The sequence below is a fragment of the Diceros bicornis genome, chromosome 11 (genome assembly GCF_020826845.1).
Source record: "Diceros bicornis minor isolate mBicDic1 chromosome 11, mDicBic1.mat.cur, whole genome shotgun sequence".
Taxonomy (NCBI): Eukaryota; Metazoa; Chordata; class Mammalia; order Perissodactyla; family Rhinocerotidae; genus Diceros; species Diceros bicornis.
This window is the reverse complement of record NC_080750.1, coordinates 80,792,095-80,864,183: the sequence shown is the minus strand read 5'-3', so window position 1 is coordinate 80,864,183 and position 72,089 is coordinate 80,792,095.

Genomic DNA, 72,089 nt, shown 5'->3' with positions numbered 1-72,089 from the left:
GAATTGGGAATCTGTGTCAAATCTTTGTTAGGAATTATGTGATCCTTACTACCTGGAAGTAAGGGAAATGGGGCATGAAGTTATTTCTAGGAGTTGGAGACATACCAAATTTAGCTCAGTTCTGGGCATCTTTGAAAGTCCGATACAAACTTGTACCTACGTAGTAACTTGCAACTTTGAATGAGAATGTGCTTGCTTACAGCAACGTGCTATATGTTCTGAATGCTCGTATTGGGAATCTGTGTCAAAACTTTGTTAGGAATTATGTGATCCTTACTAGCTGGAAGGAAGGGAGAAGGGGCATGATGTTATTTCTAGGAGTTGGAGACATACCAAGTTTAGCTCAGTTCTGGGCATCTTTGAAATACCTATACAAACTTGTTCCTACATAGTAACTTGCAAATTTGAATGAGAATGTGCTTGCTTACAGCAACGTGCTATATGTTCTGAATGTCCGAATTGGGAATCTGTGTCAAAACTTTGTTAGAAATTATGTGATCCTTACTAGCTGAAAGTAAGGGAGTTGGGGCATGAAGTTATTTCTAGGAGTTGGAGACATACAACGTGTAGCTCAGTTCTGGGCATCTTTGAAATACCTATACAAACTTTTTCCTACATAGTAACTTGCAAATTTGAATGAGAATGTGCTTGCTTACAGCAACGTGCTATATGTTCTGAATGCCCGAATTGGGAATCTGTGTCAAAACTTTGTTAGAAATTATGTGATCCTTACTAGATGGAAGTAAGGGAGATGGGGCATGAAGTTATTTCTAGGAGTTGGAGACATACAACGTGTAGCTCAGTTCTGGGCATCTTTGAAATACCTATACAAACTTGTTCCTACATAGTAACTTGCTACTTGGAATGAGAATGTGCTTGCTTACAGCAACGTGCTATATGTTCTGAATGCCCGAATTGGGAATCTGTGTCAAAACTTTGTTAGAAATTATGTGATCCTTACTAGCTGGAAGTAAGGGAGATGGGGCATGAAGTTATTTCTACTAGTTGGAGTCATACAACGTTTAGCTCAGTTCTGGGCATCTTTGAAATGCCTATACAAACTTGTTCCTACAAAGTAACTTGCAACTTTGCATGAGAATGTGCTTGCTTATAGCAACGTGCTATATGTTCTGAATGCCCGAATTGGGAATCTGTGTCAAAACTTTGTTAGGAATTATGTGATCCTTACTAGCTGGAAGTAAGGGAGTTGGGGCATGAAGTTATTTCTAGAGGTTGGAGACATACCAAGTTTAGCTCAGTTCTGGGCATCTTTGAAATACCTATACAAACTTGTTCCTACATAGTAACTTGCTACTTGGAATGAGAATGTGCTTGCTTACAGAACGAGCTATATGTTCTGAATGCCCGAATTGGGAATCTGTGTCAAATCTTTGTTAGGAATTATGTGATCCTTACTAGCTGGTTGTAAGGGAGATGCGGCATGAAGTTATTTCTAGGAGTTGGACACATACCAAGTTTAGCTCAGTTCTGGCCATCTTTGAAATACCTATACAAACTTGTTCCTACATAGTAACTTGCAACTTTGAATGAGAATGTGCTTGCTTACAGCAACGTGCTATATGTTCTGAATGCCCGAATTGGGAATCTGTGTCAAAACTTTGTTAGGAATTATGTGATCCTTACTAGCTGGAAGTAAGGGAGTTGGGGCATGAAGTTATTTCTAGAGGTTGGACACATACCAAGTTTAGCACTGTTCTGGTCATCTTTGAAATACCTATACAAACTTGTACCTACATAGCCACTTGCAACTTTGAATGAGAATGTGCTTGCTTAGAGCAACGTGCTATATGTTCTGAATGCCCAAATTGGGAATCTGTGTCAAAACTTTGTTAGGAATTATGTGATCCTTACTAGATGGAAGTAAGGGAGATGGGGCATGAAATTATTTCTAGAGTTGGAGACATACCAAGTTTAGCTCAGTTCTGGGCATCTTTGAAATACCTATACAAACTTGTTCCTACATAGTAACTTGCAACTTTGAATGAGAATGTGCTTGCTTACAGCAACGTGCTATATGTTCTGAATGCCCGAATTGGAATCTGTGTCAAAACTTTGTTAGAAATTATGTGATCCTTACTAGATGGAAGTAAGGGTGATGGGGCATGAAGTTATTTCTAGGAGTTGGAGACATACCAAGTTTAGCTCAGTTCTGGGCATCTTTGAAATACCTTTACAAACTTGTTCCTACATAGTAAGTTGCAACTTTGAATGAGAATGTGCTTGCTTACAGCAACGTGCTATATGTTCTGAATGCCCGAATTGGGAATCTGTGTCAAAACTTTGTTAGAAATTATGTGATCCTTACTAGATGGAAGTAAGGGAGATGGGGCATGAAGTTATTTCTGGGAGTTTGAGACATACAAAGTTAAGCTCAGTTCTGGGCATCTTTGAAATACCTTTACAAACTTGTTCCTACATAGTAACTTGCAACTTTGAATGAGAATGTGCTTGCTTACAGCAACGTGCTACATGTTCTGAATGCCCGAATTGGGAATCTGTGTCAAAACTTTGTTAGGAATTATGTGATCCTTACTAGCTGGAAGTAAGGGAGATGGGGCATGAAGTTATTTCTAGTAGTTGGAGACATACAACGTTTAGCTCAGTTCTGGGCATCTTTGAAATACCTATACAAACTTGTTCCTACATATTAACTTGCATCTTTGAATGAGAATGTGCTTGCTTACAGCAACGTGCTACATGTTCTGAATGCCCGAATTGGGAATCTGTGTCAAAACTTTGTTAGGAATTATGTGATCCTTACCAGCTGGAAGTAAGGGAATTGGGGCATGAAGTTATTTCTAGGAGTTGGAGACATACCAAGTTCAGCTCAGTTCTGGGCATCTTTGAAAGTCCTATTCAAACTTGTTCCTACATAGTAACTTGCAACTGTGAATGAGAATGTGCTTGCTTACAGCAACGTGCTATATGTTCTGAATGCCCGAATTGGGAATCTGTGTCAAAATTTGTTAGGAATTATGTGATCCTTACTAGCTGGAAGTAAGGGAGTTGGGGCATGAAGTTATTTCTAGAGGTTGGACACATACCAAGTTTAGCTCAGTTCTGGGCATCTTTGAAATACCTATACAAACTTGTTCCTACATAGTAACTTGCAACTTTGAATGAGAATGTGCTTGCTTACAGCAACGTGCTATATGTTCTGAATGCCCGAATTGGGAATCTGTGTCAAAACTTTCTTAGGAATTATGTGATCCTTACTAGCTGGAAGTAAGGGTGATGGGGCATGAAGTTATTTCTAGGAGTTGGAGACATACCAAGTTTAGCTCAGTTCTGGGCATCTTTGAAATACCTTTACAAACTTGTTCCTACATAGTAACTTGCAACTTTGAATGAGAATGCGCTTGCTTACAGCAACGTGCTACATGTTCTGAATGCCCGAATTGGGAATCTGTGTCAAAACTTTGTTAGAAACTATGTGATCCTTACTAGCTGGAAGTAAGTGAGATGGGGCATGAAGTTATTTCTAGGAGTTGGAGACATACAACGTTTAGCTCAGTTCTGGGCATCTTTGAAATACCTATACAAACTTGTTCCTACATAGTATCTTGCAACTTTGAATGAGAGTGTGCTTGCTTACAGCAACGTGTTATATGTTCTGAATGCCCGAATTGGGAATCTGTGTCAAAACTTTGTTAGGAATTATGTGATCCTTACTAGCTGGAAGTCAGGGAGTTGGGGCATGAAGTTATTTCTAGAGGTTGGACACATACCAAGTTTAGCACTGTTCTGGGCATCTTTGAAATACCTATACAAACTTGTTCCTACATAGTAACTTGCAACTTTGAATGAGAATGTGCTTGCTTACAGCAACGTGCTATATGTTCTGAATGCCCGAATTGGGAATCTGTGTCAAAATTTTGTTAGGAATTATGTGATCCTTACTAGCTGGAAGTAAGGGAGATGGGGCATGAAGTTATTTCTAGGTGTTGGAGACATACCAAGTTTAGCTCAGTTCTGGGCATCTTTGAAATACCTATACAAACTTGTTCCTACATAGTAACTTGCAACTTTGAATGAGAATGTGCTTGCTTACAGCAACGTGCTATGTGTTCTGAATGCCCGAATTGGGAATCTGTGTCAAAACTTTGTTAGGAATTATGTGATCCTTACTAGCTGGAAGTAAGGGAGATGGGGCATGAAGTTATTTCTAGGAGTTGGAGACATACCAAGTTTAGCTCAGTACTGGGCATCTTTGAAATACCTATACAAACTTGTTCCTACATAGTAACTTGCATCTTTGCATGAGAATGTGCTTGCTTACAGCAACGTGCTATATGTTCTGAATGCCCGAATTGGGAATCTGTGTCAAAACTTTGTTAGGAATTATGTGATCCTTACTAGCTGGAAGTAAGGGAGTTGGGGCATGAAGTTATTTCTAGGAGTTGGAGACCTACCAAGTTTAGCTCAGTTCTGGGCATCTTTGAAATACCTATACAAACTTGTTCCTACATAGTAACTTGCAACTTTGAATGAGAATGTGCTTGCTTACAGCAACGTGCTATATGTTCTGAATGCCCGAATTGGGAATCTGTGTCAAAACTTTGTTAGGAATTATGTGATCCTTACAAGATGGAAGTAAGTGAGATGGGGCATGAAGTTATTTCTAGGAGTTGGAGACATACAACGTTTAGCTCAGTTCTGGGCATCTTTGAAATACCTATACAAACTTGTTCCTTCATAGTAACTTGCAACTTTAAATGAGAATGTCCTTGCTTACAGCAACGTGCTATATGTTCTGAATGCCCGAATTGGGAATCTGTGTCAAAACTTTGTTAGGAATTATGTGATCCTTACTAGCTGGAAGTAAGGGAGATGGGGCATGAAATTATTTCTAGGAGTTGGAGACGTACCAAGTTTAGCTCAGTTCTGGGCATCTTTGAAATACCTTTACAAACTTGTTCCTACATAGTAACTTGCAACTTTGAATGAGAATGTGCTTGCTTACAGGAACGTGCTATATGTTCTGAATGCCCGAATTGGGAATCTGTGTCAAAACTTTGTTAGAAATTATGTGATCCTCACTAGATGGAAGTAAGGGAGATGGGGCATGAAGTTATTTCTGGGAGTTTGAGACATACAAAGTTAAGCTCAGATCTGGGCATCTTTGAAATACCTATACAAACTTGTTCCTACATAGTAACTTGCAACTTTGAATGAGAATGTGCTTGCTTACAGCAACGTGCTATATGTTCTGAATGCCTGAATTGGGAATCTGTGTCAAAACTTTGTTAGGAATTATGTGATCCTTACTAGCTGGAAGTAAGGGAGATGGGGCATGAAGTTATTTCTAGGAGTTGGAGACAACCAAGTTTAGCTCAGTTCTGGGCATCTTTGAAATACCTATACAAACTTGTTCCTACATAGTAACTTGCAACTTTGAATGAGAATGTGCTTGCTTACAGCAACGTGCTATATGTTCTGAATGCCCGAATTGGGAATCTGTGTCAAAACTTTGTTAGGAGTAATGTGATCCTTACTAGCTGGAAGTATGGGAGATGGGGCATGAAGTTATTTCTAGGAGTTGGAGACATATCAAGTTTAGCACAGTTCGGGGCATCTTTGAAATACCTATACAAACTTGTTCCTACATAGTAACTTGCAACTTTGAATGAGAATGTGCTTGCTTGCAGCAACGTGCTATATGTTCTGAATGCCCGAATTGGGAATCTGTGTCAAAACTTTGTTAGGAATTATGTGATCCTTACTAGCTGGAAGTAAGGGAGATGGGGCATGAAGTTATTTCTAGGTGTTGGAGACATACCAAGTTTAGCTCAGTTCTGGGCATCATTGAAATACCTATACAAACTTGTTCCTACATAGTAACTTGCAACTTTGAATGAGAATGTGCTTGCTTACAGCAACGTGCTATATGTTCTGAATGCCCGAATTGGGAATCTGTGTCAAAACTTTGTTAGGACTTATGTGCTCCTTACTAGCTGGAATTAAGGGAGATGGGGCATGAAGTTATTTCTAGGAGTTGGAGACATACCAAGTTTAGCTCAGTTCTGGGAATCTTTGAAATACCTATACAAACTTGTTCCTACATAGTAACTTGCATCTTTGCATGAGAATGTGCTTGCTTACAGCAACGTGCTATATGTTCTGAATGCCCGAATTGGGAATCTGTGTCAAAACTTTGTTAGGAATTATGTGATCCTTACTAGCTGGAAGTAAGGGAGTTGGGGCATGAAGTTATTTCTAGGAGTTGGAGACCTACCAAGTTTAGCTCAGTTCTGGGCATCTTTGAAATACCTATACAAACTTGTTCCTACATAGTAACTTGCAACTTTGAATGAGAATGTGCTTGCTTACAGCAACGGGCTATATGTTCTCAATGCCTGAATTGGGATTCTGTGTCAAAACTTTGTTAGGAATTATGTGATCCTTACCAGCTGGAAGTAAGGGAGATGGGGCATGAAGTTATTACTATGAGTTGGAGACATACCAAGATTAGCTCAGTTCTGGGCATCTTTGAAATACCTATACAAAATTGTTCCTACATAGTAACTTGCAACTTTGCATGAGAATGTGCTTGCTTACAGCAACGTGCTATATGTTCTGAATGCCCGAATTGGGAATCTGTGTCAAAACTTTGTTAGGAATTATGTGATCCTTACAAGATGGAAGTAAGGGAGATGGGGCATGAAGTTTTTTCTAGGAGTTGGAGACATACAACGTTTAGCTCAGTTCTGGGCATCTTTGAAATACCTATACAAACTTGTTCCTTCATAGTAACTTGCAACTTTAAATGAGAATGTGCTTGCTTACAGCAACGTGCTATATGTTCTGAATGCCCGAATTGGGAATCTGTGTCAAATCTTTGTTAGGAATTATGTGATCCTTACTAGCTGGAAGTAAGGGAGATGGGGCATGTAATTATTTCTAGGAGTTGGAGACATACCAAGTTTAGCTCAGTTCTGGGCATCTTTGAAATACCTATACAAACTTGTTCCTACATAGTAACTTGCAACTTTGAATGAGAATGTGCTTGCTTGCAGCAACGTGCTATATGTTCTGAATGCCCGAATTGGGAATCTGTGTCAAAACTTTGATAGAAATTATGTGATCCTTACTAGATGGACGTAAGTGAGATGGGGCATGAAGTTATTTCTAGGAGTTGGAGACATACAATGTTTAACTCAGTTCTGGGCATCTTTGAAATACCTATACAAACTTGTTCCTACATAGTAACTTGCAACTTTGAATGAGAATGTGCTTGCTTACAGCAACGTGCTATATGCTCTGAATGCCCGAATTGGGAATCTGTGTCAAAACTTTGTTAGGAATTATGTGGTCTTTATTAGCTGGAAGTAAGTGGGTTGGGGCATGAAGTTATTTCTAGGATTTGGAGACATACCAAGTTTAGCTCAGTTCTGGGCATCTTTGAAAGTCCTATACAAACTTGTTCCTACATACTAACTTGCAACTTTGAATGAGAATGTGCTTGCTTACAGCAACGTGCTATATGTTCTGAATGCCCGAATTGGGAATCTGTGTCAAAACTTTGTTAGGAATTATGTGATCCTTACAAGCTGGAAGTAAGGGAGTTGGGGCATGAAGTTATTTCTAGGAGTTGCACACATACCAAGTTTAGCTCAGTTCTGGGCATCTTTGAAATACCTATACAAACTTGTTCCTACATAGTAACTTGCAACTTTGAATGAGAATGTGCTTGCTTACAGCAACGTGCTATATGTTCTGAATGCCCGAATTGGGAATCTGTGTCAAAACTTTGTTAGGAATTATGTGATCCTTACTAGCTGGAAGTAAGGGAATTGGGGCATGAAGTTATATCTAGGAGTTGGAGACATACCAAGTTCAGCTCAGTTCTGGGCATCTTTGAAAGTCCTATTCAAACTTGTTCCTACATAGTAACTTGCAACTGTGAATGAGAATGTGCTTGCTTACAGCAACGTGCTATATGTTCTGAATGCCCGAATTGGGAATCTGTGTCAAAATTTGTTAGGAATTATGTGATCCTTACTAGCTGGAAGTAAGGGAGTTGGGGCATGAAGTTATTTCTAGAGGTTGGACACATACCAAGTTTAGCTCAGTTCTGGGCATCTTTGAAATACATTTGCAAACTTGTTCCTACATAGTAACTTGCAACTTCGAATGAGAATGCGCTTGCTTACAGCAACGTGCTACATGTTCTGAATGCCCGAATTGGGAATCTGTGTCAAAACTTTGTTAGAAACTATGTGATCCTTACTAGCTGGAAGTAAGTGAGATGGGGCATGAAGTTATTTCTAGGAGTTGGAGACATACAACGTTTAGCTCAGTTCTGGGCATCTTTGAAATACCTATACAAACTTGTTCCTACATAGTAACTTGCAACTTTGAATGAGAATGTGCTTGCTTACAGCAACGTGTTATATGTTCTGAATGCCCGAATTGGGAATCTGTGTCAAAACTTTGTTAGGAATTATGTGATCCTTACTAGCTGGAAGTAAGGGAGTTGGGGCATGAAGTTATTTCTAGGAGTTGGACACATACCAAGTTTAGTTCCGTTCTGGGCATCTTTGAAATATCTATACAAACTTGTTCCTACACAGTATCTTGCAACATTGAATGAGAATGTGCTTGCTTACAGCAACGTGCTATATGTTCTGAATGCCCGAATTGGGAATCTGTGTCAAAACTTTCTTAGGAATTATGTGATCCTTACTAGATGGAAGTAATGGAGATCGGGCATGAAGTTATTTCTAGAGGTTGGACACATACAACGTTTAGCTCAGTTCTGGGCATCTTTGAAATACCTATACAAACTTGTTCCTACATAGTAACTTGCAACTTTGAATGAGAATGTGCTTGCTTACAGCATTGTGCTATATGTTCTGAACGCCCGAATTGGGGATCTGTGTCAAAACTTTGTTAGGAATTATGTGATCCTTACTAGATGGAAGTAAGGGAGATGGGGCATGAAATTATTTCTAGGAGTTGGAGACATACAACGTTTAGCTCAGTTCTGGGCATCTTTGAAATACCTATACAAACTTGTTCCTACATAGTAACTTGCAACTTTGAATGAGAATGTGCTTGCTTACAGCAACGTGCTATATGTTCTGAATGCCCGAATTGGGAATCTGTGTCAAATCTTTGTTAGGAATTATGTGATCCTTACAAGCTTGAAGTAAGGGAGTTGGAGCATGAAGTTATTTCTAGGAGCTGGAGACATACAACGTTTAGCTCAGTTCTGGGCATCTTTGAAATACCTATACAAACTTGTTCCTACATAGTAACTTGCAACTTTGAATGAGAATGTGCTTGCTTACAGCAACGTGCTATATGTTCTGAATGCCCGAAGTGGGAATCTGTGTCAAAAGTTTGTTAGGAATTATGTGATCCTTACTAGCTGGAAGTAAGGGAGATGGGGCATGAAGTTATTTCTAGGAGTTGGAGACATACCAAGTTTAGCTCAGTTCTGGGCATCTTTGAAATACCTATACAAACTTGTACCTACATAGTAACTTGCAACTTTGAATGAGAATGTGCTTGCTTACAGCAACGTGCTATATGTTCTGAATGCCCGAATTGGGAATCTGTGTCAAAACTTTGTTAGGAATTATGTGATCCTTACTAGCTGGAAGTAAGGGAGATTGGGCATGAAGTTATTTCTACGAGTTGGAGACATACCAAGTTTAGCTCAGTTCTGGGCATCTTTGAAATAGCTATACAAACTTGTTCCTACATAGTAACTTGCATCTTTGAATGAGAATGTGCTTGCTTACAGCAACGTGCTATATGTTCTGAATGCCCGAATTGGGAATCTGTGTTCAAAACTTTGTTAGGAATTATGTGATCATTAGTAGCTGGAAGTAAGGGAGATGGGGCATGAAGTTATTTCTAGAGGTTGGACACATACAAGGTTTAGCTCAGTTCTGGGCATCTTTGAAATACCTATACAAACTTGTTCCTACATAGTAACTTGCAACTTTGAATGAGAATGTGCTTGCTTACAGCAACGTGCTATATGTTCTGAATGCCCGAATTGGGAATCTGTGTCAAAACTTTGTTAGGAATTATGTGATCCTTACTAGCTGGAAGTAAGGGTGATGGGGCATGAAGTTATTTCTAGGAGTTGGAGACATACAACGTTTAGCTCAGTTCTGGGCATCTTTGAAATACCTTTACAAACTTGTTCCTACATAGTATCTTGCAACTTTGAATGAGAATGTGCTTGCTTACAGCAACGTGCTATATATTCTGAATACCCGAATTGGGAATCTGTGTCAAAACTTTGTTAGAAATTATGTGATCCTTAATAGATGGAAGTAAGGGAGATGGGGCATGAAGTTATTTCTGGGAGTTGGAGACATACAACGTTAAGCTCAGTTCTGGGCATCTTTGAAATACCTATACAAACTTGTTCCTACATAGTAACTTGCAACTTTGAATGAGAATGTGCTTGCTTACAGCAACGTGCTACATGTTCTGAATGCCCGAATTGGGAATCTGTGTCAAAACTTTGTTAGGAATTATGTCATCCTTACTAGCTGGAAGTATGAGAGATGGGGCATGATGTTATTTCTAGAGGTTGGACACATACAGCGTTTAGCTCAATTCTGGGCATCTTTGAAATACCTATACAAACTTGTTCCTACATAGTAACTTGCAACTTTGAATGAGAATGTGCTTGCTTACAGCTACGTGCTATATGTTCTGAATGCCCGAATTGGGAATCTGTGTCAAAACTTTGTTAGGAATTATGTGATCCTTACTAGCTGGAAGTAAGGGAGTTGGGGCATGAAGTTATTTCTAGGAGTTGGACACATACCAAGTTTAGCTCAGTTCTGGGCATCTTTGAAATACCTATACAAACTTGTTCCTACATAGTAACTTGCAACTTTGAATGAGAATGTGCTTGCTTACAGCATTGTGCTATATGTTCTGAATGCCCGAATTGGGAATCTGTGTCCAAAACTTTTTTAGGAATTATGTGATCCTTACTAGCTGGAAGTAAGGGAGATGGGGCATGAAGTTATTTCTAGAGGTTGGACACATACAACGTTAACTCAGTTCTGGGCATCTTTGAAATACCTATACAAACTTGTTCCTACATAGTAACTTGCAACTGTGAATGAGAATGTGCTTGCTTACAGCAACGTGCTATATGTTCTGAATGCCCGAATTCGGAATCTGTGTCAAAACTTTGTTAGGAATTATGTGATCCTTACTAGCTGGATGTAAGTGAGATGCGGCATGAAGTTATTTCTAGGAGTTTGAGACATACCAAGTTTAGCTCAGTTCTGGGCATCTTTGAAATACCTATACAAACTTGTTCCTACATAGTAACTTGCAACTTTGAATGAGAATGTGCTTGCTTACAGCAACGTGCTATATGTTCTGAATGCCCGAATTGGAATCTGTGTCAAAACTTTGTTAGGAATTATGTGATCCTTACTAGCTGGAAGTAAGGGAGATGGGGCATGAAGTTATTTCTAGGAGTTGGACACATACCAAGTTTAGCTCAGTTATGGGCATCTTTGAAATACCTATACAAACTTGTTCCTACATAGTAACTTGCAAATTTGAATGAGAATGTGCTTGCTTACAGCAACGTGCTATATGTTCTGAATGCCCGAATTGGGAATCTGTGTCAAAACTTTGTTAGGAATTATGTGATCCTTACTAGCTGGAAGTAAGGGAGATGGGGCATGAAGTTATTTCTAGAGGTTGGACTCATACAACGTTTAGCTCAGTTCTGGGCATCTTTGAAATGCCTTTACAAACTTGTTCCTACATAGTAACTTGCAACTGTGAATGAGAATGTGCTTGCTTACAGCAACGTGCTATATGTTCTGAATGCCCGAATTCGGAATCTGTGTCAAAACTTTGTTAGGAATTATGTGATCCTTACTAGCTGGAAGTAAGGGAGTTGGGGCATGAAGTTATTTCTAGGAGTTGGAGACATACCAAGTTTAGCTCAGTTCTGGGCATCTTTGAAATACCTATACAAACTTGTTCCTACAGAGTAACTTGCAACTGTGAATGAGAATGTGCTTGCTTACAGCAACGTGCTACATGTTCTGAATGCCCGAATTGGGAATCTGTGTCAAAACTTTGTTAGGAATTATGTGATCCTTACTAGCTGGAAGTATGGGTGATGGGGCATGAAGTTATTTCTAGAGGTTGGACACATACCAAGTTTAGCTCAGTTCTGGGCATCTTTGAAATACCTATACAAACTTGTTCCTACATAGTAACTTGCAACTTTGAATGAGAATGTGCTTGCTTACAGCAACGTGCTATATGTTCTGAATGCCCGAATTGGGAATCTGTGTCAAAACTTTGTTAGGAATTATGTGATCCTTACTAGCTGGAAGTAAGGGAGTTGGGGCATGAAGTTATTTCTAGGAGTTGGACACATACCATTTTAGCTCAGTTCTGGGCATCTTTGAAATACCTATACAAACTTGTTCCTGCATAGTAACTTGCAACTTTGAATGAGAATGTGCTTGCTTACAGCATTGTGCTATATGTTCTGAATGCCCGAATTGGGAATCTGTGTCAAAACTTTGTTAGGAATTATGTGATCCTTACTAGATGGAAGTAAGGGAGATGGGGCATGAAGTTATTTCTAGGAGTTGGAGACATACAACATTTAGCTCAGTTCTGGGCATCTTTGAAATACCTATACAAACTTGTTTCTACATAGTAACTTGCAACTGTGAATGAGAATGTGCTTGCTTACAGCAACGTGCTATATGTTCTGAATGCCCGAATTGGGAATCTGTGTCAAAACTTTGTTAGGAATTATGTGATCCTTACTAGATGGAAGTAATGGAGATCGGGCATGAAGTTATTTCTAGAGGTTCGACACATACAACGTTTAGCTCAGTTCTGGGCATCTTTGAAATACCTATACAAACTTGTTCCTACATAGTAACTTGCAACTTTGAATGAGAATGTGTTTGCTTACAGTAACGTGCTATATGTACTGAATGCTCGAAGTGGGAATCTGTGTCAAAACTTTCTTAGGAATTATGTGATCCTTACTAGCAGGAAGTAAGGGAGATGGGGCATGAAGTTATTTCTAGGAGTTGGAGACATACCAAGTTTAGCTCAGTTCTGGGCATCTTTGAAATACCTATACAAACTTGTTCCTTAATAGTAACTTTCAACTTTGAATGAGAATGTGCTTGCTTACAGCATTGTGCTATATGTTCTGAATGCCCGAATTGGGAATCTGTGTCACATCTTTGTTAGAAATTATGTGATCCTTACAAGCTGGAAGTAAGGGAGTTGGGGCATGAAGTTATTTCTAGGAGCTGGAGACATACAACGTTTAGCTCAGTTCTGGGCATCTTTGAAATACCTATACAAACTTGTTCCTACATAGCAACTTGCAACTTTGAATGAGAATGTGCTTGCTTACAGCAACGTGCTATATGTTCTGAATGCCCGAAGTGGGAATCTGTGTCAAAACTTTGTTAGGAATTATGTGATCCTTACTAGATGGAAGTAATGGAGATCGGGCATGAAGTTATTTCTAGAGGTTGGACACATACAACGTTTAGCTCAGTTCTGGGCATCTTTGAAATACCTATACAAACTTGTTCCTACATAGTAACTTGCAACTTTGAATGAGAATGTGCTTGCTTACAGCATTGTGCTATATGTTCTGAATGCCCGAATTGGGAATCTGTGTCAAAACTTTGTTAGGAATTATGTGATCCTTACTAGATGGAAGTAAGGGAGATGGGGCATGAAGTTATTTCTAGGAGCTGGAGACATACAACGTTTAGCTCAGTTCTGGGCATCTTTGAAATACCTATACAAACTTGTTCCTACATAGTAACTTGCAACTTTGAATGAGAATGTGCTTGCTTACAGCAACGTGCTATATGTTCTGAATGCCCGAATTCGGAATCTGTGTCAAAACTTTGTTAGGAATTATGTGATCCTTACTAGCTGGAAGTAAGGGAGTTGGGGCATGAAGTTATTTCTATGAGTTGGAGACATACCAAGTTTAGCTCAGTTCTGGGCATCTTTGAAATACCTATACAAACTTGTTCCTACATAGTAACTTGCAACTTTGAATGAGAATGTGCTTGCTTACAGCAACGTGCTATATGTTCTGAATGCCCGAATTGGGAATCAGCATCAAAACTTTGTTAGGAATTATGTGATCCTTACAAGCTGGAAGTAAGGGAGATGGGGCATGAAGTTATTTCTAGGAGTTGGAGACATACAACGTTTAGTTCAGTTCTGGGCATCTTTAAAATACCTTTACAAACTTGTTCCTACATAGTAACTTGCAACTTTGAATGAGAATGTGCTTGCTTACAGCAACGTGCTATATGTTCTGAATGCCCGAATTGGGAATCTGTGTCAAAACTTTGTTAGAAATTATGTGATCCTTACTAAATGGAAGTAAGGGAGATGGGGCATGAAGTTATTTCTGGGAGTTGGAGACATACAACGTTAAGCTCAGTTCTGGGCATCTTTGAAATACCTATACAAACTTGTTCCTACAGAGTAACTTGCAACTGTGAAGGAGAATGTGCTTGCTTACAGCAATGTGCTACATGTTCTGAATGCCCGAATTGGGAATCTGTGTCAAAACTTTGTTAGGAATTATGTGATCTTTACTAGCTGGAAGTATGGGAGATGGGGCATGAAGTTATTTCTAGAGGTTGGACACATACAGCGTTTAGCTCAGATCTGGGCATCTTTGAAATACCTATACAAACTTGTTCCTACATAGTAACTTGCAACTTTGAATGAGAATGTGCTTGCTTACAGCAACGTGCTATATGTTCTGAATACCCGAATTGGGAATCTGTGTCAAAACTTTCTTAGGAATTATGTGATCCTTACTAGCTGGAAGTAAGGGAGATGGGGCATGAAGTTATTTCTAGGAGTTGGAGACATACCAAGTTTAGCTCAGTTCTGGGCATCTTTGAAATACCTATACAAACTTGTTCCTTAATAGTAACTATCAACTTTGAATGAGAATGTGCTTGCTTACAGCATTGTGCTATATGTTCTGAATGCCCCAATTGGGAATCTGTGTCAAATCTTTGTTAGAAATTATGTGATCCTTACAAGCTGGAAGTAAGGGAGTTGGGGCATGAAGTTATTTCTAGGAGCTGGAGACATACAACGTTTAGCTCAGTTCTGGGCATCTTTGAAATACCTATACAAACTTGTTCCTACATAGTAACTTGCAACTTTGAATGAGAATGTGCTTGCTTACAGCATTGTGCTATATGTTCTGAATGCCCGAATTGGGAATCTGTGTCAAAACTTTGTTAGGGATTGTGTGATCCTCACTAGATGGAAGTAAGGGAGATGGGGCATGAAGTTATTTCTAGGAGTTGGAGACATACCAAGTTTAGCTCAGTTCTGGGCATCTTTGAAATACCTATACAAACTTGTTCCTACATAGTAACTTGCATCTTTGAATGAGAATGTGCTTGCTTACAGCAACGTGCTATATGTTCTGAATGCCCGAATTGGGAATCTGTGTCCAAAACTTTTTTAGGAATTATGTGATCCTTACTAGCTGGAAGTAAGGGAGATGGGGCATGAAGTTATTTCTAGAGGTTGGACACATACAACGTTTACTCAGTTCTGGGCATCTTTGAAATACCTATACAAACTTGTTCCTACATAGTAACTTGCAACTGTGAATGAGAATGTGCTTGCTTACAGCAACGTGCTATATGTTCTGAATGCCCGAATTCGGAATCTGTGTCAAAACTTTGTTAGGAATTATGTGATCCTTACTAGCTGGATGTAAGTGAGATGCGGCATGAAGTTATTTCTAGGAGTTGGAGACATACCAAGTTTAGCTCAGTTCTGGGCATCTTTGAAATACCTATACAAACTTGTTCCTACATAGTAACTTGCAACTTTGAATGAGAATGTGCTTGCTTACAGCAACGTGCTTTATGTTCTGAATGCTTGAATTGGGAATCTGTGTCAAAACTTTGTTAGGAATTATGTGATCCTTACTAGCTGGTAGTAAGTGAGATGGGGCATGAGGTTATTTCTAGGAGTTGGACACATACCAAGTTTAGCTCTGTTCTGGGCATCTTTGAAATACCTATACAAACTTGTTCCTACATAGTAACTTGCAACTTTGAATGAGAATGTGCTTGCTTACAGCAACGTGCTATATGTTCTGAATGCCCGAATTGGGAATCTGTGTCAAAACTTTGTTAGGAATTATGTGATCCTTACTAGCTGGAAGTAACGGAGATGGGGCATGAAGTTATTTCTAGGAGTTGGAGACATACAACGTTTAGCTCAGTTCTGGGCATCTTTGAAATACCTATACAAACTTGTACCTACATAGTAACTTGCAACTTTGAATGAGAATGTGCTTGCTTACAGCAACGTGCTATATGTTCTGAATGCCCGAATTGGAAATCTGTGTCAAAACTTTGTTAGAAATTATGTGATCCTTACTAAATGGAAGTAAGGGAGATGGGGCATGAAGTTATTTCTGGGAGTTGGAGACATACAACGTTAAGCTCAGTTCTGGGCATCTTTGAAATACCTATACAAACTTGTTCCTACAGAGTAACTTGCAACTGTGAATGAGAATGTGCTTGCTTACAGCAACGTGCTACATGTTCTGAATGCCCGAATTGGGAATCTGTGTCAAAACTTTGTTAGGAATTATGTGATCCTTACTAGCTGGAAGTATGGGTGATGGGGCATGAAGTTATTTCTAGAGGTTGGACACATACCAAGTTTAGCTCAGTTCTGGGCATCTTTGAAATACCTATACAAACTTGTTCCTACATAGTAACTTGCAACTTTGAATGAGAATGTGCTTGCTTACAGCAACGTGCTATATGTTCTGAATGCCCGAATTGGGAATCTGTGTCAAAACTTTGTTAGGAATTATGTGATCCTTACTAGCTGGAAGTAAGGGAGTTGGGGCATGAAGTTATTTCTAGGAGTTGGACACATACCAAGATTAGCTCAGTTGTGGGCATCTTTGAAATACCTATACAAACTTCTTCCTGCATAGTAACTTGCAACTTTGAATGAGAATGTGCTTGCTTACAGCATTGTGCTATATGTTCTGAATGCCCGAATTGGGAATCTGTGTCAAAACTTTGTTAGGAATTATGTGATCCTTACTAGATGGAAGTAAGGAAGATGGGGCATGAAGTTATTTCTAGGAGTTGGAGACATACAACATTTAGCTCAGTTCTGGTCATCTTTGAAATACCTATACAAACTTGTTTCTACATAGTAACTTGCAACTGTGAATGAGAATGTGCTTGCTTACAGCAACGTGCTATATGTTCTGAATGCCCGAATTGGGAATCTGTGTCAAAACTTTGTTAGGAATTATGTGATCCTTACCAGATGGAAGTAATGGAGATCGGGCATGAAGTTATTTCTAGAGGTTGGACACATACAAGGTTTAGCTCAGTTCTGGGCATCTTTGAAATACCTATACAAACTTGTTCCTACATAGTAACTTGCAACTTTGAATGAGAATGTGTTTGCTTACAGTAACGTGCTATATGTTCTGAATGCTCGAAGTGGGAATCTGTGTCAAAACTTTCTTAGGAATTATGTGATCCTTACTAGCTGGAAGTAAGGGAGATGGGGCATGAAGTTATTTGTAGGAGTTGGAGACATACCAAGTTTAGCTCAGTTCTGGGCATCTTTGAAATACCTATACAAACTTGTTCCTTAATAGTAACTATCAACTTTGAATGAGAATGTGCTTGCTTACAGCATTGTGCTATATGTTCTGAATGCCCGAATTGGGAATCTGTGTCAAATCTTTGTTAGAAATTATGTGATCCTTACAAGCTGGAAGTAAGGGAGTTGGGCATGAAGTTATTTCTAGGAGCTGGAGACATACAACGTTTAGCTCAGTTCTGGGCATCTTTGAAATACCTATACAAACTTGTTCCTACATAGTAACTTGCAACTTTGAATGAGAATGTGCTTGCTTACAGCATTGTGCTATATGTTCTGAATGCCCGAATTGGGAATCTGTGTCAAAACTTTGTTAGGGATTGTGTGATCCTCACTAGATGGAAGTAAGGGAGATGGGGCATGAAGTTATTTCTAGGAGTTGGAGACATACCAAGTTTAGCTCAGTTCTGGGCATCTTTGAAATACCTATACAAACTTGTTCCTACATAGTAACTTGCATCTTTGAATGAGAATGTGCTTGCTTACAGCAATGTGCTATATGTTCTGAATGCCCGAATTGGGAATCTGTGTCCAAAACTTTTTTAGGAATTATGTGATCCTTACTAGCTGGAAGTAAGGGAGATGGGGCATGAAGTTATTTCTAGAGGTTGGACACATACAACGTTAACTCAGTTCTGGGCATCTTTGAAATACCTATACAAACTTGTTCCTACATAGTAACTTGCAACTGTGAATGAGAATGTGCTTGCTTACAGCAACGTGCTATATGTTCTGAATGCCCGAATTCGGAATCTGTGTCAAAACTTTGTTAGGAATTATGTGATCCTTACTAGCTGGATGTAAGTGAGATGCGGCATGAAGTTATTTCTAGGAGTTTGAGACATACCAAGTTTAGCTCAGTTCTGGGCATCTTTGAAATACCTATACAAACTTGTTCCTACATAGTAACTTGCAACTTTGAATGAGAATGTGCTTGCTTACAGCAACGTGCTATATGTTCTGAATGCTCGAATTGGGAATCTGTGTCAAAACTTTGTTAGGAATTATGTGATCCTTACTAGCTGGTAGTAAGGGAGATGGGGCATGAGGTTATTTCTAGGAGTTGGACACATACCACGTTTAGCTCTGTTCTGGGCATCTTTGAAATACCTATACAAACTTGTTCCTACATAGTAACTTGCAACTTTGAATGAGAATGTGCTTGCTTACAGCAACGTGCTATATGTTCTGAATGCCCGAATTGGGAATCTGTGTCAAAACTTTGTTAGGAATTATGTGATCCTTACTAGCTGGAAGTAACGGAGATGGGGCATGAAGTTATTTCTAGGAGTTGGAGACATACAACGTTTAGCTCAGTTCTGGGCATCTTTGAAATACCTATACAAACTTGTACCTACATAGTAACTTGCATCTTTGAATGAGAATGTGCTTGCTTACAGCAACGTGCTATATGTTCTGAATGCCCGAATTGGGAATCTGTGTCAAAACTTTGTTAGGAATTATGTGATCCTTACTAGCTGGAAGTAAGGGAGATGGGGCATGAAGTTATTTCTAGAGGTTGGACTCATACAACGTTTAGCTCAGTTCTGGGCATCTTTGAAATGCCTATACAAACTTGTTCCTACATAGTAACTTGCAACTGTGAATGAGAATGTGCTTGCTTACAGCAACGTGCTATATGTTCTGAATGCCCGAATTCGGAATCTGTGTCAAAACTTTGTTAGGTATTATGTGATCCTTTCTAGCTGGAAGTAAGGGAGTTGGGGCATGAAGTTATTTCTAGGAGTTGGAGACATACCAAGTTTAGCTCAGTTCTGGGCATCTTTGAAATACCTATACAAACTTGTTCCTACATAGTAACTTGCAACTTTGAATGAGAATGTGCTTGCTTACAGCAACGTGCTATATGTTCTGAATGCCCGAATTGGGAATCAGCATCAAAACTTTGTTAGGAATTATGTGATCCTTACAAGCTGGAAGTAAGGGAGATGGGGCATGAAGTTATTTCTAGGAGTTGGAGACATACAACGTTTAGTTCAGTTCTGGGCATCTTTGAAATACCTTTACAAACTTGTTCCTACATAGTAACTTGCAACTTTGAATGAGAATGTGCTTGCTTACAGCAACGTGTTATATGTTCTGAATGCCCGAATTGGGAATCTGTGTCAAAACTTTGTTAGAAATTATGTGATCCTTACTAAATGGAAGTAAGGGAGATGGGGCATGAAGTTATTTCTGGGAGTTGGAGACATACAACGTTAAGCTCAGTTCTGGGCATCATTGAAATACCTATACAAACTTGTTCCTACAGAGTAACTTGCAACTGTGAAGGAGAATGTGCTTGCTTACAGCAATGTGCTACATGTTCTGAATGCCCGAATTGGGAATCTGTGTCAAAACTTTGTTAGGAATTATGTGATCTTTACTAGCTGGAAGTATGGGAGATGGGGCATGAAGTTATTTCTAGAGGTTGGACACATACAGCGTTTAGCTCAGATCTGGTCATCTTTGAAATACCTATACAAACTTGTTCCTACATAGTAACTTGCAACTTTGAATGAGAATGTGCTTGCTTACAGCAACGTCCTATATGTTCTGAATACCCGAATTGGGAATCTGTGTCAAAACTTTGTTAGGAATTATGTGATCCTTACTAGCTGGAAGTAAGGGAGTTGGGGCATGAAGTTATTTCTAGGAGTTGGACACATACCAAGTTTAGCTCAGTTCTGGGCATCTTTGAAATACCTATACAAACTTGTTCCTACATAGTAACTTGCAACTTTGAATGAGAATGTGCTTGCTTACAGCAACGTGCTATATGTTCTGAATGCCCGAATTGGGAATCAGCGTCAAAACTTTGTTAGGAATTATGTGATCCTTACTAGATGGAAGTAATGGAGATCGGGCATGAAGTTATTTCTAGAGGTTGGAGACATACAACGTTTAGCTCAGTTCTGGGCATCTTTGAAATACCTATACAAACTTGTTCCTACATAGTAACTTGCAACTTTTAATGAGAATGTGCTTGCTTACAGCATTGTGCTATATGTTCTGAATGCCCGAATTGGGAATCTGTGTCAAAACTTTGTTAGGGATTGTGTGATCCTCACTAGATGGAAGTAAGGGAGATGGGGCATGAAGTTATTTCTAGGAGTTGGAGACATACCAAGTTTAGCTCAGTTCTGGGCATCTTTGAAATACCTGTACAAACTTGTACCTACATAGTAACTTGCATCTTTGAATGAGAATGTGCTTGCTTACAGCAACGTGCTATATGTTCTGAATGCCCGAATTGGGAATCTGTGTCCAAAACTTTTTTAGGAATTATGTGATCCTTACTAGCTGGAAGTAAGGGAGATGGGGCATGAAGTTATTTCTAGAGGTTGGACACATACAACGTTAACTCAGTTCTGGGCATCTTTGAAATACCTATACAAACTTGTTCCTACATAGTAACTTGCAACTGTGAATGAGAATGTGCTTGCTTACAGCAACGTGCTATATGTTCTGAATGCCCGAATTCGGAATCTGTGTCAAAACTTTGTTAGGAATTATGTGATCCTTACTAGCTGGATGTAATGAGATGCGGCATGAAGTTATTTCTAGGAGTTGGAGACATACCAAGTTTAGCTCAGTTCTGGGCATCTTTGAAATACCTATACAAACTTGTTCCTACATAGTAACTTGCAACTTTGAATGAGAATGTGCTTGCTTACAGCAACGTGCTTTATGTTCTGAATGCTTGAATTGGGAATCTGTGTCAAAACTTTGTTAGGAATTATGTGATCCTTACTAGCTGGTAGTAGGTGAGATGGGGCATGAGGTTATTTCTAGGAGTTGGACACATACCAATTTTAGCTCTGTTCTGGGCATCTTTGAAATACCTATACAAACTTGTTCCTACATAGTAACTTGCAACTTTGAATGAGAATGTGCTTGCTTACAGCAACGTGCTATATGTTCTGAATGCCCGAATTGGGAATCTGTGTCAAAACTTTGTTAGGAATTATGTGATCCTTACTAGCTGGAAGTAACGGAGATGGGGCATGAAGTTATTTCTAGGAGTTGGAGACATACAACGTTTAGCTCAGTTCTGGGCATCTTTGAAATACCTATACAAACTTGTACCTACATAGTAACTTGCAACTTTGAATGAGAATGTGCTTGCTTACAGCAACGTGCTATATGTTCTGAATGCCCGAATTGGAAATCTGTGTCAAAACTTTGTTAGAAATTATGTGATCCTTACTAAATGGAAGTAAGGGAGATGGGGCATGAAGTTATTTCTGGGAGTTGGAGACATACAACGTTAAGCTCAGTTCTGGGCATCTTTGAAATACCTATACAAACTTGTTCCTACAGAGTAACTTGCAACTGTGAATGAGAATGTGCTTGCTTACAGCAACGTGCTACATGTTCTGAATGCCCGAATTGGGAATCTGTGTCAAAACTTTGTTAGGAATTATGTGATCCTTACTAGCTGGAAGTATGGGTGATGGGGCATGAAGTTATTTCTAGAGGTTGGACACATACCAAGTGTAGCTCAGATCTGGGCATCTTTGAAATACCTATACAAACTTGTTCCTACATAGTAACTTGCAACTTTGAATGAGAATGTGCTTGCTTACAGCAACGTGCTATATGTTCTGAATGCCCGAATTCGGAATCTGTGTCAAAACTTTGTTAGGAATTATGTGATCCTTACTAGCTGGATGTAAGTGAGATGCGGCATGAAGTTATTTCTAGGAGTTGGAGACATACCAAGTTTAGCTCAGTTCTGGGCATCTTTGAAATACCTATACAAACTTGTTCCTACATAGTAACTTGCAACTTTGAATGAGAATGTGCTTGCTTACAGCAACGTGCTTTATGTTCTGAATGCTTGAATTGGGAATCTGTGTCAAAACTTTGTTAGGAATTATGTGATCCTTACTAGCTGGTAGTAAGTGAGATGGGGCATGAGGTTATTTCTAGGAGTTGGACACATACCAAGTTTAGCTCTGTTCTGGGCATCTTTGAAATACCTATACAAACTTGTTCCTACATAGTAACTTGCAACTTTGAATGAGAATGTGCTTGCTTACAGCAACGTGCTATATGTTCTGAATGCCCGAATTGGGAATCTGTGTCAAAACTTTGTTAGGAATTATGTGATCCTTACTAGCTGGAAGTAAGGGAGTTGGGGCATGAAGTTATTTCTAGGAGTTGGAGACATACCAAGTTTTGATCAGTTCTGGGCATCTTTGAAATACCTATACAAACTTGTTCCTGCATAGTAACTTGCAACTTTGAATGAGAATGTGCTTGCTTACAGCATTGTGCTATATGTTCTGAATGCCCGAATTGGGAATCTGTGTCAAAAATTTGTTAGGAATTATGTGATCCTTACTAGATGGAAGTAAGGAAGATGGGGCATGAAGTTATTTCTAGGAGTTGGAGACATACAACATTTAGCTCAGTTCTGGTCATCTTTGAAATACCTATACAAACTTGTTTCTACATAGTAACTTGCAACTGTGAATGAGAATGTGCTTGCTTACAGCAACGTGCTATATGTTCTGAATGCCCGAATTGGGAATCTGTGTCAAAACTTTGTTAGGAATTATGTGATCCTTACCAGATGAAAGTAATGGAGATCGGGCATGAAGTTATTTCTAGAGGTTGGACACATACAAGGTTTAGCTCAGTTCTGGGCATCTTTGAAATACCTATACAAACTTGTTCCTACATAGTAACTTGCAACTTTGAATGAGAATGTGTTTGCTTACAGTAACGTGCTATATGTTCTGAATGCTCGAAGTGGGAATCTGTGTCAAAACTTTCTTAGGAATTATGTGATCCTTACTAGCTGGAAGTAAGGGAGATGGGGCATGAAGTTATTTCTAGGAGTTGGAGACATACCAAGTTTAGCTCAGTTCTGGGCATCTTTGAAATACCTATACAAACTTGTTCCTTAATAGTAACTATCAACTTTGAATGAGAATGTGCTTGCTTACAGCATTGTGCTATATGTTCTGAATGCCCGAATTGGGAATCTGTGTCAAATCTTTGTTAGAAATTATGTGATCCTTACAAGCTGGAAGTAAGGGAGTTGGGGCATGAAGTTATTTCTAGGAGCTGGAGACATACAACGTTTAGCTCAGTTCTGGGCATCTTTGAAATACCTATACAAACTTGTTCCTACATAGTAACTTGCAACTTTGAATGAGAATGTGCTTGCTTACAGCATTGTGCTATATGTTCTGAATGCCCGAATTGGGAATCTGTGTCAAAACTTTGTTAGGGATTGTGTGATCCTCACTAGATGGAAGTAAGGGAGATGGGGCATGAAGTTATTTCTAGGAGTTGGAGACATACCAAGTTTAGCTCAGTTCTGGGCATCTTTGAAATACCTATACAAACTTGTTCCTACATAGTAACTTGCATCTTTGAATGAGAATGTGCTTGCTTACAGCAATGTGCTATATGTTCTGAATGCCCGAATTGGGAATCTGTGTCCAAAACTTTTTTAGGAATTATGTGATCCTTACTAGCTGGAAGTAAGGGAGACGGGGCATGAAGTTATTTCTAGAGGTTGGACACATACAACGTTAACTCAGTTCTGGGCATCTTTGAAATACCTATACAAACTTGTTCCTACATAGTAACTTGCAACTGTGAATGAGAATGTGCTTGCTTACAGCAACGTGCTATATGTTCTGAATGCCCGAATTGGGAATCTGTGTCAAAACTTTGTTAAAAATTATGTGATCCTTACTAGATGGAAGTAAGGGAGATGGGGCATGAAGTTATTTCTGGCAGTTGGAGACATACAACGTTAAGCTCAGTTCTGGGCATCTTTGAAATACCTATACAAACTTGTTCCTACATAGTAACTTGCAACATTGAAAGAGAATGTGCTTGCTTACAGCAACGTGCTACATGTTCTGAATGCCCGAATTGGGAATCTGTGTCAAAACTTTGTTAGGAATTATGTGATCCTTAATAGCTGGAAGTATGGGAGATGGGGCATGAAGTTATTTCCAGAGGTTGGACACATACCAAGTTTAGCTCAGTTCTGGGCATCTTTGAAATACCTATACAAACTTGTTCCTACATAGTAACTTGCAACTTTGAATGAGAATGTGCTTGCTTACAGCAACGTGCTATATGTTCTGAATGCCCGAATTGGGAATCTGTGTCAAAACTTTTTTAGGAATTATGTGATCCTTACTAGCTGGAAGTAAGGGATTTGGGGCATGAAGTTATTTCTAGGAGTTGGAGACATACCAAGTTTAGCTCAGTTCTGGGCATCTTTGAAATACCTATACAAACTTGTTCCTACATAGTAACTTGCAACTTTGAATGAGAATGTGCTTGCTTACAGCATTGTGCTATATGTTCTGAATGCCCGAATTGGGAATCGGTGTCAAATCTTTGTTAGGAATTATGTGATCCTTACAAGATGGAAGTAAGGGAGTTGGGGCATGAAGTTATTTCTAGGAGCTGGAGACATACCAAGTTTAGCTCAGTTCTGGGCATCTTTGAAATACCTATACAAACTTGTTCCTACATAGTAACTTGCAACTTTGAATGAGAATGTGCTTGCTTACAGCAACGTGCTTTATGTTCTGAATGCTTGAATTGGGAATCTGTGTCAAAACTTTGTTAGGAATTATGTGATCCTTACTAGCTGGTAGTAGGTGAGATGGGGCATGAGGTTATTTCTAGGAGTTGGACACATACCAATTTTAGCTCTGTTCTGGGCATCTTTGAAATACCTATACAAACTTGTTCCTACATAGTAACTTGCAACTTTGAATGAGAATGTGCTTGCTTACAGCAACGTGCTATATGTTCTGAATGCCCGAATTGGGAATCTGTGTCAAAACTTTGTTAGGAATTATGTGATCCTTACTAGCTGGAAGTAACGGAGATGGGGCATGAAGTTATTTCTAGGAGTTGGAGACATACAACGTTTAGCTCAGTTCTGGGCATCTTTGAAATACCTATACAAACTTGTACCTACATAGTAACTTGCAACTTTGAATGAGAATGTGCTTGCTTACAGCAACGTGCTATATGTTCTGAATGCCCGAATTGGAAATCTGTGTCAAAACTTTGTTAGAAATTATGTGATCCTTACTAAATGGAAGTAAGGGAGATGGGGCATGAAGTTATTTCTGGGAGTTGGAGACATACAACGTTAAGCTCAGTTCTGGGCATCTTTGAAATACCTATACAAACTTGTTCCTACAGAGTAACTTGCAACTGTGAATGAGAATGTGCTTGCTTACAGCAACGTGCTACATGTTCTGAATGCCCGAATTGGGAATCTGTGTCAAAACTTTGTTAGGAATTATGTGATCCTTACTAGCTGGAAGTATGGGTGATGGGGCATGAAGTTATTTCTAGAGGTTGGACACATACCAAGTGTAGCTCAGATCTGGGCATCTTTGAAATACCTATACAAACTTGTTCCTACATAGTAACTTGCAACTTTGAATGAGAATGTGCTTGCTTACAGCAACGTGCTATATGTTCTGAATGCCCGAATTCGGAATCTGTGTCAAAACTTTGTTAGGAATTATGTGATCCTTACTAGCTGGATGTAAGTGAGATGCGGCATGAAGTTATTTCTAGGAGTTGGAGACATACCAAGTTTAGCTCAGTTCTGGGCATCTTTGAAATACCTATACAAACTTGTTCCTACATAGTAACTTGCAACTTTGAATGAGAATGTGCTTGCTTACAGCAACGTGCTTTATGTTCTGAATGCTTGAATTGGGAATCTGTGTCAAAACTTTGTTAGGAATTATGTGATCCTTACTAGCTGGTAGTAAGTGAGATGGGGCATGAGGTTATTTCTAGGAGTTGGACACATACCAAGTTTAGCTCTGTTCTGGGCATCTTTGAAATACCTATACAAACTTGTTCCTACATAGTAACTTGCAACTTTGAATGAGAATGTGCTTGCTTACAGCAACGTGCTATATGTTCTGAATGCCCGAATTGGGAATCTGTGTCAAAACTTTGTTAGGAATTATGTGATCCTTACTAGCTGGAAGTAAGGGAGTTGGGGCATGAAGTTATTTCTAGGAGTTGGAGACATACCAAGTTTTGATCAGTTCTGGGCATCTTTGAAATACCTATACAAACTTGTTCCTGCATAGTAACTTGCAACTTTGAATGAGAATGTGCTTGCTTACAGCATTGTGCTATATGTTCTGAATGCCCGAATTGGGAATCTGTGTCAAAAATTTGTTAGGAATTATGTGATCCTTACTAGATGGAAGTAAGGAAGATGGGGCATGAAGTTATTTCTAGGAGTTGGAGACATACAACATTTAGCTCAGTTCTGGTCATCTTTGAAATACCTATACAAACTTGTTTCTACATAGTAACTTGCAACTGTGAATGAGAATGTGCTTGCTTACAGCAACGTGCTATATGTTCTGAATGCCCGAATTGGGAATCTGTGTCAAAACTTTGTTAGGAATTATGTGATCCTTACCAGATGAAAGTAATGGAGATCGGGCATGAAGTTATTTCTAGAGGTTGGACACATACAAGGTTTAGCTCAGTTCTGGGCATCTTTGAAATACCTATACAAACTTGTTCCTACATAGTAACTTGCAACTTTGAATGAGAATGTGTTTGCTTACAGTAACGTGCTATATGTTCTGAATGCTCGAAGTGGGAATCTGTGTCAAAACTTTCTTAGGAATTATGTGATCCTTACTAGCTGGAAGTAAGGGAGATGGGGCATGAAGTTATTTCTAGGAGTTGGAGACATACCAAGTTTAGCTCAGTTCTGGGCATCTTTGAAATACCTATACAAACTTGTTCCTTAATAGTAACTATCAACTTTGAATGAGAATGTGCTTGCTTACAGCATTGTGCTATATGTTCTGAATGCCCGAATTGGGAATCTGTGTCAAATCTTTGTTAGAAATTATGTGATCCTTACAAGCTGGAAGTAAGGGAGTTGGGGCATGAAGTTATTTCTAGGAGCTGGAGACATACAACGTTTAGCTCAGTTCTGGGCATCTTTGAAATACCTATACAAACTTGTTCCTACATAGTAACTTGCAACTTTGAATGAGAATGTGCTTGCTTACAGCATTGTGCTATATGTTCTGAATGCCCGAATTGGGAATCTGTGTCAAAACTTTGTTAGGGATTGTGTGATCCTCACTAGATGGAAGTAAGGGAGATGGGGCATGAAGTTATTTCTAGGAGTTGGAGACATACCAAGTTTAGCTCAGTTCTGGGCATCTTTGAAATACCTATACAAACTTGTTCCTACATAGTAACTTGCATCTTTGAATGAGAATGTGCTTGCTTACAGCAATGTGCTATATGTTCTGAATGCCCGAATTGGGAATCTGTGTCCAAAACTTTTTTAGGAATTATGTGATCCTTACTAGCTGGAAGTAAGGGAGACGGGGCATGAAGTTATTTCTAGAGGTTGGACACATACAACGTTAACTCAGTTCTGGGCATCTTTGAAATACCTATACAAACTTGTTCCTACATAGTAACTTGCAACTGTGAATGAGAATGTGCTTGCTTACAGCAACGTGCTATATGTTCTGAATGCCCGAATTGGGAATCTGTGTCAAAACTTTGTTAAAAATTATGTGATCCTTACTAGATGGAAGTAAGGGAGATGGGGCATGAAGTTATTTCTGGCAGTTGGAGACATACAACGTTAAGCTCAGTTCTGGGCATCTTTGAAATACCTATACAAACTTGTTCCTACATAGTAACTTGCAACATTGAAAGAGAATGTGCTTGCTTACAGCAACGTGCTACATGTTCTGAATGCCCGAATTGGGAATCTGTGTCAAAACTTTGTTAGGAATTATGTGATCCTTAATAGCTGGAAGTATGGGAGATGGGGCATGAAGTTATTTCCAGAGGTTGGACACATACCAAGTTTAGCTCAGTTCTGGGCATCTTTGAAATACCTATACAAACTTGTTCCTACATAGTAACTTGCAACTTTGAATGAGAATGTGCTTGCTTACAGCAACGTGCTATATGTTCTGAATGCCCGAATTGGGAATCTGTGTCAAAACTTTTTTAGGAATTATGTGATCCTTACTAGCTGGAAGTAAGGGATTTGGGGCATGAAGTTATTTCTAGGAGTTGGAGACATACCAAGTTTAGCTCAGTTCTGGGCATCTTTGAAATACCTATACAAACTTGTTCCTACATAGTAACTTGCAACTTTGAATGAGAATGTGCTTGCTTACAGCATTGTGCTATATGTTCTGAATGCCCGAATTGGGAATCGGTGTCAAATCTTTGTTAGGAATTATGTGATCCTTACAAGATGGAAGTAAGGGAGTTGGGGCATGAAGTTATTTCTAGGAGCTGGAGACATACCAAGTTTAGCTCAGTTCTGGGCATCTTTGAAATACCTATACAAACTTGTTCCTACATAGTAACTTGCAACTTTGAATGAGAATGTGCTTGCTTACAGCAACGTGCTATGTGTTCTGAATGCCCGAATTGGGAATCTGTGTCAAAACTTTGTTAGGAATTATGTGATCCTTACTAGCTAGAAGTAAGGGAGATGGGGCATGAAGTTATTTCTAGGAGTTGGAGACGTACCAAGTTTAGCTCAGTTCTGGGCATCTTTGAAATACCTATACAAACTTGTTCCTACATAGTAACTTGCATCTTTGAATGAGAATGTGCTTGCTTACAGCAACGTGCTATATGTTCTGAATGCCCGAATTGGGAATCTGTATTCAAAACTTTGTTAGGAATTATGTGATCCTTACTAGCTGGAAGTAAGGGAGATGGGGCATGAAGTTATTTCTAGAGGTTGGACACATACAACGTTTAGCTCAGTTCTGGGCATCTTTGAAATACCTATACAAACTTGTTCCTACATAGTAACTTGCAACTTTGAATGAGAATGTGCTTGCTTACAGCAACGTGCTATATGTTCTGAATGCCCGAAGTGGGAATCTGTGTCAAAACTTTGTTAGGAATTATGTGATCCTTACTAGCTGGAAGTAAGGGAGATGGGGCATGAAGTTATTTCTAGGAGTTGGAGACATACCAAGTTTAGCTCAGTTCTGGGCATCTTTGAAATACCTATACAAACTTGTTCCTACATAGTAACTTGCAACTTTGAATGAGAATGTGCTTGCTTACAGCAACGTGCTATGTGTTCTGAATGCCCGAATTGGGAATCTGTGTCAAAACTTTGTTAGGAATTATGTGATCCTTACTAGCTAGAAGTAAGGGAGATGGGGCATGAAGTTATTTCTAGGAGTTGGAGACGTACCAAGTTTAGCTCAGTTCTGGGCATCTTTGAAATACCTATACAAACTTGTTCCTACATAGTAACTTGCATCTTTGAATGAGAATGTGCTTGCTTACAGCAACGTGCTATATGTTCTGAATGCCCGAATTGGGAATCTGTGTCAAAACTTTGTTAGGAATTATGTGATCCTTACTAGCTGGAAGTAAGGGAGTTGGGGCATGAAGTTATTTCTAGGAGTTGGACACATACCAAGTTTAGCTGAGTTCTGGGCATCTTTGAAATACCTATACAAACTTCTTCCTGCATAGTAACTTGCAACTTTGAATGAGAATGTGCTTGCTTACAGCATTGTGCTATATGTTCTGAATGCCCGAATTGGGAATCTGTGTCAAAACTTTGTTAGGAATTATGTGATCCTTACTAGATGGAAGTAAGGAAGATGGGGCATGAAGTTATTTCTAGGAGTTGGAGACATACAACATTTAGCTCAGTTCTGGTCATCTTTGAAATACCTATACAAACTTGTTTCTACATAGTAACTTGCAACTGTGAATGAGAATGTGCTTGCTTACAGCAACGTGCTATATGTTCTGAATGCCCGAATTGGGAATCTGTGTCAAAACTTTGTTAGGAATTATGTGATCCTTACCAGATGGAAGTAATGGAGATCGGGCATGAAGTTATTTCTAGAGGTTGGACACATACAAGGTTTAGCTCAGTTCTGGGCATCTTTGAAATACCTATACAAACTTGTTCCTACATAGTAACTTGCAACTTTGAATGAGAATGTGTTTGCTTACAGTAACGTGCTATATGTTCTGAATGCTCGAAGTGGGAATCTGTGTCAAAACTTTCTTAGGAATTATGTGATCCTTACTAGCTGGAAGTAAGGGAGATGGGGCATGAAGTTATTTCTAGGAGTTGGAGACATACCAAGTTTAGCTCAGTTCTGGGCATCTTTGAAATACCTATACAAACTTGTTCCTTAATAGTAACTATCAACTTTGAATGAGAATGTGCTTGCTTACAGCATTGTGCTATATGTTCTGAATGCCCGAATTGGGAATCTGTGTCAAATCTTTGTTAGAAATTATGTGATCCTTACAAGCTGGAAGTAAGGGAGTTGGGCATGAAGTTATTTCTAGGAGCTGGAGACATACAACGTTTAGCTCAGTTCTGGGCATCTTTGAAATACCTATACAAACTTGTTCCTACATAGTAACTTGCAACTTTGAATGAGAATGTGCTTGCTTACAGCATTGTGCTATATGTTCTGAATGCCCGAATTGGGAATCTGTGTCAAAACTTTGTTAGGGATTGTGTGATCCTCACTAGATGGAAGTAAGGGAGATGGGGCATGAAGTTATTTCTAGGAGTTGGAGACATACCAAGTTTAGCTCAGTTCTGGGCATCTTTGAAATACCTATACAAACTTGTTCCTACATAGTAACTTGCATCTTTGAATGAGAATGTGCTTGCTTACAGCAATGTGCTATATGTTCTGAATGCCCGAATTGGGAATCTGTGTCCAAAACTTTTTTAGGAATTATGTGATCCTTACTAGCTGGAAGTAAGGGAGATGGGGCATGAAGTTATTTCTAGAGGTTGGACACATACAACGTTAACTCAGTTCTGGGCATCTTTGAAATACCTATACAAACTTGTTCCTACATAGTAACTTGCAACTGTGAATGAGAATGTGCTTGCTTACAGCAACGTGCTATATGTTCTGAATGCCCGAATTCGGAATCTGTGTCAAAACTTTGTTAGGAATTATGTGATCCTTACTAGCTGGATGTAAGTGAGATGCGGCATGAAGTTATTTCTAGGAGTTTGAGACATACCAAGTTTAGCTCAGTTCTGGGCATCTTTGAAATACCTATACAAACTTGTTCCTACATAGTAACTTGCAACTTTGAATGAGAATGTGCTTGCTTACAGCAACGTGCTATATGTTCTGAATGCTCGAATTGGGAATCTGTGTCAAAACTTTGTTAGGAATTATGTGATCCTTACTAGCTGGTAGTAAGGGAGATGGGGCATGAGGTTATTTCTAGGAGTTGGACACATACCACGTTTAGCTCTGTTCTGGGCATCTTTGAAATACCTATACAAACTTGTTCCTACATAGTAACTTGCAACTTTGAATGAGAATGTGCTTGCTTACAGCAACGTGCTATATGTTCTGAATGCCCGAATTGGGAATCTGTGTCAAATCTTTGTTAGGAATTATGTGATCCTTACTAGCTGGAAGTAACGGAGATGGGGCATGAAGTTATTTCTAGGAGTTGGAGACATACAACGTTTAGCTCAGTTCTGGGCATCTTTGAAATACCTATACAAACTTGTACCTACATAGTAACTTGCATCTTTGAATGAGAATGTGCTTGCTTACAGCAACGTGCTATATGTTCTGAATGCCCGAATTGGGAATCTGTGTCAAAACTTTGTTAGGAATTATGTGATCCTTACTAGCTGGAAGTAAGGGAGATGGGGCATGAAGTTATTTCTAGAGGTTGGACTCATACAACGTTTAGCTCAGTTCTGGGCATCTTTGAAATGCCTATACAAACTTGTTCCTACATAGTAACTTGCAACTGTGAATGAGAATGTGCTTGCTTACAGCAACGTGCTATATGTTCTGAATGCCCGAATTCGGAATCTGTGTCAAAACTTTGTTAGGTATTATGTGATCCTTTCTAGCTGGAAGTAAGGGAGTTGGGGCATGAAGTTATTTCTAGGAGTTGGAGACATACCAAGTTTAGCTCAGTTCTGGGCATCTTTGAAATACCTATACAAACTTGTTCCTACATAGTAACTTGCAACTTTGAATGAGAATGTGCTTGCTTACAGCAACGTGCTATATGTTCTGAATGCCCGAATTGGGAATCAGCATCAAAACTTTGTTAGGAATTATGTGATCCTTACAAGCTGGAAGTAAGGGAGATGGGGCATGAAGTTATTTCTAGGAGTTGGAGACATACAACGTTTAGTTCAGTTCTGGGCATCTTTGAAATACCTTTACAAACTTGTTCCTACATAGTAACTTGCAACTTTGAATGAGAATGTGCTTGCTTACAGCAACGTGTTATATGTTCTGAATGCCCGAATTTGGAATCTGTGTCAAAACTTTGTTAGAAATTATGTGATCCTTACTAAATGGAAGTAAGGGAGATGGGGCATGAAGTTATTTCTGGGAGTTGGAGACATACAACGTTAAGCTCAGTTCTGGGCATCATTGAAATACCTATACAAACTTGTTCCTACAGAGTAACTTGCAACTGTGAAGGAGAATGTGCTTGCTTACAGCAATGTGCTACATGTTCTGAATGCCCGAATTGGGAATCTGTGTCAAAACTTTGTTAGGAATTATGTGATCTTTACTAGCTGGAAGTATGGGAGATGGGGCATGAAGTTATTTCTAGAGGTTGGACACATACAGCGTTTAGCTCAGATCTGGGCATCTTTGAAATACCTATACAAACTTGTTCCTACATAGTAACTTGCAACTTTGAATGAGAATGTGCTTGCTTACAGCAACGTGCTATATGTTCTGAATACCCGAATTGGGAATCTGTGTCAAAACTTTGTTAGGAATTATGTGATCCTTACTAGCTGGAAGTAAGGGAGTTGGGGCATGAAGTTATTTCTAGGAGTTGGACACATACCAAGTTTAGCTCAGTTCTGGGCATCTTTGAAATACCTATACAAACTTGTTCCTACATAGTAACTTGCAACTTTGAATGAGAATGTGCTTGCTTACAGCAACGTGCTATATGTTCTGAATGCCCGAATTGGGAATCAGCGTCAAAACTTTGTTAGGAATTATGTGATCCTTACTAGATGGAAGTAATGGAGATCGGGCATGAAGTTATTTCTAGAGGTTGGAGACATACAACGTTTAGCTCAGTTCTGGGCATCTTTGAAATACCTATACAAACTTGTTCCTACATAGTAACTTGCAACTTTTAATGAGAATGTGCTTGCTTACAGCATTGTGCTATATGTTCTGAATGCCCGAATTGGGAATCTGTGTCAAAACTTTGTTAGGGATTGTGTGATCCTCACTAGATGGAAGTAAGGGAGATGGGGCATGAAGTTATTTCTAGGAGTTGGAGACATACCAAGTTTAGCTCAGTTCTGGGCATCTTTGAAATACCTATACAAACTTGTACCTACATAGTAACTTGCATCTTTGAATGAGAATGTGCTTGCTTACAGCAACGTGCTATATGTTCTGAATGCCCGAATTGGGAATCTGTGTCCAAAACTTTTTTAGGAATTATGTGATCCTTACTAGCTGGAAGTAAGGGAGATGGGGCATGAAGTTATTTCTAGAGGTTGGACACATACAACGTTAACTCAGTTCTGGGCATCTTTGAAATACCTATACAAACTTGTTCCTACATAGTAACTTGCAACTGTGAATGAGAATGTGCTTGCTTACAGCAACGTGCTATATGTTCTGAATGCCCGAATTCGGAATCTGTGTCAAAACTTTGTTAGGAATTATGTGATCCTTACTAGCTGGATGTAAGTGAGATGCGGCATGAAGTTATTTCTAGGAGTTGGAGACATACCAAGTTTAGCTCAGTTCTGGGCATCTTTGAAATACCTATACAAACTTGTTCCTACATAGTAACTTGCAACTTTGAATGAGAATGTGCTTGCTTACAGCAACGTGCTTTATGTTCTGAATGCTTGAATTGGGAATCTGTGTCAAAACTTTGTTAGGAATTATGTGATCCTTACTAGCTGGTAGTAAGTGAGATGGGGCATGAGGTTATTTCTAGGAGTTGGACACATACCAAGTTTAGCTCTGTTCTGGGCATCTTTGAAATACCTATACAAACTTGTTCCTACATAGTAACTTGCAACTTTGAATGAGAATGTGCTTGCTTACAGCAACGTGCTATATGTTCTGAATGCCCGAATTGGGAATCTGTGTCAAAACTTTGTTAGGAATTATGTGATCCTTACTAGCTGGAAGTAAGGGAGTTGGGGCATGAAGTTATTTCTAGGAGTTGGAGACATACCAAGTTTAGCTCAGTTCTGGGCATCTTTGAAATACCTATACAAACTTGTTCCTGCATAGTAACTTGCAACTTTGAATGAGAATGTGCTTGCTTACAGCATTGTGCTATATGTTCTGAATGCCCGAATTGGGAATCTGTGTCAAAAATTTGTTAGGAATTATGTGATCCTTACTAGATGGAAGTAAGGAAGATGGGGCATGAAGTTATTTCTAGGAGTTGGAGACATACAACATTTAGCTCAGTTCTGGTCATCTTTGAAATACCTATACAAACTTGTTTCTACATAGTAACTTGCAACTGTGAATGAGAATGTGCTTGCTTACAGCAACGTGCTATATGTTCTGAATGCCCGAATTGGGAATCTGTGTCAAAACTTTGTTAGGAATTATGTGATCCTTACCAGATGGAAGTAATGGAGATCGGGCATGAAGTTATTTCTAGAGGTTGGACACATACAAGGTTTAGCTCAGTTCTGGGCATCTTTGAAATACCTATACAAACTTGTTCCTACATAGTAACTTGCAACTTTGAATGAGAATGTGTTTGCTTACAGTAACGTGCTATATGTTCTGAATGCTCGAAGTGGGAATCTGTGTCAAAACTTTCTTAGGAATTATGTGATCCTTACTAGCTGGAAGTAAGGGAGATGGGGCATGAAGTTATTTCTAGGAGTTGGAGACATACCAAGTTTAGCTCAGTTCTGGGCATCTTTGAAATACCTATACAAACTTGTTCCTTAATAGTAACTATCAACTTTGAATGAGAATGTGCTTGCTTACAGCATTGTGCTATATGTTCTGAATGCCCGAATTGGGAATCTGTGTCAAATCTTTGTTAGAAATTATGTGATCCTTACAAGCTGGAAGTAAGGGAGTTGGGGCATGAAGTTATTTCTAGGAGCTGGAGACATACAACGTTTAGCTCAGTTCTGGGCATCTTTGAAATACCTATACAAAGTTGTTCCTACATAGTAACTTGCAACTTTGAATGAGAATGTGCTTGCTTACAGCATTGTGCTATATGTTCTGAATGCCCGAATTGGGAATCTGTGTCAAAACTTTGTTAGGGATTGTGTGATCCTCACTAGATGGAAGTAAGGGAGATGGGGCATGAAGTTATTTCTAGGAGTTGGAGACATACCAAGTTTAGCTCAGTTCTGGGCATCTTTGAAATACCTATACAAACTTGTTCCTACATAGTAACTTGCATCTTTGAATGAGAATGTGCTTGCTTACAGCAATGTGCTATATGTTCTGAATGCCCGAATTGGGAATCTGTGTCCAAAACTTTTTTAGGAATTATGTGATCCTTACCAGCTGGAAGTAAGGGAGACGGGGCATGAAGTTATTTCTAGAGGTTGGACACATACAACGTTAACTCAGTTCTGGGCATCTTTGAAATACCTATACAAACTTGTTCCTACATAGTAACTTGCAACTGTGAATGAGAATGTGCTTGCTTACAGCAACGTGCTATATGTTCTGAATGCCCGAATTGGGAATCTGTGTCAAAACTTTGTTAAAAATTATGTGATCCTTACTAGATGGAAGTAAGGGAGATGGGGCATGAAGTTATTTCTGGCAGTTGGAGACATACAACGTTAAGCTCAGTTCTGGGCATCTTTGAAATACCTATACAAACTTGTTCCTACATAGTAACTTGCAACATTGAAAGAGAATGTGCTTGCTTACAGCAACGTGCTACATGTTCTGAATGCCCGAATTGGGAATCTGTGTCAAAACTTTGTTAGGAATTATGTGATCCTTAATAGCTGGAAGTATGGGAGATGGGGCATGAAGTTATTTCCAGAGGTTGGACACATACCAAGTTTAGCTCAGTTCTGGGCATCTTTGAAATACCTATACAAACTTGTTCCTACATAGTAACTTGCAACTTTGAATGAGAATGTGCTTGCTTACAGCAACGTGCTATATGTTCTGAATGCCCGAATTGGGAATCTGTGTCAAAACTTTTTTAGGAATTATGTGATCCTTACTAGCTGGAAGTAAGGGAGTTGGGGCATGAAGTTATTTCTAGGAGTTGGAGACATACCAAGTTTAGCTCAGTTCTGGGCATCTTTGAAATACCTATACAAACTTGTTCCTACATAGTAACTTGCAACTTTGAATGAGAATGTGCTTGCTTACAGCATTGTGCTATATGTTCTGAATGCCCGAATTGGGAATCGGTGTCAAATCTTTGTTAGGAATTATGTGATCCTTACAAGATGGAAGTAAGGGAGTTGGGGCATGAAGTTATTTCTAGGAGCTGGAGACATACCAAGTTTAGCTCAGTTCTGGGCATCTTTGAAATACCTATACAAACTTGTTCCTACATAGTAACTTGCAACTTTGAATGAGAATGTGCTTGCTTACAGCAACGTGCTATGTGTTCTGAATGCCCGAATTGGGAATCTGTGTCAAAACTTTGTTAGGAATTATGTGATCCTTACTAGCTAGAAGTAAGGGAGATGGGGCATGAAGTTATTTCTAGGAGTTGGAGACGTACCAAGTTTAGCTCAGTTCTGGGCATCTTTGAAATACCTATACAAACTTGTTCCTACATAGTAACTTGCATCTTTGAATGAGAATGTGCTTGCTTACAGCAACGTGCTATATGTTCTGAATGCCCGAATTGGGAATCTGTATTCAAAACTTTGTTAGGAATTATGTGATCCTTACTAGCTGGAAGTAAGGGAGATGGGGCATGAAGTTATTTCTAGAGGTTGGACACATACAACGTTTAGCTCAGTTCTGGGCATCTTTGAAATACCTATACAAACTTGTTCCTACATAGTAACTTGCAACTTTGAATGAGAATGTGCTTGCTTACAGCAACGTGCTATATGTTCTGAATGCCCGAAGTGGGAATCTGTGTCAAAACTTTGTTAGGAATTATGTGATCCTTACTAGCTGGAAGTAAGGGAGATGGGGCATGAAGTTATTTCTAGGAGTTGGAGACATACCAAGTTTAGCTCAGTTCTGGGCATCTTTGAAATACCTATACAAACTTGTTCCTACATAGTAACTTGCAGCTGTGAATGAGAATGTGCTTGTTTACAGCAAGGTGCTATATGTTCTGAATGCCCGAATTCGGAATCTGTGTCAAAACATTGTTAGGAATTATGTGATCCTTACCAGCTGGAAGTAAGGGAGTTGGGGCATGAAGTTATTTCTAGGAGTTGGAGACATACCAAGTTTAGCTCAGTTCTGGGCATCTTTGAAATACCTATACAAACTTGTTCCTACATAGTAACTTGCAACTTTGAATGAGAATGTGTTTGCTTACAGCAACGTGCTATATGTTCTGAATGCCCGAATTGGGAATCTGTGTCAAAACTTTGTTAGAAATTATGTGATCCTTACTAGCTGGAAGTAACGGAGATGGGGCATGAAGTTATTTCTAGGAGTTGGAGAAATACCAAGTTTAGCTCAGTTCTGGGCATCTTTGAAATACCTATACAAACTTGTTCCTACATAGTAACTTGCAACTTTAAATGAGAATGTGCTTGCTTACAGCATTGTGCTATATGTTCTGAATGCCCGAATTGGGAATCTGTGTCAAATCTTTGTTAGGAATTATGTGATCCTTACTAGCTGGAAGTAAGTGTGATGGGGCATGAAGTTATTTCTAGGAGTTGGAGACATACAACGTTTAGCTCCGTTCTGGGCATCTTTGAAATACCTATACAAACTTGTTCCTACATAGTAACTTGCAACTTTGAATGAGAATGTGCTTGCTTACAGCAACGTGCTATATGTTCTGAATGCCCGAATTGGGAATCTGTGTCAAAACTTTTTTAGGAATTATGTGATCCTTACTAGCTGGAAGTAAGGGAGTTGGGGCATGAAGTTATTTCTAGGAGTTGGAGACATACCAAGTTTAGCTCAGTTCTGGGCATCTTTGAAATACCTATACAAACTTGTTCCTACATAGTAACTTGCAACTTTGAATGAGAATGTGCTTGCTTACAGCAACGTGCTATATGTTCTGAATGCCCGAATTGGGAATCTGTGTCAAAACTTTTTTAGGAATTATGTGATCCTTACTAGCTGGAAGTAAGGGAGTTGGGGCATGAAGTTATTTCTATGAGTTGGAGACATACAACGTTTAGCTCAGTTCTGGGCATCTTTGAAATACCTTTACAAACTTGTTCCTACATAGTAACTTGCAACTTTGAATGAGAATGTGCTTGCTTACAGCATTGTGCTATATGTTCTGAATGCCCGAATTGGGAATCGGTGTCAAATCTTTGTTAGGAATTATGTGATCCTTACAAGATGGAAGTAAGGGAGTTGGGGCATGAAGTTATTTCTAGGAGCTGGAGACATACCAAGTTTAGCTCAGTTCTGGGCATCTTTGAAATACCTATACAAACTTGTTCCTACATAGTAACTTGCAACTTTGAATGAGAATGTGCTTGCTTACAGCAACGTGCTATATGTTCTGAATGCCCGAATTGGGAATCTGTGTCAAATTTTTGTTAGGAAATATGTGATCCTTACAAGCTGGAAGTAAGGGAGTTGGGGCATGAAGTTATTTCTAGGAGCTGGAGACATACAACGTTTAGCTCAGTTCTCGGCATCTTTGAAATACCTATACAAACTTGTTCCTACATAGTAACTTGCAACTTTGAATGAGAATGTGCTTGCTTACATCAACGTGCTATATGTTCTGAATGCCCGAAGAGGGAATCTGTGTCAAAACTTTGTTAGGAATTATGTGATCCTTACTAGCTGGAAGTAAGGGAGATGGGGCATGAAGTTATTTCTAGGAGTTGGAGACATACCAAGTTTAGCTCAGTTCTGGGCATCTTTGAAATACCTATACAAACTTGTTCCTACATAGTAACTTGCAACTTTGAATGAGAATGTGCTTGCTTACAGCAACGTGCTATGTGTTCTGAATGCCCGAATTGGGAATCTGTGTCAAAACTTTGTTAGGAATTATGTGATCCTTACTAGCTAGAAGTAAGGGAGATGGGGCATGAAGTTATTTCTAGGAGTTGGAGACGTACCAAGTTTAGCTCAGTTCTGGGCATCTTTGAAATACCTATACAAACTTGTTCCTACATAGTAACTTGCATCTTTGAATGAGAATGTGCTTGCTTACAGCAACGTGCTATATGTACTGAATGCCCGAATTGGGAATCTGTATTCAAAACTTTGTTAGTTATTATGTGATCCTTACTAGCTGGAAGTAAGGGAGATGGGGCATGAAGTTATTTCTAGAGGTTGGACACATACAACGTTTAGCTCAGTTCTGGGCATCTTTGAAATACCTATACAAACTTGTTCCTACATAGTAACTTGCAACTTTGAATGAGAATGTGCTTGCTTACAGCAACGTGCTATATGTACTGAATGCTCGAATTGGGAATCTGTGTCAAAACTTTGTTAGGAATTATGGGATCCTTACCAGCTGGAAGTAAGTGAGATGAGGCATGAAGTTATTTCTAGGAGTTGGAGACATACAACGTTTAGCTCAGTTCTGGGCATCTTTGAAATACCTATACAAACTTGTTCCTGCATAGTAACTTGCAACTTTGAATGAGAATGTGTTTGCTTACAGCAACGTGCTATATGTTCTGAATGCCCGAATTGGGAATCTGTGTCAAAACTTTGTTAGGTATTATGTGATCCTTACTACCTGGAAGTAAGGGTGATGGGGCATGAAGTTATTTCTAGGAGTTGGAGACATACAATGTTTAGCTCAGTTCTGGGCATCTTTGAAATACCTTTACAAACTTGTTCCTACATAGTAACTTGCAACTTTGAATGAGAATGTGCTTGCTTACAGCAACGTGCTATATGTTCTGAATGCCCGAATTGGGAATCTGTGTTAAATCTTTGTTAGAAATTATGTGATCCTTACTAGCTGGAAGTAAGGGAGTTGGGGCATGAAGTTATTTCTATGAGTTGGAGACATACAACGTTTAGCTCAGTTCTGGGCATCTTTGAAATACCTTTACAAACTTGTTCCTACATAGTAACTTGCAACTTTGAATGAGAATGTGCTTGCTTACAGCAACGTGCTACATGTTCTGAATGCCCGAATTGGGAATCTGTGTCAAAACTTTGTTAGGAATTTTGTGATCCTTACTAGCTGGAAGTAAGGGAGATGGGGGCATGAAGTTATTTCTAGGAGTTGGACACATACCAAGTTTAGCACAGTTCTGGGCATCTTTGAAATACCTATACCAACTTGTTCCTACATAGTAACTTGCATCTTTGAATGAGAATGTGCTTGCTTACAGCAACGTGCTATATGATCTGAATGCCCGAAGTGGGAATCTGTGTCAAAACTTTGTTAGGAATTATGTGATCCTTACTAGTTGGAAGTAAGGGAGATGGGGCATGAAGTTATTTCTAGGAGTTGGACACATACCAAGTTTAGCTCAGTTCTGGGCATCTTTGAAATACCTATACAAACTTGTTCCTACATAGTAACTTGCAACATTGAATGAGAATGTGCTTGCTTACAGCAACGTGCTATATGTTCTGAATGCCCGAATTGGGAATCTGTATCAAATCTTTGTTAGGAATTATGTGATCCTTACTAGCTGGAAGTAAGTGAGATGGGGCATGAAGTTATTTCTAGGTGTTGGAGACATACCACGTTTAGCTCAGTTCTGGGCATCATTGAAATACCTATACAAACTTGTTCCTACATAGTAACTTGCAACTTTGAATGAGAATGTGCTTGCTTACAGCAACGCGCTATATGTTCTGAATGCCCGAATTGGGAATCTGTGTTAAATCTTTGTTAGAAATTATGTGATCCTTACTAGCTGGAAGTAAGGGAGTTGGGGCATGAAGTTATTTCTAGGAGTTGGAGACATACAACGTTTAGCTCAGTTCTGGGCATCTTTGAAATACCTTTACAAACTTGTTCCTACATAGTAACTTGCAACTTTGAATGAGAATGTGCTTGCTTACAGCAACGTGCTACATGTTCTGAATGCCCGAATCGGGCATCTGTGTCAAAACTTTGTTAGGAATTATGTGATCCTTACTAGCTGGAAGTAAGGGAGATGGGGCATGAAGTTATTTCTAGGAGTTGGAGACATACCATGTTTAGCTCAGTTCTGGGCATCTTTGAAATACCTTTACAAACTTGTTCCTACATGGTAACTTGCAACTTTGAATGAGAATGTGCTTGCTTACAGCAACGTGCTATATATTCTGAATGCCGAAGTGAGAATCTGTGTCAAAATTTTGTTAGAAATTATGTGATCCTTACTAGATGGAAGTAAGGGAGATGGGGCAAGAAGTTATTTCTAGGAGTTGGAGACATACAACGTTTAGCTCAGTTCTGGGCATCTTTGAAACACCTATAGAAACTTGTTCCTACATAGTAACTTGCAAATTTGAATTGAATGTGCTTGCTTACAGCAACGTGCTACATGTTCTGAATGCCCGAATTGGGAATCTGTGTCAAAACTTTGTTAGGAATTATGTGATCCTTACTAGCTGGAAGTAAGGGAGATGGGGCATGAAGTTATTTCTAGGAGTTGGAGACATACAACGTTTAGCTCAGTTCTGGGCATCTTTGAAATACCTTTACAAACTTGTTCCTACATAGTAACTTGCAACTTTGAATGAGAATGTGCTTGCTTACATCAACGTGCTATATGTTCTGAATGCCCGAATTCGGAATCTGTGTCAAAACTTTGTTAGGAATTATGTGATCCTTACTAGCTTGAAGTAAGGGAGATGGGGCATGAGGTTATTTCTAGGAGTTGGAGACATATAACGTTTAGCTCAGTTCTGGGCATCTTTGAAATACCTATACAAACTTGTTCCTACATAGTAACTTGCAACTTTGAATGAGAATGTGCTTGCTTACAGCAACGTGCTATATGATCTGAATGCCCGAATTGGGAATCTGTGTCAAATCTTTGTTAGTAATTATGTGATCCTTATTGGCTGGAAGTAATGATGATGGGTCATGAAGTTATTTCTAGGAGTTGGAGACATACAACGTTTAGCTCAGTTCTGGGCATCTTTGAAATACCTATACAAACTTGTTCCTACATAGTAACTTGCAACTTTGAATGAGAATGTGCTTGCTTACAGCAACGTGCTATATGTTCTGAATGCCCGAATTGGGAATCTGTGTCAAAATATTGTTAGGAATTATGTGATCCTTACTACCTGGAAGAAAGGGTGATGGGGCATGAAGTTATTTCTAGGAGTTGGAGACATACAACGTTTAGCTCAGTTCTGGGCATCTTTGAAATACCTTTACAAACTTGTTCCTACATAGTAACTTGCAACTTTGAATGAGAATGTGCTTGCTTACAGCAACGTGCTATATGTTCTGAATGCCCGATTTGGGAATCTGTGTTAAATCTTTGTTAGAAATTATGTGATCCTTACTAGCTGGAAGTAAGGGAGTTGGGGCATGAAGTTATTTCTATGAGTTGGAGACATACAACGTTTAGCTCAGTTCTGGGCATCTTTGAAATACCTTTACAAACTTGTTCCTACATAGTAACTTGCAACTTTGAATGAGAATGTGCTTGCTTACAGCAACGTGCTACATGTTCTGAATGCACGAATTGGGAATCTGTGTCAAAACATTGTTAGGATTTATGTGATCCTTACTAGCTGGAAGTAAGGGAGATGGGGCATGAAGTTATTTCTAGGAGTTGGAGACATACCAAGTTTAGCTCAGTTCTGGGCATCTTTGAAATACCTATACAAACTTGTTCCTACATAGTAACTTGAAACTTTGAATGAGAATGTGCTTGCTTACATCAACGTGCTATATGTTCTGAATGCCCAAATTGGGAATCTGTGTCAAAACTTTGTTAGAAATTATGTGATCCTTATTAGCTGGAAGTCAGGGAGATGGAGCATGAAGTTATTTCTAGGAGTTGGAGACATATCACGTTTAGCTCAGTTCTGGGCATCTTTGAAATACCTATACAAACTTGTTCCTACATAGTAAATTGCAACTTTGAATGAGAATGTGCTTGCTTACAGCAACGTGCTCTATGTTCTGAATGCCGGAATTGGGAATCTGTGTTAAAACTTTGTTACGAATTATGTGATCCTTACTAGCTGGAAGTTAGGGAGATGGGGCATGAAGTTATTTCTAGGAGTTGGAGACATACAACGTTTAGCTCAGTTCTGGGCATCTTTGAAATACCTTTACAAACTTGTTCCTACATAGTAACTTGCAACTTTGAATGAGAATGTGCTTGCTTACAGCAACGTGCTATATATTCTGAATGCCCGAAGTGAGAATCTGTGTCAAAATTTTGTTAGAAATTATGTGATCCTTACTAGATGGAAGTAAGGGAGATGGGGCAAGAAGTTATTTCTAGGAGTTGGAGACATACAACGTTTAGCTCAGTTCTGGGCATCTTTGAAACACCTATAGAAACTTGTTCCTACATAGTAACTTGCAAATTTGAATTGAATGTGCTTGCTTAAAGCAACGTGCTACATGTTCTGAATGCCCGAATTGGGAATCTGTGTCAAAACTTTGTTAGGAATTATGTGATCCTTACTAGCTGGAAGTAAGGGAGATGGGGCATGAAGTTATTTCTAGGAGTTGGAGTCATACAACGTTTAGCTCAGTTCTGGGCATCTTTGAAATACCTTTACAAACTTGTTCCTACATAGTAACTTGCAACTTTGAATGAGAATGTGCTTGCTGACAGCAACGTGCTACATGTTCTGAATGCCCGAATTGGGCATCTGTGTCAAAACTTTGTTAGGAATTATGTAATCCTTACTAGCTGGAAGTAAGGGAGATGGGGCATGAAGTTATTTCTAGGAGTTGGAGACATACCAGGTTTAGCTCAGTTCTGGGCAACTTTGAAATACCTTTACAAACTTGTTCCTACATGGTAACTTGCAACTTTGAATGAGAATGTGCTTGCTTACAGCAACGTGCTATATGTTCTGAATGCCCGAATTGGGAATCTGTGTCAAACTTTGTTAGGAATTATGTGATCCTTACTAGATGGAAGTAAGGGAGATGGGGCATGAAGTTATTTCTAGGAGTTGGAGACATACCAAGTTTAGCTCAGTTCTGGGCATCTTTGAAATACCTATACAAACTTGTTCCTACATAGTAACATGCAACTTTGAATTGAATGTGCTTGCTTACAGCAACGTGCCTCATATTCTGAATGCCCGAATTGGGAATCTGTGTCAAAACTTTGTTAGGAATTATGTGATCCTTACTAGCTGGAAGTAAGGGAGATTGGGCATGAAGTTATTTCTAGGAGTTGGAGACATACCAAGTTTAGCTCAGTTCTGGGCATCTTTGAAATACCTTTACAAACTTGTTCCTACATAGTAACTTGCAACTTTGAATGAGAATGTGCTTGCTTACAGCAACGTGCTATATGTTCTGAATGCCCGAATTGGGAATCTGTGTCAAAACTTTGTTAGGAATTATGTGATCCTTACTAGCTGGAAGTAAGTGAGATGGGGCATGAAGTTATTTCTAGGAGTTCGAGACATACAACGTTTAGCTCAGTTCTGGGCATCTTTGAAATACCTTTACAAACTAGTTCCTACATAGTAACTTGCAACTTTGAATGAGAATGTGCTTGCTTACAGCAACGTGCTATATGTTCTGAATGCCCGAATTGGGAATCTGTGTTAAAACTTTGTTGGAAATTATGTGATCCTTACTAGATGGAAGTAAGGGAGATGGGGCATGAAGTTATTTCTAGGAGTTGGAGACATACAACGTTTAGCTCAGTTCTGTGCATCTTTGAAATACCTATACAATCTTGTTCCTACATAGTAACTTGCAACTTTGAATGAGAATGTGCTTGCTTACAGCAACGTGCTATATGTTCTGAATGCCCGAATTGGGAATCTGTGTCAAAACTCTGTTAGGAATTATGTGATCCTTACTAGCTGGAAGTAAGGGAGTTGGGACATGAAGTTATTTCTAGAGGTTGGACACATACGAAGTTTAGCTCAGTTCTGTGCATCTTTGAAATACCTATACAAACTTGTTTCTACTTAGTAACTTGCAACTTTGAATGAGAATGTGCTTGCTTACATCAACGTGCTATATGTTCTGAATGCCCGAATTCGGAATATGTGTCAAAACTTTGTTAGGAATTATGTGATCCTTACTAGCTTGAAGTAAGGGAGATGGGGCATGAGGTTATTTCTAGGAGTTGGAGACATATAACGTTTAGCTCAGTTCTGGGCATCTTTGAAATACCTATACAAACTTGTTCCTACATAGTAACTTGCAACTTTGAATGAGAATGTGCTTGCTTACAGCAACGTGCTATATGATCTGAATGCCCGAATTGGGAATCTGTGTCAAATCTTTGTTAGTAATTATGTGATCCTTATTGGCTGGAAGTAATGATGATGGGTCATGAAGTTATTTCTAGGAGTTGGAGACATACAACGTTTAGCTCAGTTCTGGGCATCTTTGAAATACCTATACAAACTTGTTCCTACATAGTAACTTGCAACTTTGAATGAGAATGTGCTTGCTTACAGCAACGTGCTATATGTTCTGAATGCCCGAATTGGGAATCTGTGTCAAAATTTTGTTAGGAATTATGTGATCCTTACTACCTGGAAGAAAGGGTGATGGGGCATGAAGTTATTTCTAGGAGTTGGAGACATACAACGTTTAGCTCAGTTCTGGGCATCTTTGAAATACCTTTACAAACTTGTTCCTACATAGTAACTTGCAACTTTGAATGAGAATGTGCTTGCTTACAGCAACGTGCTATATGTTCTGAATGCCCGAATTGGGAATCTGTGTTAAATCTTTGTTGGAAATTATGTGATCCTTACTAGCTGGAAGTAAGGGAGTTGGGGCATGAAGTTATTTCTATGAGTTGGAGACATACAACGTTTAGCTCAGTTCTGGGCATCTTTGAAATACCTTTACAAACTTGTTCCTACATAGTAACTTGCAACTTTGAATGAGAATGTGCTTGCTTACAGCAACGTGCTATATGTTCTGAATGCCCGAATTGGGAATCTGTGTTAAAACTTTGTTGGAAATTATGTGATCCTTACTAGATGGAAGTAAGGGAGATGGGGCATGAAGTTATTTCTAGGAGTTGGAGACATACAACGTTTAGCTCAGTTCTGGGCATCTTTGAAATACCTATACAATCTTGTTCCTACATAGTAACTTGCAACTTTGAATGAGAATGTGCTTGCTTACAGCAACGTGCTATATGTTCTGAATGCCCGAATTGGGAATCTGTGTCAAAACTTTGTTAGGAATTATGTGATCCTTACTAGCTGGAAGTAAGGGAGTTGGGACATGAAGTTATTTCTAGAGGTTGGACACATACGAAGTTTAGCTCAGTTCTGTGCATCTTTGAAATACCTATACAAACATGTTGCTACTTAGTAACTTGCAACTTTGAATGAGAATGTGCTTGCTTACATCAACGTGCTATATGTTCTGAATGCCCGAATTCGGAATCTGTGTCAAAACTTTGTTAGGAATTATGTGATCCTTTTTAGCTTGAAGTAAGGGAGATGGGGCATGAGGTTATTTCTAGGAGTTGGAGACATATAACGTTTAGCTCAGTTCTGGGCATCTTTGAAATACCTATACAAACTTGTTCCTACATAGTAACTTGCAACTTTGAATGAGAATGTGCTTGCTTACAGCAACGTGCTATATGATCTGAATGCCCGAATTGGGAATCTGTGTCAAATCTTTGTTAGTAATTATGTGATCCTTATTGGCTGGAAGTAATGATGATGGGTCATGAAGTTATTTCTAGGAGTTGGAGACATACAACGTTTAGCTCAGTTCTGGGCATCTTTGAAATACCTATACAAACTTGTTCCTACATAGTAACTTGCAACTTTGAATGAGAATGTGCTTGCTTACAGCAACGTGCTATATGTTCTGAATGCCCGAATTGGGAATCTGTGTCAAAATTTTGTTAGGAATTATGTGATCCTTACTACCTGGAAGAAAGGGTGATGGGGCATGAAGTTATTTCTAGGAGTTGGAGACATACAACGTTTAGCTCAGTTCTGGGCATCTTTGAAATACCTTTACAAACTTGTTCCTACATAGTAACTTGCAACTTTGAATGAGAATGTGCTTGCTTACAGCAACGTGCTACATATTCTGAATGCACGAATTGGGAATCTGTGTCAAAACATTGTTAGGATTTATGTGATCCTTACTAGCTGGAAGTAAGGGAGATGGGGCATGAAGTTATTTCTAGGAGTTGGAGACATACCAAGTTTAGCTCAGTTCTGGGCATCTTTGAAATACCTATACAAACTTGTTCCTACATAGTAACTTGAAACTTTGAATGAGAATGTGCTTGCTTACATCAACGTGCTATATGTTCTGAATGCCCAAATTGGGAATCTGTGTCAAAACTTTGTTAGAAATTATGTGATCCTTATTAGCTGGAAGTCAGGGAGATGGAACATGAAGTTATTTCTAGGAGTTGGAGACATATCACGTTTAGCTCAGTTCTGGGCATCTTTGAAATACCTATACAAACTTGTTCCTACATAGTAAATTGCAACTTTGAATGAGAATGTGCTTGCTTACAGCAACGTGCTCTATGTTCTGAATGCCGGAATTGGGAATCTGTGTTAAAACTTTGTTAGGAATTATGTGATCCTTACTAGCTGGAAGTAAGGGAGATGGGGCATGAAGTTATTTCTAGGAGTTGGAGACATACAACGTTTAGCTCAGTTCTGGGCATCTTTGAAATACCTTTACAAACTTGTTCCTACATAGTAACTTGCAACTTTGAATGAGAATGTGCTTGCTTACAGCAACGTGCTATATATTCTGAATGCCCGAAGTGAGAATCTGTGTCAAAATTTTGTTAGAAATTATGTGATCCTTACTAGATGGAAGTAAGGGAGATGGGGCAAGAAGTTATTTCTAGGAGTTGGAGACATACAACGTTTAGCTCAGTTCTGGGCATCTTTGAAACACCTATAGAAACTTGTTCCTACATAGTAACTTGCAAATTTGAATTGAATGTGCTTGCTTAAAGCAACGTGCTACATGTTCTGAATGCCCGAATTGGGAATCTGTGTCAAAACTTTGTTAGGAATTATGTGATCCTTACTAGCTGGAAGTAAGGGAGATGGGGCATGAAGTTATTTCTAGGAGTTGGAGTCATACAACGTTTAGCTCAGTTCTGGGCATCTTTGAAATACCTTTACAAACTTGTTCCTACATAGTAACTTGCAACTTTGAATGAGAATGTGCTTGCTGACAGCAACGTGCTACATGTTCTGAATGCCCGAATTGGGCATCTGTGTCAAAACTTTGTTAGGAATTATGTAATCCTTACTAGCTGGAAGTAAGGGAGATGGGGCATGAAGTTATTTCTAGGAGTTGGAGACATACCAGGTTTAGCTCAGTTCTGGGCAACTTTGAAATACCTTTACAAACTTGTTCCTACATGGTAACTTGCAACTTTGAATGAGAATGTGCTTGCTTACAGCAACGTGCTATATGTTCTGAATGCCCGAATTGGGAATCTGTGTCAAACTTTGTTAGGAATTATGTGATCCTTACTAGATGGAAGTAAGGGAGATGGGGCATGAAGTTATTTCTAGGAGTTGGAGACATACCAAGTTTAGCTCAGTTCTGGGCATCTTTGAAATACCTATACAAACTTGTTCCTACATAGTAACATGCAACTTTGAATTGAATGTGCTTGCTTACAGCAACGTGCCTCATATTCTGAATGCCCGAATTGGGAATCTGTGTCAAAACTTTGTTAGGAATTATGTGATCCTTACTAGCTGGAAGTAAGGGAGATTGGGCATGAAGTTATTTCTAGGAGTTGGAGACATACCAAGTTTAGCTCAGTTCTGGGCATCTTTGAAATACCTTTACAAACTTGTTCCTACATAGTAACTTGCAACTTTGAATGAGAATGTGCTTGCTTACAGCAACGTGCTATATGTTCTGAATGCACGAATTGGGAATCTGTGTCAAAACTTTGTTAGGAATTATGTGATCCTTACTAGCTGGAAGTAAGTTAGATGGGGCATGAAGTTATTTCTAGGAGTTGGAGACATACAACGTTTAGCTCAGTTCTGGGCATCTTTGAAATACCTTTACAAACTTGTTCCTACATAGTAACTTGCAACTTTGAATGAGAATGTGCTTGCTTACAGCAACGTGCTATATGTTCTGAATGCCCGAATTGGGAATCTGTGTTAAAACTTTGTTGGAAATTATGTGATCCTTACTAGATGGAAGTAAGGGAGATGGGGCATGAAGTTATTTCTAGGAGTTGGAGACATACAACGTTTAGCTCAGTTCTGGGCATCTTTGAAATACCTATACAAACTTGTTCCTACATAGTAAATTGCAACTTTGAATGAGAATGTGCTTGCTTACAGCAACGTGCTCTATGTTCTGAATGCCGGAATTGGGAATCTGTGTTAAAACTTTGTTAGGAATTATGTGATCCTTACTAGCTGGAAGTAAGGGAGATGGGGCATGAAGTTATTTCTAGGAGTTGGAGACATACAACGTTTAGCTCAGTTCTGGGCATCTTTGAAATACCTTTACAAACTTGTTCCTACATAGTAACTTGCAACTTTGAATGAGAATGTGCTTGCTTACAGCAACGTGCTATATATTCTGAATGCCCGAAGTGAGAATCTGTGTCAAAATTTTGTTAGAAATTATGTGATCCTTACTAGATGGAAGTAAGGGAGATGGGGCAAGAAGTTATTTCTAGGAGTTGGAGACATACAACGTTTAGCTCAGTTCTGGGCATCTTTGAAACACCTATAGAAACTTGTTCCTACATAGTAACTTGCAAATTTGAATTGAATGTGCTTGCTTAAAGCAACGTGCTACATGTTCTGAATGCCCGAATTGGGAATCTGTGTCAAAACTTTGTTAGGAATTATGTGATCCTTACTAGCTGGAAGTAAGGGAGATGGGGCATGAAGTTATTTCTAGGAGTTGGAGTCATACAACGTTTAGCTCAGTTCTGGGCATCTTTGAAATACCTTTACAAACTTGTTCCTACATAGTAACTTGCAACTTTGAATGAGAATGTGCTTGCTTACAGCAACGTGCTACATGTTCTGAATGCCCGAATTGGGCATCTGTGTCAAAACTTTGTTAGGAATTATGTAATCCTTACTAGCTGGAAGTAAGGGAGATGGGGCATGAAGTTATTTCTAGGAGTTGGAGACATACCAGGTTTAGCTCAGTTCTGGGCATCTTAAGAAATACCTTTACAAACTTGTTCCTACATGGTAACTTGCAACTTTGCATGAGAATGTGCTTGCTTACAGCAACGTGCTATATGTTCTGAATGCCCGAATTGGGAATCTGTGTCAAAACTTTGTTAGGAATTATGTGATCCTTACTAGCTGGAAGTAAGGGAGATGGGGCATGATGTTATTTCTAGGAGTTGGAGACATACCAAGTTTAGCTCTGTTCTGGGCATCTTTGAAATACCTATACAAACTTGTTCCTACATAGTAACTTGCAACTTTGAATTGAATGTGCTTGCTTACAGCAACGTGCCACATATTCTGAATGCCCGAATTGGGAATCTGTGTCAAAACTTTGTTAGGAATTATGTGATCCTTACTAGCTTGAAGTAAGGGAGATGGGGCATGAAGTTATTTCTAGGAGTTGGAGACATACCAAGTTTAGCTCAGTTCTGGGAATCTTTGAAATTCCTATACAAACTTGTTCCTACATAGTAACTTGCAACTTTGAATGAGAATGTGCTTGCTTACAGCAACGTGCTACATGTTCTGAATGCCCGAATTGGGAATCTGTGTCAAAACTTTGTTAGGAATTATGTGATCCTTACTAGCTGGAAGTAAGGGAGATGGGGGCATGAAGTTATTTCTAGGAGTTGGACACATACCAAGTTTAGCTCAGTTCTGGGCATCTTTGAAATACCTATACAAACTTGTTCCTATATATTAACTTGCAACTTTGAATGAGAATGTGCTTGCTTACAGCAACGTGCTATATGTTCTGAATCCCCGAATTGGGAATCTGTGTCAAAATTTGTTAGGAATTATGTGATCCTTACTAGCTGGAAGTAAGGGTGATGGGGCATGAAGTTATTTCTAGGAGTTGGACACATACCAAGTTTAGCACAGTTCTGGGCATCTTTGAAATACCTATACAAACTTGTTCCTACATAGTAACTTGCATCTTTGAATGAGAATGTGCTTGCTTACAGCAACGTGCTATATGATCTGAATGCCCGAAGTGGGAATCTGTGTCAAAACTTTGTTAGGAATTATGTGATCCTTACTAGCTGGAAGTAAGGGAGATGGGGCATGAAGTTATTTCTAGGAGTTGGACACATACCAAGTTTAGCTCAGTTCTGGGCATCTTTGAAATACGTATACAAACTTGTTCCTACATAGTAACTTGCAACTTTGAATGAGAATGTGCTTGCTTACAGCAACGTGCTATATGTTCTGAAGGCCCGAATTGGGAATCTGTGTCAAAACTTTGTTAGGAATTATGTGATCCTTACTAGCTGCCAGTAAGGGAGATGGGGCATGAAGTTATTTCTAGGAGTTGGAGACATACAACCTTTAGCTCAGTTCTGGGCATCTTTGAAATACCTTTACAAACTTGTTCCTACATAGTAACTTGCAACTTTGAATTAGAATGTGCTTGCTTACAGCAACGTGCTATATGTTCTGAATGCCCGAATCGGGAATCTGTGTTAAAACTTTGTTAGAAATTATGTGATCCTTACTAGATGGATGTAAGGGAGATGGGGCATGAAGTTATTTCTAGGAGTTGGAGACATACAACCTTTAGCTCAGTTCTGGGCATCTTTGAAATACCTACAAAAACTTGTTCCTACATAGTAACTTGCAACTTTGAATGAGAATGTGCTTGCTTAAAGCAACGTGCTACATGTTCTGAATGCCCGAATTGGGAATCTGTGTCAAAACTTTGTTAGGAATTATGTGATCCTTACTAGCTGGAAGTAAGGGAGATGGGGCATGAAGTTATTTCTAGGAGTTGGAGACATACCAAGTTTAGCTCAGTTCTGGGCATCTTTGAAATACCTATACAAACTTGTTCCTACATAGTAACTTGCAACTTTGAATGAGAATGTGCTTGCTTACAGCAACGTGCTATATGTTCTGAATGCCCGAATTGGGAATCTGTGTCAAAACTTTGTTAGGAATTATGTGATCCTTACTAGCTGGAAGTAAGGGAGATGAGGCATGAAGTTCTTTCTAGGAGTTGGAGAAATACCAAATTTAGCTCAGTTCTGGGCATCTTTGAAAGTCCTATTCAAACTTGTTCCTACATAGTAACTTGCAACTTTGAATGAGAATGTGCTTGCTTACAGCAACGTGCTATATGTTCTGAATGCCCGAATTGGGAATCTGTATCAAATCTTTGTTAGGAATTATGTGATCCTTACTAGCTGGAAGTAAGTGAGATGGGGCATGAAGTTATTTCTAGGAGTTGGAGACATACCACGTTTAGCTCAGTTCTGGGCATCTTTGAAATACCTATACAAACTTGTTCCTACATAGTAACTTGCAACTTTGAATGAGAATGTGCTTGCTTACAGCAACGTGCTATATGTTCTGAATGCCCGAATTGGGAATCTGTGTCAAAACTTTGTTAGAAATTATGTGATCCTTACTAGCTGGAAGTAAGGGAGATGGGGCGTGAAGTTATTTCTAGGAGTTGGGGACATACCAAGTTTAGCTCAGTGCTGGGCATCTTTGAAAGTCCTATGCAAACTTGTTCCTACATAGTAACTTGCAACTTTGAATGAGAATGTGCTTGCTTACAGCAACGTGCTATATGTTCTGAATGCCCGAATTGGGAATCTGTGTCAAAACTTTGTTAGAAATTATGTGATCCTTACTAGCTGGAAGTAAGTGAGTTGGGGCATGAAGTTATTTCTAGGAGTTGGACACATACCAAGTTTAGCTCAGTTCTGGGCATCTTTGAAAGTCCTATACAAACTTGTTCCTACATAGTAACTTGCAACTTTGAATGAGAATGTGCTTGCTTACAGCAACGTGCTATATGTTCTGAATGCCCGAATTGGGAATCTGTGTCAAATCTTTGTTAGGAATTATGTGATCCTTACTAGCTGGAAGTAAGGGAGATGGGGCATGAAGTTATTTCTAGGAGTTGGAGACATACCAAGTTTAGCTCAGTTCTGGGCATCTTTGAAATACCTATACAAACTTGTTCCTACATAGTAACTTGCAACTTTGAATGAGAATGTGCTTGCTTACAGCAACGTGCTATATGTTCTTAATGCCCGAATTGGGAATCTGTGTCAAAACTTTTTTAGAAATTATGTGATCCTTACTAGCTGGAAGCAAGGGAGATGGGGCATGAAGTTATTTCTAGGAGTTGGAGACATACAACGTTTAGCTCAGTTCTGGGCATCTTTGAAAGTCCTATACAAACTTGTTCCTACATAGTATCTTGCATATGTGAATGAGAATGTGCTTGCTTACAGCAACGTGCTATATGTTCTGAATGCCCGAAGTGGGAATCTGTGTCAAAACTTTGTTAGGAAATATGTGATCCTTACTAGCTGGAAGTAAGGGAGATGGGGCATGAAGATATTTCTAGGAGTTGGAGACATACAACGTTTAGCTCAGTTCTGGGCATCTTTGAAAGTCCTATACAAACATGTACCTACATAGTAACTTGCAACTTTTAATGAGAATGTGCTTGCTTACAGCAACGTACTGTATGTTCTGAATGTCCGAATTGGGAATCTGTGTCAAAACTTTGTTAGGAATTATGTGATCCTTACTAGCTGGAAGTAAGGGAGTTGGGGCATGAAGTTATTTCTAGGAGTTGGACACATACCAAGTTTAGCTCATTTCTGGGCATCTTTGAAAGTCCTAAACAAACTTGTTCCTACACAGTAACTTGCGACTTTGAATGAGAATGTGCTTGCTTACAGCAACGTGCTATATGTTCTGAATGCCCGAATTGGGAATCTGTGTCAAAACTTTGTTAGGAATTATGTGATCCTTACTAGCTGGAAGTAAGGGAGATGGGGCATGAAGTTATTTCTAGGATTTGGAGACATACAACGTTTAGCTCAGTTCTGGGCATCTTTGAAAGTCCTATACAAACTTGTTCCTACATAGTAACTTGCATCTTTGAATGAGAATGTGCTTGCTTACAGCAACGTGCTATATGTTCTGGATGCCCGAATTGGGAATCTGTGTCAAAACTTTGTTAGGAATTATGTGATCGTTACTAGCTAGAAGTAAGGGACATGGGGCATGAAGTTATTTCTAGGAGTTGGACACATACCAAGTTTAGCTCAGTTCTGGGCATCTTTGAAAGTCCTATACAAACATGTACCTACATAGTAAATTGCGACTTTGAATGAGAATGTGCTTGCTTACAGCAACGTGCTATATGTTCTGAATGCCCGAATTGGGAATCTGTGTCAAATCTTTGTTAGGAATTATGTGATCCTTACTAGCTGGAAATAAGGGAGTTGGGGCATGAAGTTATTTCTAGGAGTTGGACACATACAAAGTTTAGCTCAGTTCTGGGCATCTTTGAAAGTCCTATACAAACTTGTTCCTACATAGTAACTTGCAACTTTGAATGAGAATGTGCTTGCTTACAGCAACGTGCTATATGTTCTGAATGCCCGAATTGGGAATCTGTGTCAAAACTTTGTTAGGAATTGTGTGATCCTTACTAGCTTGAAGTAAGGGAGATGGGGCACGAAGTTATTTCTAAGAGTTGGAGACATACCAAGTTTAGCTCAGTTCTGGGCATCTTTGAAATACCTATACAAACTTGTTCCTACATAGTAACTTGCAACTTTGAATGAGAATGTGCTTGCTTACAGCAACGTGCTATATGTTCTTAATGCCCGAATTGGGAATCTGTGTCAAAACTTTGTTAGAAATTATGTGATCCTTACTAGCTGGATGTAAGGGAGATGAGGCATGAAGTTATTTCTAGGAGTTGGAGACATACAACGTTTAGCTCAGTTCTGGGCATCTTTGAAAGTCCTATACAAACTTGTTCCTACATAGTAACTTGCATATTTGAATGAGAATGTGCTTGCTTACAGCAACGTGCTATATGTTCTGAATGCCCGAATTGGGAATATGTGTCAAAACTTTGTTAGGAATTATGTGATCCTTACTAGCTTGAAGTAAGGGAGATGGGGCATGAAGTTATTTCTAGGAGTTGGACACATACCAAGTTTAGCTCAGTTCTGGGCATCTTTGAAAGTCTTATACAAACTTGTTCCTACATAGTAACTTGCAACTTTGAATGAGAATGTGCTTGCTTATAGCAACGTGCTATATGTTCTGAATGCCCGAATTGGGAATCTGTGTCAAATCTTTGTTAGGAATTATGTGATCCTTACTAGCTGGAAGTAAGGGAGATGGGGCATGAAGTTATTTCTAGGAGTTGGAGACATACCAAGTTTAGCTCAGTTCAGGGCATCTTTGAAATACCTATACAAACTTGTTACTACATAGTAACTTGCAACTTTGAATGAGAATGTGCTTGCTTACAGCAACGTGCTATATGTTCTTAATGCCCGAATTGGGAATCTGTGTCAAAACTTTTTTAGAAATTATGTGATCCTTACTAGCTGGAAGCAAGGGAGATGGGGCATGAAGTTATTTCTAGGAGTTGGAGACATACAACGTTTAGCTCAGTTCTGGGCATCTTTGAAAGTCCTATAGAAACTTGTTCCTACATAGTAACTTGCATATGTGAATGAGAATGTGCTTGCTTACAGCAACGTGCTATATGTTCTGAATGCCCGAAGTGGGAATCTGTTTCAAAACTTTGTTAGGAAATATGTGATCCTTACTAGCTGGAAGTAAGGGAGATGGGGCATGAAGATATTTCTAGGAGTTGGAGACATACCAGGTTTAGCTCAGTTCTGGGCATCTTAAGAAATACCTTTACAAACTTGTTCCTACATGGTAACTTGCAACTTTGCATGAGAATGTGCTTGCTTACAGCAACGTGCTATATGTTCTGAATGCCCGAATTGGGAATCTGTGTCAAAACTTTGTTAGGAATTATGTGATCCTTACTAGCTGGAAGTAAGGGAGATGGGGCATGATGTTATTTCTAGGAGTTGGAGACATACCAAGTTTAGCTCTGTTCTGGGCATCTTTGAAATACCTATACAAACTTGTTCCTACATAGTAACTTGCAACTTTGAATTGAATGTGCTTGCTTACAGCAACGTGCCACATATTCTGAATGCCCGAATTGGGAATCTGTGTCAAAACTTTGTTAGGAATTATGTGATCCTTACTAGCTTGAAGTAAGGGAGATGGGGCATGAAGTTATTTCTAGGAGTTGGAGACATACCAAGTTTAGCTCAGTTCTGGGAATCTTTGAAATTCCTATACAAACTTGTTCCTACATAGTAACTTGCAACTTTGAATGAGAATGTGCTTGCTTACAGCAACGTGCTACATGTTCTGAATGCCCGAATTGGGAATCTGTGTCAAAACTTTGTTAGGAATTATGTGATCCTTACTAGCTGGAAGTAAGGGAGATGGGGGCATGAAGTTATTTCTAGGAGTTGGACACATACCAAGTTTAGCTCAGTTCTGGGCATCTTTGAAATACCTATACAAACTTGTTCCTATATATTAACTTGCAACTTTGAATGAGAATGTGCTTGCTTACAGCAACGTGCTATATGTTCTGAATCCCCGAATTGGGAATCTGTGTCAAAATTTGTTAGGAATTATGTGATCCTTACTAGCTGGAAGTAAGGGTGATGGGGCATGAAGTTATTTCTAGGAGTTGGACACATACCAAGTTTAGCACAGTTCTGGGCATCTTTGAAATACCTATACAAACTTGTTCCTACATAGTAACTTGCATCTTTGAATGAGAATGTGCTTGCTTACAGCAACGTGCTATATGATCTGAATGCCCGAAGTGGGAATCTGTGTCAAAACTTTGTTAGGAATTATGTGATCCTTACTAGCTGGAAGTAAGGGAGATGGGGCATGAAGTTATTTCTAGGAGTTGGACACATACCAAGTTTAGCTCAGTTCTGGGCATCTTTGAAATACGTATACAAACTTGTTCCTACATAGTAACTTGCAACTTTGAATGAGAATGTGCTTGCTTACAGCAACGTGCTATATGTTCTGAAGGCCCGAATTGGGAATCTGTGTCAAAACTTTGTTAGGAATTATGTGATCCTTACTAGCTGCCAGTAAGGGAGATGGGGCATGAAGTTATTTCTAGGAGTTGGAGACATACAACCTTTAGCTCAGTTCTGGGCATCTTTGAAATACCTTTACAAACTTGTTCCTACATAGTAACTTGCAACTTTGAATTAGAATGTGCTTGCTTACAGCAACGTGCTATATGTTCTGAATGCCCGAATCGGGAATCTGTGTTAAAACTTTGTTAGAAATTATGTGATCCTTACTAGATGGATGCAAGGGAGATGGGGCATGAAGTTATTTCTAGGAGTTGGAGACATACAACCTTTAGCTCAGTTCTGGGCATCTTTGAAATACCTACAAAAACTTGTTCCTACATAGTAACTTGCAACTTTGAATGAGAATGTGCTTGCTTAAAGCAACGTGCTACATGTTCTGAATGCCCGAATTGGGAATCTGTGTCAAAACTTTGTTAGGAATTATGTGATCCTTACTAGCTGGAAGTAAGGGAGATGGGGCATGAAGTTATTTCTAGGAGTTGGAGACATACCAAGTTTAGCTCAGTTCTGGGCATCTTTGAAATACCTATACAAACTTGTTCCTACATAGTAACTTGCAACTTTGAATGAGAATGTGCTTGCTTACAGCAACGTGCTATATGTTCTGAATGCCCGAATTGGGAATCTGTGTCAAAACTTTGTTAGGAATTATGTGATCCTTACTAGCTGGAAGTAAGGGAGATGAGGCATGAAGTTCTTTCTAGGAGTTGGAGAAATACCAAATTTAGCTCAGTTCTGGGCATCTTTGAAAGTCCTATTCAAACTTGTTCCTACATAGTAACTTGCAACTTTGAATGAGAATGTGCTTGCTTACAGCAACGTGCTATATGTTCTGAATGCCCGAATTGGGAATCTGTATCAAATCTTTGTTAGGAATTATGTGATCCTTACTAGCTGGAAGTAAGTGAGATGGGGCATGAAGTTATTTCTAGGAGTTGGAGACATACCACGTTTAGCTCAGTTCTGGGCATCTTTGAAATACCTATACAAACTTGTTCCTACATAGTAACTTGCAACTTTGAATGAGAATGTGCTTGCTTACAGCAACGTGCTATATGTTCTGAATGCCCGAATTGGGAATCTGTGTCAAAACTTTGTTAGAAATTATGTGATCCTTACTAGCTGGAAGTAAGGGAGATGGGGCGTGAAGTTATTTCTAGGAGTTGGGGACATACCAAGTTTAGCTCAGTGCTGGGCATCTTTGAAAGTCCTATGCAAACTTGTTCCTACATAGTAACTTGCAACTTTGAATGAGAATGTGCTTGCTTACAGCAACGTGCTATATGTTCTGAATGCCCGAATTGGGAATCTGTGTCAAAACTTTGTTAGAAATTATGTGATCCTTACTAGCTGGAAGTAAGTGAGTTGGGGCATGAAGTTATTTCTAGGAGTTGGACACATACCAAGTTTAGCTCAGTTCTGGGCATCTTTGAAAGTCCTATACAAACTTGTTCCTACATAGTAACTTGCAACTTTGAATGAGAATGTGCTTGCTTACAGCAACGTGCTATATGTTCTGAATGCCCGAATTGGGAATCTGTGTCAAATCTTTGTTAGGAATTATGTGATCCTTACTAGCTGGAAGTAAGGGAGATGGGGCATGAAGTTATTTCTAGGAGTTGGAGACATACCAAGTTTAGCTCAGTTCTGGGCATCTTTGAAATACCTATACAAACTTGTTCCTACATAGTAACTTGCAACTTTGAATGAGAATGTGCTTGCTTACAGCAACGTGCTATATGTTCTTAATGCCCGAATTGGGAATCTGTGTCAAAACTTTTTTAGAAATTATGTGATCCTTACTAGCTGGAAGCAAGGGAGATGGGGCATGAAGTTATTTCTAGGAGTTGGAGACATACAACGTTTAGCTCAGTTCTGGGCATCTTTGAAAGTCCTATACAAACTTGTTCCTACATAGTATCTTGCATATGTGAATGAGAATGTGCTTGCTTACAGCAACGTGCTATATGTTCTGAATGCCCGAAGTGGGAATCTGTGTCAAAACTTTGTTAGGAAATATGTGATCCTTACTAGCTGGAAGTAAGGGAGATGGGGCATGAAGATATTTCTAGGAGTTGGAGACATACAACGTTTAGCTCAGTTCTGGGCATCTTTGAAAGTCCTATACAAACATGTACCTACATAGTAACTTGCAACTTTTAATGAGAATGTGCTTGCTTACAGCAACGTACTGTATGTTCTGAATGTCCGAATTGGGAATCTGTGTCAAAACTTTGTTAGGAATTATGTGATCCTTACTAGCTGGAAGTAAGGGAGTTGGGGCATGAAGTTATTTCTAGGAGTTGGACACATACCAAGTTTAGCTCATTTCTGGGCATCTTTGAAAGTCCTAAACAAACTTGTTCCTACACAGTAACTTGCGACTTTGAATGAGAATGTGCTTGCTTACAGCAACGTGCTATATGTTCTGAATGCCCGAATTGGGAATCTGTGTCAAAACTTTGTTAGGAATTATGTGATCCTTACTAGCTGGAAGTAAGGGAGATGGGGCATGAAGTTATTTCTAGGATTTGGAGACATACAACGTTTAGCTCAGTTCTGGGCATCTTTGAAAGTCCTATACAAACTTGTTCCTACATAGTAACTTGCATCTTTGAATGAGAATGTGCTTGCTTACAGCAACGTGCTATATGTTCTGGATGCCCGAATTGGGAATCTGTGTCAAAACTTTGTTAGGAATTATGTGATCGTTACTAGCTAGAAGTAAGGGACATGGGGCATGAAGTTATTTCTAGGAGTTGGACACATACCAAGTTTAGCTCAGTTCTGGGCATCTTTGAAAGTCCTATACAAACATGTACCTACATAGTAAATTGCGACTTTGAATGAGAATGTGCTTGCTTACAGCAACGTGCTATATGTTCTGAATGCCCGAATTGGGAATCTGTGTCAAATCTTTGTTAGGAATTATGTGATCCTTACTAGCTGGAAATAAGGGAGTTGGGGCATGAAGTTATTTCTAGGAGTTGGACACATACAAAGTTTAGCTCAGTTCTGGGCATCTTTGAAAGTCCTATACAAACTTGTTCCTACATAGTAACTTGCAACTTTGAATGAGAATGTGCTTGCTTACAGCAACGTGCTATATGTTCTGAATGCCCGAATTGGGAATCTGTGTCAAAACTTTGTTAGGAATTGTGTGATCCTTACTAGCTTGAAGTAAGGGAGATGGGGCACGAAGTTATTTCTAAGAGTTGGAGACATACCAAGTTTAGCTCAGTTCTGGGCATCTTTGAAATACCTATACAAACTTGTTCCTACATAGTAACTTGCAACTTTGAATGAGAATGTGCTTGCTTACAGCAACGTGCTATATGTTCTTAATGCCCGAATTGGGAATCTGTGTCAAAACTTTGTTAGAAATTATGTGATCCTTACTAGCTGGATGTAAGGGAGATGAGGCATGAAGTTATTTCTAGGAGTTGGAGACATACAACGTTTAGCTCAGTTCTGGGCATCTTTGAAAGTCCTATACAAACTTGTTCCTACATAGTAACTTGCATATTTGAATGAGAATGTGCTTGCTTACAGCAACGTGCTATATGTTCTGAATGCCCGAATTGGGAATATGTGTCAAAACTTTGTTAGGAATTATGTGATCCTTACTAGCTTGAAGTAAGGGAGATGGGGCATGAAGTTATTTCTAGGAGTTGGACACATACCAAGTTTAGCTCAGTTCTGGGCATCTTTGAAAGTCTTATACAAACTTGTTCCTACATAGTAACTTGCAACTTTGAATGAGAATGTGCTTGCTTATAGCAACGTGCTATATGTTCTGAATGCCCGAATTGGGAATCTGTGTCAAATCTTTGTTAGGAATTATGTGATCCTTACTAGCTGGAAGTAATGGAGATGGGGCATGAAGTTATTTCTAGGAGTTGGAGACATACCAAGTTTAGCTCAGTTCAGGGCATCTTTGAAATACCTATACAAACTTGTTACTACATAGTAACTTGCAACTTTGAATGAGAATGTGCTTGCTTACAGCAACGTGCTATATGTTCTTAATGCCCGAATTGGGAATCTGTGTCAAAACTTTTTTAGAAATTATGTGATCCTTACTAGCTGGAAGCAAGGGAGATGGGGCATGAAGTTATTTCTAGGAGTTGGAGACATACAACGTTTAGCTCAGTTCTGGGCATCTTTGAAAGTCCTATAGAAACTTGCTCCTACATAGTAACTTGCATATGTGAATGAGAATGTGCTTGCTTACAGCAACGTGCTATATGTTCTGAATGCCCGAAGTGGGAATCTGTTTCAAAACTTTGTTAGGAAATATGTGATCCTTACTAGCTGGAAGTAAGGGAGATGGGGCATGAAGATATTTCTAGGAGTTGGAGACATACAACGTTTAGCTCAGTTCTGGGCATCTTTGAAAGTCCTATACAAACATGTACCTACATAGTAACTTGCAACTTTGAATGAGAATGTGCTTGCTTACAGCAACGTACTATATGTTCTGAATGCCCGAATTGGGAATCTGTGTCAAAACTTTGTTAGGAATTATGTGATCATTACTACCTGGAAGTAAGGGAGTTGGGGCATGAAGTTATTTCTAGGAGTTGGACACATACCAAGTTTAGCTCATTTCTGGGCATCTTTGAAAGTCCTAAACAAACTTGTTCCTACACAGTAACTTGCAACTTTGAATGAGAATGTGCTTGCTTACAGCAACGTGCTATATGTTCTGAATGCCCGAATTGGGAATCTGTGTCAAAACTTTGTTAGGAATTATGTGATCCTTACTAGCTGGAAGTAAGGGAGATGGGGCATGAAGTTATTTCTAGGAGTTGGAGACATACAACGTTTAGCTCAGTTCTGGGCATCTTTGAAAGTCCTATACAAACTTGTTCCTACATAGTAACTGGCATCTTTGAATGAGAATGTGCTTGCTTACAGCAACGTGCTATATGTTCTGGATGCCCGAATTGGGAATCTGTGTCAAAACTTTGTTAGGAAATATGTGATCCTTACTAGCTGGAGGTAAGGGACATGGGGCATGAAGTTATTTCTAGGAGTTGGACACATACCAAGTTTAGCTCAGTTCTGGGCATCTTTGAAAGTCCTATACAAACATGTACCTACATAGTAAATTGCGACTTTGAATGAGAATGTGCTTGCTTACAGCAACGTGCTATATGTTCTGAATGCCCGAATTGGGAATCTGTGTCAAATCTTTGTTAGGAATTATGTGATCCTTACTAGCTGGAAATAAGGGAGTTGGGGCATGAAGTTATTTCTAGGAGTTGGACACATACAAAGTTTAGCTCAGTTCTGGGCATCTTTGAAAGTCCTATACAAACTTGTTCCTACATAGTAACTTGCAACTTTGAATGAGAATGTGCTTGCTTACAGCAACGTGCTATATGTTCTGAATGCCCGAATTGGGAATCTGTGTCAAAACTTTGTTAGGAATTATGTGATCCTTACTAGCTTGAAGTAAGGGAGATGGGGCATGATGTTATTTCTAGGAGTTGGAGACATACCAAGTTTAGCTCAGTTCTGGGCATCTTTGAAATACCTATACAAACTTGTTCCTACATAGTAACTTGCAACTTTGAATGAGAATGTGCTTACTTACAGCAACGTGCTATATGTTCTTAATGCCCTAATTGGGAATCTGTGTCAAATCTTTGTTAGAAATTATGTGATCCTTACTAGCTGGAAGTAAGGGAGATGAGGCATGAAGTTATTTCTAGGAGTTGGAGACATACAACGTTTACCTCAGTTCTGGGCATCTTTGAAAGTCCTATACAAACTTGTTCCTACATAGTAACTTGCATATTTGAATGAGAATGTACTTGCTTACAGCAACGTGCTATATGTTCTGAATGCCCGAATTGGGAATATGTGTCAAAACTTTGTTAGGAATTATGTGATCCTTACTAGCTGGAAGTAAGGGAGTTGGGGCATGAAGTTATTTCTAGGTGTTGGACACATACCAAGTTTAGCTCAGTTCTGGGCATCTTTTAAAGTCCTCAACAAACTTGTTCCTACACAGTAACTTGCAACTTTGAATGAGAATGTGCTTGCTTACAGCAACGTGCTATATGTTCTGAATGCCCGAATTGGGAATCTGTGTCAAAACTTTGTTAGGAATTATGTGATCCTTACTAGCTGGAAGTAAGGGAGATGGGGCATGAAGTTATTTCTAGGAGTTGGAGACATACCACGTTTAGCTCAGTTCTGTGCATCTTTGAAATACCTATATAAACTTGTTCCTACATAGTAACTTGTAACTTTGAGTGAGAATGTGCTTGCTTACAGCAACTTGCTATACATTCTGAATACCCGAATTGAGAATCTGTGTCAAAACTTTGTTAGGAATTATGTGATCCTTACTAGCTGGAAGTAAGGGAGTTGGGGCATGAAGTTAATTCTAGAGGTTGGACAAATACCAAGTTTAGCTCAGTTCTGGGCATCTTTGAAATACCTATACAAACTTGTTCCTACATAGTAACTTGCAACTTTGAATGAGAATGTGCTTGCTTACAGCAACGTGCTATATGTTCTGAATGCCCGAATTGGGAATCTGTGTCAAAACTTTGTTAGGAATTATGTGATCCTTACTAGCTGGAAGTAAGGGTGATGGGGCATGAAGTTATTTCTAGGAGTTGGAGACATACCAAGTTTAGCTCAGTTCTGGGCATCTTTGAAATACCTATACAAACTTGTTCCTACATAGTAACTTGCAACTTTGAATGAGAATGTGCTTGCTTACAGCAACGTGCTATATGTTCTGAATGCCCTAATTGGGAATCTGTGTCAAAACTTTGTTAGGAATTATGTGATCCTTACTAGCTGGAAGTAAGTGAGATGGGGCATGAAGTTATTTCTAGGAGTTGGAGACATACAACGTTTAGCTCAGTTCTGGGCATCTTTGAAATACCTTTAGAAACTTGTTCCTACATAGTAACTTGCAACTTTGAATGAGAATGTGCTTGCTTACAGCAACGTGCTATATGTTCTGAATGCCCGAATTGGGAATCTGTGTTAAAACTTTTTTGGAAATTATGTGATCCTTACTAGATGGAAGTAAGGGAGATGGGGCATGAAGTTATTTCTAGGAGTTGGAGACATACAACGTTTAGCTCAGTTCTGGGCATCTTTGAAATACCTATACAAACTTGTTCCTACATAGTAACTTGCAACTTTGAATGAGAATGTGCTTGCTTACAGCAACGTGCTATATGTTCTGAATGCCCGAATTGGGAATCTGTATCAAATCTTTGTTAGTAATTATGTGATCCTTATTGGCTGGAAGTAATGATGATGGGTCATGAAGTTATTTCTAGGAGTTGGAGACATACAACGTTTAGCTCAGTTCTGGGCATCTTTGAAATACCTATACAAACTTGTTCCTACATAGTAACTTGCAACTTTGAATGAGAATGTGCTTGCTTACAGCAACGTGCTATATGTTCTGAATGCCCGAATTGGGAATCTGTGTCAAAATTTTGTTAGGAATTATGTGATCCTTACTACCTGGAAGAAAGGGTGATGGGGCATGAAGTTATTTCTAGGAGTTGGAGACATACAACGTTTAGCTCAGTTCTGGGCATCTTTGAAATACCTTTACAAACTTGTTCCTACATAGTAACTTGCAACTTTGAATGAGAATGTGCTTGCTTACAGCAACGTGCTATATGTTCTGAATGCCCGAATTGGGAATCTGTGTTAAATCTTTGTTAGAAATTATGTGATCCTTACTAGCTGGAAGTAAGGGAGTTGGGGCATGAAGTTATTTCTATGAGTTGGAGACATACAACGTTTAGCTCAGTTCTGGGCATCTTTGAAATACCTTTACAAACTTGTTCCTACATAGTAACTTGCAACTTTGAATGAGAATGTGCTTGCTTACAGCAACGTGCTACATGTTCTGAATGCACGAATTGGGAATCTGTGTCAAAACATTGTTAGGATTTATGTGATCCTTACTAGCTGGAAGTAAGGGAGATGGGGCATGAAGTTATTTCTAGGAGTTGGAGACATACCAAGTTTAGCTCAGTTCTGGGCATCTTTGAAATACCTCTACAAACTTGTTCCTACATAGTAACTTGCAACTTTGAATGAGAATGTGCTTGCTTACAGCAACGTGCTATATGTTCTGAATGCCCGAATTGGGAATCTGTGTCAAAACTTTGTTAGGAATTATGTGATCCTTACTAGCTGGAAGTAAGGGTGATGGGGCATGAAGTTATTTCTAGGAGTTGGAGACATACCAAGTTTAGCTCAGTTCTGGGCATCTTTGAAATACCTATACAAACTTGTTCCTACATAGTAACTTGCAACTTTGAATGAGAATGTGCTTGCTTACAGCAACGTGCTATATGTTCTGAATGCCCTAATTGGGAATCTGTGTCAAAACTTTGTTAGGAATTATGTGATCCTTACTAGCTGGAAGTAAGTGAGATGGGGCATGAAGTTATTTCTAGGAGTTGGAGACATACAACGTTTAGCTCAGTTCTGGGCATCTTTGAAATACCTTTAGAAACTTGTTCCTACATAGTAACTTGCAACTTTGAATGAGAATGTGCTTGCTTACAGCAACGTGCTATATGTTCTGAATGCCCGAATTGGGAATCTGTGTTAAAACTTTTTTGGAAATTATGTGATCCTTACTAGATGGAAGTAAGGGAGATGGGGCATGAAGTTATTTCTAGGAGTTGGAGACATACAACGTTTAGCTCAGTTCTGGGCATCTTTGAAATACCTATACAAACTTGTTCCTACATAGTAACTTGCAACTTTGAATGAGAATGTGCTTGCTTACAGCAACGTGCTATATGTTCTGAATGCCCGAATTGGGAATCTGTATCAAATCTTTGTTAGTAATTATGTGATCCTTATTGGCTGGAAGTAATGATGATGGGTCATGAAGTTATTTCTAGGAGTTGGAGACATACAACGTTTAGCTCAGTTCTGGGCATCTTTGAAATACCTATACAAACTTGTTCCTACATAGTAACTTGCAACTTTGAATGAGAATGTGCTTGCTTACAGCAACGTGCTATATGTTCTGAATGCCCGAATTGGGAATCTGTGTCAAAATTTTGTTAGGAATTATGTGATCCTTACTACCTGGAAGAAAGGGTGATGGGGCATGAAGTTATTTCTAGGAGTTGGAGACATACAACGTTTAGCTCAGTTCTGGGCATCTTTGAAATACCTTTACAAACTTGTTCCTACATAGTAACTTGCAACTTTGAATGAGAATGTGCTTGCTTACAGCAACGTGCTATATGTTCTGAATGCCCGAATTGGGAATCTGTGTTAAATCTTTGTTAGAAATTATGTGATCCTTACTAGCTGGAAGTAAGGGAGTTGGGGCATGAAGTTATTTCTATGAGTTGGAGACATACAACGTTTAGCTCAGTTCTGGGCATCTTTGAAATACCTTTACAAACTTGTTCCTACATAGTAACTTGCAACTTTGAATGAGAATGTGCTTGCTTACAGCAACGTGCTACATGTTCTGAATGCACGAATTGGGAATCTGTGTCAAAACATTGTTAGGATTTATGTGATCCTTACTAGCTGGAAGTAAGGGAGATGGGGCATGAAGTTATTTCTAGGAGTTGGAGACATACCAAGTTTAGCTCAGTTCTGGGCATCTTTGAAATACCTATACAAACTTGTTCCTACATAGTAACTTGAAACTTTGAATGAGAATGTGCTTGCTTACATCAACGTGCTATATGTTCTGAATGCCCAAATTGGGAATCTGTGTCAAAACTTTGTTAGAAATTATGTGATCCTTATTAGCTGGAAGTAAGGGAGATGGGGCATGAAGTTATTTCTAGGAGTTGGAGACATACCACGTTTAGCTCAGTTCTGGGCATCTTTGAAATACCTATACAAACTTGTTCCTACATAGTAAATTGCAACTTTGAATGAGAATGTGCTTGCTTACAGCAACGTGCTCTATGTTCTGAATGCGGGAATTGGGAATCTGTGTTAAAACTTTGTTAGGAATTATGTGATCCTTACTAGCTGGAAGTAAGGGAGATGGGGCATGAAGTTATTTCTAGGAGTTGGAGACATACAACGTTTAGCTCAGTTCTGGGCATCTTTGAAATACCTTTACAAACTTGTTCCTACATAGTAACTTGCAACTTTGAATGAGAATGTGCTTGCTTACAGCAACGTGCTACATGATCTGAATGCCCGAATTGGGCATCTGTGTCAAAACTTTGTTAGGAATTATGTAATTCTTACTAGCTGAAAGTAAGGGAGATGGGGCATGAAGTTATTTCTAGGAGTTGGAGACATACCATGTTTAGCTCAGTTCTGGGCATCTTTGAAATACCTATACAAACTTGTTCCTACATAGTAACTTGCAACTTTGAATAGAATGTGCTTGCTTACAGTAACGTGCTACATGTTCTGAATGCCCGAATTGGGAATCTGTGTCAAAACTTTGTTAGGAATTATGTGATCCTTACTAGCTGGAAGTAAGGGAGATGGGGCATGAAGTTATTTCTAGGAGTTGGAGACATACCAAGTTTAGCTCAGTTCTGGGCATCTTTGAAATACCTTTACAAAATTGTTCCTACATAGTAACTTGCAACTTTGAATGAGAATGTGCTTGCTTACAGCAACGTGCTATATTTTCTGAATGCCCGAATTGGGAATCTGTGTTAAAACTTTGTTAGAAATTATGTGATCCTTACTAGATGGAAGTAAGGGAGATGGGGCATGAAGTTATTTCTAGGAGTTGGAGACATACAACGTTTAGCTCAGTTCTGGGCATCTTTGAAATACCTATACAAACTTGTTCCTTCATAGTAACTTGCAACTTTGAATGAGATTGTGCTTGCTTACAGCAACGCGCTACATGTTCTGAATGCCCGAATTGGGAATCTGTGTCAAAACTTTGTTAGGAATTATGTGATCCTTACTAGCTGGAAGTAAGGGAGATGGGGCATGAAGTTATTTCTAGGAGTTGGAGACATACCACGTTTAGCTCAGTTCTCGGCATCTTTGAAATACCTATACAAACTTGTTCCTACATAGTAACTTGCAACTTTGAATGAGAATGTGCTTCCTTACAGCAACGTGCTACATGTTCTGAATGCCCGAATTGGGAATCTGTGTCAAAACTTTGTTAGGAATTATGTGATCCTTACTAGCTGGAAGTAAGGGAGATGGGGCATGAAGTTATTTCTAGGAGTTGGACACATACCAAGTTTAGCTCAGTTCTGGGCATCTTTGAAATACCTATACGAACTTGTTCCTACATATTAACTTGCAACTTTGAATGAGAATGTGCTTGCTTACAGCAACGTGCTATATGTTCTGAATGCCCGAATTGGGAATCTGTGTCAAAATTTGTTAGGAATTATGTGATCCTTACTAGCTGGAAGTAAGGGAGATGGGGCATGAAATTATTTCTAGGAGTTGGACACATACAAAGTTTAGCACCGTTCGGGGTATCTTTGAAATACCTATACAAACTTGTTCCTACATAGTAACTTGCAACTTTGAATGAAAATGTGCTTGCTTACAGCAACGTGCTATATGTTCTGAATGCCCGAATTGGGAATGTGTGTCAAAAGTTTGTTAGGAATGATGTGATCCTTACTAGCTGGAAGTAAGGGAGATGGGGCATGAAGGTATTTCTAGGAGTTGGAGACATACCAAGTTTAGCTCAGTTCTGGGCATCTTTGAAATACCTATACAAACTTGTTCCTTCATAGTAACTTGAAACTTTGAATGAGAATGCGCTTGCTTACAGCAACGCGCTACATGTTCTGAATGCCCGAATTGGGAATCTGTGTCAAAACTTTGTTAGGAATTATGTGATCCTTACTAGCTGGAAGTAAGGGAGATGGGGCATGAAGTTATTTCTAGGAGTTGGAGACATACCAAGTTTAGCTCAGTTCTGGACATCTTTGAAATACCTATACAAACTTGTTCCTACATAGTAACTTGCAACTTTGAATGAGAATGTGCTTGCTTACAGCAACGTGCTACATGTTCTGAATGCCCGAATTGGGAATCTGTGTCAAAACTTTGTTAGGAATTATGTGATCCTTACTAGCTGGAAGTAAGGGAGATGGGGCATGAAGTTATTTCTAGGAGTTGGAGACATACAATGTTTAGCTCAGTTCTGGGCATCTTTGAAATACCTATACAAACTTGTTCCTACATAGTAACTTGCAACTTTGAATGAGAATGTGCTTGCCTACAGCAACGTGCTATATGTTCTGAATGCCCGAATTGGGAATCTGTGTCAAATCTTTGTTAGGAATTATGTGATCCTTACTAGATGGAAGTAAGGGAGATGGGGCGTGAAGTTATTTCTAGGAGTTGGAGACATACCAAGTTTAGCTCAGTTCTAGGCATCTTTGAAATACCTTTACAAACTTGTTCCCACATAGTAACTTGCAACTTTGAATGAGAATGTGCTTGCTTACAGCAACGTGCTATATGTTCTGAATGCCCGAATTGGGAATCTGTGTCAAAACATTGTTAGGAATTATGTGATCCTTACTAGCTGGAAGTAAGGGAGATGGGGCATGAAGTTATTTCTAGGAGTTGGACACATACAAAGTTTAGCACCGTTCGAGGTATCTTTGAAATACCTATACAAACTTGTTCCTACATAGTAACTTGCAACTTTGAATGAGAATGTGCTTGCTTACAGCAACGTGCTATATGTTCTGAATGCCCGAATTGGGAGTGTGTGTCAAAAGTTTGTTAGGAATTATGTGATCCTTACTAGCTGGAAGTAAGGGAGATGGGGCATGACGTTATTTCTAGGAGTTGGAGACATACCAAGTTTAGCTCAGTTCTGGGCATCTTTGAAAAACCTATACAAACTTGTTCCTACATAGTAACTTGCAACTTTGAATGATAATGTGCTTGCTTACAGCAACGTGCTATATGTTCTGAATGCCCCAATTGGGAATCTGTGTCAAAACTTTGTTAGGAATATGTGATCCTTACTAGCTGGAAGTAAGGGAGATGGGGCATGAAGTTATTTCTAGGAGTAGGAGACATACCACGTTTAGCTCAGTTCTGGGCATCTTTGAAATACCTATACAAACTTGTTCCTACATAGTAACTTGCAACTTTGAATGAGAATGTGCTTGCTTACAGCAACGTGCTATATGTTCTGAATGCCAGAATTGGGAATCTGTGTCAAAACTTTGTTAGGAATTATGTGATCCTTAATAGCTGGAAGTAAGGGAGATGGGGCATGAAGTTATTTCTAGGAGTTGGAGACATACCAAGTTTAGCTCAGTTCTGGGCATCTTTGAAATACCTATACAAACTTGTTCCTACATATTAACTTACAACTTTGAATGAGAATGTGCTTGCTTACAGCAACGTGCTACATGTTCTGAATGCCCAAATTGGGAATCTGTGTCAAATCTTTGTTAGGAATTATGTGATCCTTAGTAGATGGAAGTAAGGGAGATGGGGCATGAAGTTATTTCTAGGAGTTGGAGACATACAACGTTTAGCTCAGTTCTGGGCATCTTTGAAATACCTATACAAACTTGTTCCTTCATAGTAACTTGCAAATTTGAATGAGATTGTGCTTGCTTACAGCAACGCGCTACATGTTCTGAATGCCCGAATTGGGAATCTGTGTCAAAACTTTGTTAGGAATTATGTGATCCTTACTAGCTGGAAGTAAGGGAGATGGGGCATGAAGTTATTTCTAGGAGTTGGACACATACCAAGTTTAGCTCAGTTCTGGGCATCTTTGAAATACCTATACGAACTTGTTCCTACATATTAACTTGCAACTTTGAATGAGAATGTGCTTGCTTACAGCAACGTGCTCTTGTTCTGAATGCCCGAATTGGGAATCTGTGTCAAAATTTGTTAGGAATTATGTGATCCTTACTAGCTGGAAGTA